Here is a 72,089-nt window from a genome sequence, read left to right as displayed (position 1 = left end):
AATAACAACTTAAGTTTTCCAAAGTACTTTCACACATACCACATTGTTTCACTCTCACAATAACATGGAAAGGTCATTAGACTTGGCATTAATACACCAGGAAACTGAGACTAGGAGAGTTCACATGACTGGGCAAGGTCATCGAGCTAGCTAATTAATCATAGAGTAAAGCTTGGGTTTTGGCAACCTAGTCCAACTCTTACCAAAGCATTGGAGTTTCACTTCTTTATATCCACAAAGCATTTCATGGTCATTCACCCCAACACACAGTTCTGTGCTTTGATCCTGTGACGGTGAATTGTGTGTGTCATCAGGACCAGGCTAAGTGATGTACAGATAGCTAGTAAAACTCAGTTTCTGGGTGTGTCTGTGAGGGTGTTTCCGGAAGAGATGATCATTTGAATTGGTGAACTGGGTAAAGCAGATGCCCCGCCCCCCCTCCCCCCAGCATGAGTGGGCATCATCAAATCAGTTGAGCGCCTGAATAGAACAGGAGAGGGAGAAAGAGTGAATTCATTCTTGCTCCCTATGAGCTAGGACATCTACCTTCTGCCCTCAGACATCAGAACTCTTGGTTCTCGTGCCTTTGAACTTGGACTGGGACTTCCACCATCCTCTCTGCCGCCTCCCCTGCTGGGTTCAGTGCTGTCTTAAGAATACAAATTTGAGGTCCTGGAATGATCTCTGAGACAAAAGTACTTAGACAGGAAGAGACAAAGATTATTCATATAAACCAGGTGCCAGCAATAATTCTTATCATTGTTATTGATATCAGGGAAAACTTCTAAGAGTTATCATCAATTGATTTTCAACAGATACCAAAGCAATTCATTGGGGAAAGAATAATCTTTTCAATGAATGGTGCTGGGTCCCTTCCTGACACCAGATACAAAAATTAACTCAAAGTAGATCTAAACCCTGAGTATAACAGCTGAAACCACAAAATTATTAGAAGAAAATACAGAGGCAAATCTTCATGATCTTTGATTAAGCAATAGTTTCTTAGATAAATCACCAAAAGTATAAGTAACCAAAGGGGAAATTGCCCTGGCTGCTGTGACTCCGCTGGTTCCAGTGTCATTCCGTACACCAAGAGGCCGCGGGGTCCATCCCTGGAAGGGTTCAATCCTGGAAGGAGCATGTAGAAAGGCAACCAATTGATGTTTCTCTCTCACATCAATGTCTCTCTCTTTCTGTCTCTACCTCTGTCTCCTTCCCTCCCTCTCTCTCTAAAATCAAGAAACACATTGAAAACTTGTTTAGAAAATAGATAAACTTCATAGAAACAAAAAGAATTGGGCTTCAAAGGATATCATCAAAAATGGGAAAAGACAACCCACATGATGGAAGAAAATAGTTGCAAAATAATACATTTGATAAGGGACTTCTGTCCAGAATACACGAAAAACTCCTACAACTCAACAGTGAAGAGACAAATAATTCAATTAAAATATGGGCAAAGGACTTGAATAGACAATTCTCCAAAAATAAAATCCACAAATGGGAAACCCCGTAGCACATAAAAAGATGTTTGACATCATTAACCTTCAGAGAAAGACAAGATAAAACCACAGTGAGGCGCCACTTGACACCCACTAGGACGGCCACGGCCAGGTGCAAACAAAGGTGTGGAGAAATGGGAACGTTTGCGCATTGCTGGTAGAAACATCAAATGGAGCCACCACCTTGCAAAACACTCTGGCAGTTCCTTAGAAAGCTAACCATAGAATTACCATACGACCCAGTGATTTTATTCCTAGGTATGTACTCAAGAGAATTGAAAACATTTGTCTACACGAAAGTCTGCAGACACACGTTCACAGCAGCATTATTCAAAGTCACCAAAAAGTAGGAGGAACGTCCATCACCCAAACGCACATCAACTGATGCGTGGATAAACCAAATACGGTAAAGCCATATGTGAACTAACACTTGGCCGTAAAAGAGACATGAATTACCACGAGCTACACACAGACGAGCCTTGAAAACATGCTGCTTACTGTAAGAAGCCAGACACAAAAGGCCACCTACTATATGATTTGATTTATATGAAATGTCCACAGTCGACAAATCCATAGAGACAGAAAGTACATCAGTGGTTGCCGGGGATGGGAAGAGAGGGGGAAGGAAAGTAACAGCTAATGAATTCGGGTTTGGGTAGATGGTGATAATGTCCTGGAATTAGTGGGGGGTTGCCTACCTTGTGAACATCCTAAAAATCAGGGAATTCACACTATAAAAGAGTGAACATTATGGTTTGTGTATTGCATCTCAATTTTTTTAAAAAAAAGAATAACCCCCAGCTTCTCACAGGTGCTACCTTCGGGCCAATAACGAAATCACTATATTCATTGCTCCTCAGCCCATCCTCAGGGAACCAAGAGAGAAAAGACCGATGCTCAGAAAGTCGCGAGGGAGGGCAGACTGGTTGTTCGGACTCTGAAGTATTCTAGTAGCACTCCAGGACAGTCTCCACAGAATTTGCATCCTGCTTAGCACCAGCACTAGATCCAGAGTGAAACTGTAAGGGACCAAACTGATCTCATTTTCATAAACCTCCATCTTGCCATCTTTCAGGCGCTTCCTGTGAGGTATCAGAAAGATTGAAAGTCAAGCTTATAACTGGTTCTCAGAGAATTCAGCTCAATTCCACACATGTCACTGAGCACTCAGAAGATGCCAGGCACTTGCCAGACCCAGGGGATCCGCTGTGATCAGGACGAATGCTCTCCCCTCCTCCGTGGATGCGACCTGTAATCTAATACGACAAACGGGTAATAAACAGCATGCTGGTTCGTCGTCAGCGCTCAGCCCATCCTCAAGCCATTCGGTGGACTTTTCTGCCCTGCGTTGCCTTCTGGAGAGGTGGGGCTGGCCTCTGGGAATTGCCCCACCCAGGCTCTCCTCCAATGGCAGATTAGGCAGCAGGAAAAGGGAGATCAGGGTGTTTCTTCCGCTGCTCTTTCCCTGCCTCAGCACCACAGTTGTTGTTGTCTTAGTCTTTTTTTAGTGGACTCTGGAGAGAGTGAAGAAGGGAGAGACATCGATTTCTTGCTCCACTCATCTACACATTCATCTTTTGATTCTCACGTGTGCTGGACCAGGGATGGAGGGAACCCACAGCCCTGGCACCTCGGGATGATGCTCTAACCAACTCAACTACCCAGCCCGTGCCCTATTACTTTCCTTTTTAATTCTCCTCTTCCCACCCCTCCTTCTCCCTCAGGCAATAACAGTTCTAATTTATGTCAACTTAGATTAATTTTGCCTGTTCTAGAATTTTGCATAAATGGAGTCACAACTTCTTGTGTTTGGCTTCTTTCGTTCACTATTAGGTCGACGGAATTCATCCAGAGCGCTGCATATATTGCTACTTCATTCCTTTTTATTGCGGAGACGTATTCCATTCAAACGACATACCACAATTTGTCTGACCACATTCTGCTGATGGACATTTGGGTTGTTTCTAGATTTTGGCGACTGTGAATAGAGGTGCTATGACCATTCTTGCATAAGAACTTTGACACCGATTTCCAAGTGAATTTATGGGTCAAAGGCTGAATATGTGAGGATATATGAACACATTTTACTTTTGTAATATAGAACGAACAAAAACATTCCAAAGAAAAATTTTGGAGAAAGAGAAGGAATCTGTCTTTGAACAGGTAATAATACTTGCTTTCTTTTTTTCCAGTCCCTCCCCTCTCAATAGGTATTTAGGTCGGTGAGATCTTAGGCTTCCTAAACCAAGCCAGCAACCCACTACTTTTCAGGGTGAATCATCGACGATGGGGAAATTCTAATGTCACACCTCCCCGAGAGGAACTGGATTTAGATTATCACCCGCCAGGAGCCACGGACTCAAGGGATCATTCAAGAGAGAACTGCTAACACACAGGAAAAAGCAGCTTCCACAGAAACCACTCGCCAACCAAACAAAACAAAACTCATGACACTCTTTTTCTATCATAACAGTGTGTCGCCAGAGTAGATACTCAGCATTAACAAAAAAAAGGAGGGGGTAGGTTCTGAAAGTAGTCAAATCAAAGAAAGAGAGTAGCAGAAGCAGCCCCACCACAAGGAAATGTGTATGAGCAATCGTGGAGCAAACCTTGGTAAACTCCAAAGCTAAACTGAAAGTCCAAACTGCTACAAAACCCAATCAGGATCACAAAGACCTATTCTTTGGAGAGATTGGCTAGAATGTGCATATATTTTTAACTATTAAAAAATAGTATCGGCCTGCTGCCAACAAGAGATTTAGGGGCGCCTACAGGCCCATGGCCCACTGCCGCCTTTTTCCTCAGAACTGGCCTGGAGTCCTGACCCCCAGGAGGGTTGCGGCATCAGTCGTTCTTCTAGAACACACAGTTGTTTGGACCAGGGATGGACCCCTGATAGGTCAAGTTTGGGTTCTAAGTGCCACAGGAGGCCATTGAAGTATTCTGTGCAGAGAGTAACATGGTCCCATTCACGATTCAGAAGAATCTTGGAGGAGGAAACCAGGAAGCTTTTGCAGTACTCCCGATGAGAGGCGATTGCGTTTGACAATGCGGGAGGGAAGTCCACTCACCATCTACAAGTCAGGGAGAAGAACAGAGGGTTCTGAGGGGCCTGAAACGTTGGAAGAACTGGAAGGCTGGTGGGTAGTGAAAGTAAGAGAGCAAGGTTTTCAGAAGAAAGAAGTAGTCAACGGTGGCCTGAGAAGCCCGTTTGTGAGGAAGACAGCCCTTCTGTGAGGGGAGCACAGACGCAGGGCTCCGGCTGGAAGATGCTGAAGTGACAAGGAGGTGACTACAGCACGTCTGCAGCTTCTGGGTGCACTTCAGATAAAAACCTAAAAGGCCATGCCCTTAGCTTGACACGCAGGCCCCTCCTTGTTCCAGGACTCCCTGCATCACTCAGAGTCCCAGCAGCAAACACGGGCCCACTCAGGGGTTAGCTGAGAAGAGCACGACAAAGGGACAAGTTACAGCAGGGTGGGCAGGGGAGAGAACTAACCTCATGGGGGGAAGCACCCAGGGGTCAACATCGGGGTGAAGAGAGCTCCAGCTAGGGGAGGCAGACCACCTGAGACCAGCAGCGGCCACAGAGGGACTTGGAGTCGGGGAGGAAACACCATGACCTGCCTCTGCTCCGTCTTCTGATCCCACTTCCCAACACTGACCGAACCTGTCGGGAGACAGGAGCCGTGAGAATGCAGGTGACAGAGTCCTTAGAGGTCAGGAGGGAACAGGGCGAGGTTCACCTTGCCGGCTCGCCTCTGACTATCCTACCCCTCTCCCTGCAGCCTCCCTGGGCCTCCTTCCACATCCTGGAACACGCTGAGCTAGGCCCCATCTCAGGCCGTGGCACAGCCTGTTCTCTCTGTCTGGAATGCTCTTCCCCTTTCTACCTCATTAGCTCAAAATGATCTTTCCACCTTCACCTGAAATGTTACTTTCCCAGAGAGGCCTTTCCTGTCCCTTGTCCCTACCTAACCTGAATGAAACACCACCGTTACATTCTCTCGTAGCATCCTGTTCTTTTCCTCCACTGCGTTCGTCGTATTTGCAGGGACAGATTTTTCAAGATGTTATTTGTTTGAAATCCATCTCCTCCCGCAGACTTCAAACCTAATGAGAACAGGGGCTGTGTCTGTTTTTCACTGTGTACTTCTTGGCGATGGGGTGAGTGCCCACATACATATTTATTAAAGGATCGGATGCACCTGCCCTAACACCCTCTCCCACACTGCCTATGATTTCTGGATATGAGCAGTTCAGCAACGCTAACAGATCTTATTCAATTAGTCCCTGCTACGTGTCAAGCGTTGTGCCAGACATTTAATGCACCATCATCTCAGTCACTCCTCCCAACAGCCCTATGAGGCAGCGACTCTCATCAGCCCTGTTTTCTCAACAAAGGTGCAAAGGCCTGAGAGGTCAAGTAACTTAGTCAAAGCCACACAGCTTACAAGGATTGAACCAAGGTCCTGATGATAAGACAGCCAATGTTCTGACCTGCCCCCCACACTGTGCTGCCTCCTTAACTGTCTCACTGTGGTTTTGTTTGTCTATTTATGTGTCTATCTTCCCCAGTAGACTGTAGGCTTCTCGGGTAACAATAGACTTGAGTCACCTATTGAACTCCACTACACACTGCAGATGCCAATAAGCACTGACCGTGGACTCTTTCCCACCAGGAAAGCAGGCCTGTGCCGACTGACCCTCACCCCAGGTCTTCAGCTGCATTCATGTGTTTATTACAGAGCAGACGTCTGCACGTCAGGTGCTTTTGATGCCCACTGCAGCGAGCTTTCCCTCTGGAGCACAACTGTTTTCTAACGAACCCATCCAGTTCAAAGACCAGCAGAGCCTCCACGTGCACTCGGGACACCTGGGGCCTTTCCCAGGACACTTAACCTTATCCAGAAAGACCCTGCCTCAGAAACCAGCCAGCCCATCCCCTCGGGCATCCACCCCATTCACTCCTGAATCTGACTTGACAATGCTGACTAGTTGCTACGTTGACGGTCCCTTGGCTCCCCAGAATAGAGTTTCCAGAGGCCTAGACACTAGGAGCAGTCCGTCCACCCTGGGCCCGCCCGTGGCTGGGAGACAGAAGGAGGCCGGGAAATGATTCCAAGAGCACTTCAGCCTCCATCTCGCCTCCTGCCAGCGCCTGCACATTCTCGCAGAAGGACTGCAAGCGTCAGCCCTTTAGAGCACCTACCAGGCTTTCTGACTAGGTCCACCTAAGCCCTGCTGGCGGCGCTGAAGGGAGGCGGAAGTTCAGCCAAGAAGAGCCCAACGGTCAGGGGAGCAGAGTCGGCGAGGGCACGCCCTGCTACCAGCTTACCGGCTGCACAGCGCTGCACCTGCACGCAACTCCCGCCTTCTCTGTTGCTCCCTTTTCCCTTCTGCAATTCCCCATGGTAATCTTTTCTCGTTTGCTCTCCAACCCAAAATAAAAGGTATGGTGTCATAGCTGGAAAGAACCTTGTGTCATTCCAATCCAGAGCATCCCTAACCCTGTAAAATCACTTAAGAGGGTTTTTGTTTGTTTGTTTGTTTGTTTAAATACAGATTACAAGCTCCCACCTTAGACCTAGGTTTAAGCAGAGCGGGGAGTTTATTAACTAAAGGGAACGGGGACACTTCAGAGATAGAATTTGCCTCTTGCTTTTCTCTGCCAGGGTGTGGCTTTCTTCAGAGCTTCTTCAGAGCACCTGTCTCCCCCAACTCATGGGTTCTCCTAAAGCTACCAAATCTGTAATGCAAACCTCCATAAAGGTGATTGGCTCGCACATAGGCACATGATCGAACCTGGGCCAATCAGAGTCATTCCCTGTGATATTCGACTCAGTGGGTGAAGGACAGAGTATCTCTTCCCACTTGGTTGCCTAGTTGGAAAATTGGTACCTATTCCCCGCAAGGTAGTGTCCTTATTACCTGCCAACTAGGAGAAACCTATCTGCACTAAGGAAAAAATGAGAATTAGAGAGTTCTGACAACATTTGCTAAGTTCCTGAAGCAAATTCTATCTCTGAAGTGTCCCCATGCCCCTTTGCCAATAAACTCCCTTGCTCTGCTTAAAGCTAGATTTTATTTCTGTCACTTGTGACCAAAAGTATACAGGATAACACACCTACTGAATCAGGAACTCAGGGGCCAGGACAAGACCATCTGAAATTTTTAAGGGTTCCAGGAATGTCTGATGTATGGCAGGGTCTAGATACTCGGATAGACCAAACCTCTCAGTTTAAAAAAGGAAAAAAGGCTAAAATCCACATAAGAGGTATGATATTAATAATGAGAGCCCTGGCTGGTGTAGCTCAGTGGATTGAGCTTGGGCCTGTAAACCAAAGGATAGCGGTTCAATTCCCAGTCAGGGCACATGCCTGGATTGCAGGCCAGTTCCCAGCAGGGGATGCACGAGAGGCAACCACACATTGACATTTCTCTCCCTTTCTCCTTCCTTTCCCCTCTAAAGATAAATAAATAAAATCTTTTTAAAAATGAGGTAAAACTTAGTGAGCATTTACTACATGCAGGACCCAATCTGGAGTGAGTTATGTGCATTATTTCATTTGATCCCGAGCATATCACTTTTGAGTTGATTATGCTTATTATATCATTTACTTGTTGATTATCTGTTTATCTGTAAATTGTAAATTTCATCTATCAATTGTACATCCACCACCTAGCATAGCACCTAGAATGTAGTAAGCACTTACTAAATGCTTGTTGAATATTGAATACACTTTATGGACTTATATAATCACTACTATCATTATTTGTGGGAGGAAGAATACCAATAGTAGTAGCAGCACTGATACCATTTACTGTTTATTTTGTGTTAGATACTATTCTAAGTTCTTTTTAAACATTACTTTATCTAATTGCCTGAAAAAGCCTTTAAGGCAGGCTTCTAGTACCCCCATTATGAGGAGAAAACTGAGCCACAGAGATGTTGAACAATTTTCCCGACTCAAACCCAGAATCTAGCTGCAGAGTCCCAGTGCACCGCCTCTGTGCTGTGCTGGTTTGATGAACTTACCCCGAACGACCAAGCCACCGAGCAGCAGGTGCAGAAGCTGGGCCCACGTTGGTCTCAGTCCCGAATCTGCACGCTTGAACCGTTGCCTTACACTTGCTCTCAGGGATTAACTGTCTGGCAGGTCGTGGTGGTCCACATCAGGTTATGCAGTGTATAATCCACAAGAATCTTGTGGCCGCCCTGTCACCGTGATTCAAAACCGAGTGTCCTGACTTCCAGAGAATAGAAACAATAATATCAATGGAGCCATTTTAAAATGGAGCCAGAGCTGCAATGCCAGGAGAACGGCCTTGAATATCTTATACCTTAAACCTTGGAATGTTAAAGAGAGGGCACAATTCACCTTCGGACTAGACCTAAGCAAACTGGTTTCCCAAAGAACTATTTGAAAAGCTACCAAGAAAGCAGTTATTATGACGACTGTACTGAAATTTTAAAACATTGTTTAGAATTAACACCCCTGTGTTATTTTATGTGCCCCAATAGAAATGCCTTCCTTCTATTGATGTCATGGCTCCCTTTTAACTTCTTGTAAACACCCATTGCCTCCTAACCGAAACGCCATTTGGACTTCTGCCTGAATGAATGGTTTCCAGCTAGCTATTGTTTGATCTCAAAGGTACACTTATTTGCCTTTCACTTTGAAAGTCCTTTTTATTTTTAGGTTAGCAAGAGGAGCACTCAGGTGTGATAAGAAAAAAACAACACAAGACTGTTTGAGAGGAATACGGAAACCAATTGTTTGCCTGTTGTGTCCGTGTGCACACTGCGGGAAGAAGCCGCCCAGATGGAGTTAGAAGTGTAAGAGATTTACAGAGGGGAACACTTATGAAAGGTTCAGGGAAAAGGGAAGGAGAATAGGGAGGGAGAGCCCCTGACCACAAGGAGGTTCTGACACCTGTCACAGAAGGAAGGGAAGGCAGGAAGACTGGGTAGGACGAAGGTCCCTCCAATGGCAGGGAAGTTCTGAGGAAATCTGGACCAGGATGATGCGGAGACCAGGACAATGTCTGCTTCTTAGAGGAGCCCGGCCTTGGGCAGAAATGGTCCAGCTCCAGGACACCGTATTCAGTCGCTGTCCAGGAGCAGCCCAGTGAGGGCACGGTCTCGATGGAAGGAATGCTGTGGCTGACCCCCAAGGAGTGGCTGCGGGAAGCTGTCAGCCATTCCGGGTCCTCATGCTGGTTCCTTTGAAGAGATCTGGACGGTGACTTCCTGGGGCTGCCACACCCCGTGCCATGAATTAAACTCCTCCAGAGGAAAACACCAAGGAGCCAAACACGGGGGATCAGTGTCTACGACTGCCCCTGGTATGTAAAGAACACAACTGAGTGCATTTACTTTCAAACCTTGTGTTGGCTTGGCCTGCCAGCTCGTTTAGTGAAAGACATGCTTTCCTGAGGAGGGGTGGGTGGGGCATTTTCTGGTTTATTTTTCTACCACACACACTTAAATTGCCACAAAGAAGTTACCATGGAAACTGCTCCCAACCCGGCAAGATAAGAGGTAAAAACGGAACACTTTGTGGACATGCAAATACATAGTCTTTGTGACCACTTTTTAATAAACTCTCTTTGTCTGGTTCTTCTGAGTCCATTGGGGACTCTCTTGAATGAAAGGCGACAGGCTGGTTTTCAGTGTTACATGCTACATGACCCTCGACAACCCTGAACATGGCACAAGTGACACCCCTGGAATAAGTCTAGACACTTCCAAACCTGGTGTTGGAACAACCGAAGCAGACAACCACATTACATCCTCTGGGGAAATCTGGTGAAGCTGACAGTGAATTCCTATAAACAGGCAAACAGACTCAGAGCTCTGAAGGTAGTTATATTTATGCTCTGCCCATTCTGCTGGTGTACCCTGGACCCCTTTGTTTGAATGTTAACTTGCTGAGCTCTTATTTATGCAGAGTAGTTTCTCCTATCTCTTCCTGCCCCATTCTATCCTTTAAATCTTGGGCTGCCCAGTCCTTTCAACAGGAAACACAAACTTCTCGCTTGAAAGTGCAGTTTCTCTACCTATCTCTGCTCATCTCAACCCGCCCACCTCTCCATTTCACTTCAGGTCTGCCAGGCACCCCTATCTCAACAAAGTTCTGAGATAGCTTTGTCCTGAGTTCTGCTCTTTGTACTTTTCTGCCTGGCAATTCTTTCAACTTGCTTCTCTCAGCCTTATTGAAACCCTTTTCAAAACTGCTTCCAGTCATTAAGTGGATGCAAGGAGGAGAGGTTACTTGACCTGAGGAACTAAGGGTCAGAGGTTCTGGGTCCTTAATTTAGGATTCTTGTTACCTGGCTTTCTGCCTGGCAGCATTTCACTTCTTTGTGAACCAGTCTTTGTCTGTTCCCTTCACCAGGGATTCTTTTATTGCAGATCTTTCTTTTATAGCTACCTTCTCTTTCACTTTTAAGATTCAACCTAAATATACTGTCCTCAAAGAGGCCTAAATATTCCCTAATGTTATTTTCCTCCAACATCATTCTCTTTAATATTATTGCCTGTCTTCTTCACACACTCTCTATCTGCAACTGTCTTAAATGTTTCCTTGATTATTTTTCCCCCCAAAGACCTTTAAGACCCAAGAGAGCTGGGGCCTGTCTGGCTTGTTCCCAGCTGCGTTCTCCACTCACGGCACATAGAAGATGCTCATAAATATTTTTAGAATGAAAAGAACTGTAAAATTTAAGCAGCTGGGGCAAATGAACTTTAAGAATGCTTACAGCTTTGAGATGAACATTGTCAACAATGAGTAAGTGGAAACTGAAATGACAAGCACCATTGCAATAAAACACGGAATGCAGCGTGTGTATGCACTTGTACTTTAAGAATATGAACCTGCTAAGTTCTGGAGCACATCACAGTGCTGCCCTTCTACTGTCTGCAATCGAGTGTGAACTGAGTTTCTGGGCTTTACGATAACGTATCTGACAAGGATACCAGGTAGCTAAATATGAAACCACCGTATCATAGAATTAGAATAGTTTTAGAATACAACCTCTTCAATTTGCAGGGAAAACTAAGGCCCAGAGAAGGAAGAGTATTTGGACACTTAGAACCAAATACAGAGCTGCTTCTGTCGGCGAGGAATACACATACCACTCACATTTCTGTATAATCATTGTTAATAACTGCAATACTTAACATCTGAACCAGTGGGTCGGCAACTTGGGCGCAAAGGACGTGTTAAATCACAGATCGCCGGGCCCCACCCCCACAGTTTCTGGTTCTGTAGGTCGCGGGGTGGGGAAAGGTGCGGGATACCCCGGCAGTTTATGAGAAATCTTGCCAACTCAGTTCAAACTGCTCCGCGTGGCGCGCAGAACTACTAGTCCCGGCGTGCCCCGCGCGCAGCGGGCGGAACATCGGGCACTTCCGCTCCACGCAGCGCCTCTGCCCTCGCGTCTCGACGTGTCACCGGCGGCGCCGAGGCTTTGGCTGGAGAAGGAGCTGACTTGGGAAGTTCGAGGCGGCGGGCGGCAGCGACCCGGCCTGGATCTGCCCCGGCGCGGAAGTGATCGGGAGTCCCTGCGGAGCAAGAGAGGGAGGAGGCGGCCCGGCCCGCGCGGGGCACGATGTTGAACATGTGGAAGGTGCGGGAGCTGGTGGACAAAGCGTGAGTATCGGGGGCAGTTGTGACCAAGGCCCACGCGGGGAAGGGGAGAGAGGGGTACGGGGAGCTGACCCTGCGCACCGGGCGGCCCGCGTCACGCCCCCCGGCCCGGCCAGCCTCATCATGGCGGCGGCTTGCTCTTTCCCCGGCCCTGATCCTCGTCCTCATCGGCGACGCTGGAAAGGGACTTTTCCTCGTTTCGAAACATCCTCTTAGCCCCCGTCGCTCCTACTGAGGCCCTACTTACTTTGTTCCTACCCACGTTCCCCTAGGCGCAAACCCTGGGGTCAGGGAGGGGGGCGGGGTTGTCCAGAGCTGGGTCACTGCCCTGGCATCGGACTGGCCCCAGGCTGTACGCGTTGCTTCTTGGGCAGCCGCGAAGGTTTGAGGGTGGGGGACGCAGTGCACTGGCTCTTGTGTCCCTCTGGTGTGGTGCAGAGTTAAGTCTGGACCGGATAGACCCTTTACTTTGCTGGGTTTCTATGAATTCCTCATGAACCTGGAGTGGTGGAGTGGGTGCTAAGTGTAACAAGTGGCCATTGTGGTCCGGCTGGAGTTACTCAAGAGGAGACTCATCCTTTGCTTTTCTAAGTCCAGTGAAAGTGGATCACCAAATAACTTCTTGTATTTCTTTTTCTGTTTGCTTTTCCACTACACTTCATTTTTGGAGGGCCACTTGTTTCCTATGGTTTCATTAACAAGTCATTAAGAAATTTCCCCTAAAGAAGAAAACAATTCAGGTTGATATCCTGTTGTTCTGCTTTTAACTTTCCTGATAGGTGAAATGACTAATACATAGTTGATTTCCTTTAAGACTGAAGTTATAACTTTAGTATCTTACTGCACTAGGAAAACTTAAAACACTTAAATTGATTATATCAGCCACAACAGTGGTTAAGTAAGGTCTTCTAAGCAGGAAATAAAGTTTAAGAATGTAACCAGTCTCTTCCTTTTGGGTTTTAGTGAGTATGCAATAAGTGTGGAAACAGTTCATTTGTGCCACAACATCCCACCTAAAATTAGGAACTGTGGATGACAAACTATTAGGCTTTCTCACAGCAGAAAAAATAATTAACAGTGGCTTGGATAATGTGTCAGAGAGAACTCAGAGTTTGACCATATCTTCAAATGTTCTGTGGTACAAAGAAGGTAGCAGAGCGCCTAAGGAGCAAAGGTTTCAAGGGTTGGTTCGAGTGCTGTGACGGTGAGAATGCATCTCAGTGTCCCTGTGTTCTCAGGCACACTGTGAAAATGATAGATACCTCCCTACCTTGGAATGCCAGCATGAAGGGCTAATATGTTTAATGTGTTTAGATCAGTATACTTTTGATAACTACAGCAACTGTTCTGCATTGAGAGTGAAGTGAACTTTGTTAAGAGAGAAGCCCCATCTTTGAAAAGTGATTTGCTTTAATATTTTTCCTGTATCAGCTATTCTTTTGACCATTAAGCCCTCAGACATGTACTTTGGGCTTATTTTGCTATTCACAAACTCTGGTTTTGCTTTCCAAAGATAAAATACTGCTTCTTTTCCAGATCCTGGTTCATTGGTTGCTTTTTTCGTGTATGGTATAAAGACTAAGGTACTAGCATAAACAGTTTTTAAAAAGTCCAACGTTTCTAAGCAGAAGAAAACCACTAAGAAACACCTTGTTATCTTAAAAGACTAAATTTGTGGTACTCAGAAATTCGAATAGGCTGTACTTTTTTTAAGAGACAGAAATCAGGGCAATGTTTCTGCTGCTGGTATGCAGTTTCGTTGTTTGTCTAACCTGTGTTACTAATCCAGTGCTTTAGGTTAAATTTGCCACGGAAGTAGTTATCAAGTCATCTAGTAGAAGAGCTGTTGTTGAAAAATAACTTCTACCTTTATACTTCTCAATTTAGAATGGAGACTTCCACCAAGTTATTCAAGAACTTGTAAGAATGTTGCCACCAAGGGCTTTTGAAAGCTTTCCTGGGTGCCTGACACATGATATTAAGATTAGAACATGAGGTTATTTTATTGAGGCATACTCAGGATTTCATTTTCGTCCTTCACTGGCAGAAGAGAATGTTCGTCTTACAGAACCGGTACCTGTGGCACTGTGTACAGGTGGACTGTTCACCTTACAGTGCCGTCAGTGGAGGGGAAGTGGAGCCCTAGAATGGCTGCTCTGGTTATCATAGGGGTAAGGTGATCAGGGAACTTGCAAATGAGGAAACAGTGAAGTGATTCAAGGCTGCTCTGAGAGCTTAGGTTAATATGATAGAAAGAGCATTGGTTTGGGTTTGTGGACCTCAGTTCAGATTTCGACAGTACCTTTTAGACTAGCCATATGTATCATCGGAGGCAGAATCACATGAATCTCCAGACCATGGTTTCCTTGTGTATAAAATGAGGGACTGGGCTAGAGTATTGATTTTCAACGATTTTCGACCTTTTTCATCCTATGGCACATCAAAAAAATGTATTTTTGCCGATCAGACAAAAAAAAAGGTAGAATTTTGATCTATTCCCACTAGATGGCTGTTTTCATTTTTTAATGTGACAGTCTAAGGGAAAAAGGTCTGTGCCCTTGACTAAATAGTCAAGTGTCGCATGTTTTGAAAATCACTGGGCTAGGGTAAGACTTTTTCCCCCTTCACTGGCTATCTGGAGACATGAATTTCCCTTGGGAAAAAAAAATGGAACTAGTATTTTATAATAGCATATCAGTTTTGGAAAGTCATTATCCTTCAGAGATAGTTTTGGTTCAAAAAGGACATTTTTTGCAAGACTGGTAATCAATAAATGTTATATTTAAATGCTTTGTGCAGTAAGTAAGTACAAGCTATGACTCAGGAAAACGAGGACTTTTATTTAGTGTATATCCCTACCCAGTGAGGTTTTTTTTTTTTTTTTTTTTTTCAGAAAGAAAAATACACTCTTACAAAATGTGTTCCTGGAGCTCATGTTTGACCCAGTGTGGTGGCAGTTCTTAAGTATAATGCTACATGGCAAATACTGGCTTTTGAGACCTTTAAGACTTACAGAGAGTGGGAAGGTCTTTTCCACAATTGTGACACCTCCTGGTGGTACTCAGTAGCTGTTTTGCAGAACAATGTGGACTGAGGAAAAGGAGAAAAAGCCATAGGTCAGCCAGGGCTCGAAGTGCCAGTTCCCTCCCACTCGTCCTCCAGTCTCTGTGTCCAACCTCTGGGTTTCCTGCAGAGGCAGTTGTGGCAGGAAAGGATAAGTGCCACGGCTCCCAACTGGGACTGGCTTGACCGTCGCCATCCTGTGCCCTGTCGTCCTTATTTGAGGCTGTAATTAAATTGGATACGTTTGCATTTAGTCACGCTGTACATGATATATATTGAAAGTTGCTGCAGTTCTGTTGTATTTTTTCCTCCAAAGTTTGGAAACAGGGTGACATGGTAGTGGTAGATCAAAACTGCTACCTAGTCAAGCCTGGCTAATGGTAAATCTGTCTCCTCCGTGGCTCCTACTCTTTATGATCGTGATTCAAACAGCACTGGCCAAGGTCTAGAGCACCTGCTGTTGATAGTCCACTTCCAGTTATTAAGCATAGTCTGCATTTCCCTCCCTGTAAGTTGATTTTTGTTGGTTTTTAGTCCCTAAATGTCAGCTAATGTAATACAGCCATGGAAGCTACTGTTCTGATCACAGGGACCACAGAGGGAGAAACTTTGCGGTGTGTAGTATATTCATTATTTACTGGGTTAGTACTGTTTTTTCTGAACTTGTGAAATAAAGTATCTGCCTTAAGAACCTTACCACTACAGATAGGCCACACATTCCTTGAACTTATCATCGGTTTTGTTTTTCTTTTTTTCCTACCTTACCGATAAGTCTCTGTTCAGTTTGCTTCTTAGAATGTAAAAGCAAAGATTGTCAGCTTTCTAGTCTTCCCATGTCAACTTTTCTTTGAACCAGTTGTAAATAATTGTTATTGCTGAAATAGTAAGTTGATTATTCTTCCTTCTAGTAACTAGACAGAAGTAGATTAATAAGAATTTAATTCCAAAGAGAGATGAGTTTAATTTATCTTCTGCCAGCATTTCTTAGGGGTGATTTTCTGTAGCCTAAATTAATGTTTAGTACTACTGTCCAGATGCTTTTAAAAAGTACTTAACTGCTTCATGTTTTCCTGAACCCTTTAGTGTTAGCTTACAAGTAGTTTTTCATTTGTTTACTGATAACATCTGCTAAAAGTACTAGGCCTTTGTAAGTACAGCCTACTAGTAATCTTAATTTTTACAGTATAGCTCTACAGATGAACCTTTTTCTTTGCTCTTGTGTTATTTTCTTACTTATTTCCAGTGCTTAATGTTTTCTTTAAAAAGAGTATAGGCAGCTTAAATAACGTTTTTTAATCTTGAAGTTTCATTTTTTATATTTAGATCTAGACTCCATATCTAGTTGGAATTTGTTAGTTTTTATTATACAAAATTTCAAATACATGTGTATCAAAAAATGGGAGGACTATTTGTGTACACATGAATAGCTTCAACAATTCGGCCAGCCTTGCTCCATCTGTACTTCTACATAACACACCCACTCCATATTGTTCTGAAGCAAATCCCAGATACCATATCATTTCATCTAAAAATTTATCAGTCTCTGAAAGGTGAGGAGTCATCATTTATTTAAATCATAACCACACTACCACTACAAAATGTTTTTTAAAAGGATGGTTACTTAATATCAAATGTCCAGTCAATTTTCATTTCTTAATTGCCTCATAATTTTTTAAAGATTTTATTTATTTATCTTTAGAGGGGAAGGAGAGGAGAGAAATATCAATGTAAGGTTGCCTCTCATGCATCCCCTGCTGGGAACTGGCCTGCAACCCAGGCATGTGCCCTGACTGGGTTTCACAGGCCCATATTCAATCCACTGAGCTACACCAGCCAGTGCTAATTGCCTCATAATTCTTTTTTGATGTTTCTGGTTAGTAGGTATATCTCTTGATACTCTTAATCTATAGGTTCAACCTCTACTTTTCTTCCCCCTTGCAATTTATTTGTTGAAGAAACATGGTTATTTGCCTTTCCCTCAGTCTGAATTTTGCTAATTGGACCCCCATGGTGTTATTTAAATATTTATCTAACCTCTATATTTCATGTAAATTGATCATTGTATCTAGTCATTTTGATCAAATTGAAGTTCCCAATTTTTGAAAAGCAAAATACGTCAAAGTACATTTTTTGGTACTAGTAATGGGGTCTCGTATACAAAGTTAACTCTTTTCCGTCTCAACTGACATTACTTAACATTCTGGGAAAACATATTTAACTATTTGTTTTATATTTCTTTTTCTATTTTTTATGGCACCTCATGAGAGATTTCCTTGTTTAGCCTAATTATGTTTTTCCATCTCTGCATTTCTGTAGTAATTTGCTGGCCATACACACTCTCCTACTATACATAGCCCCTCCAGATGGAATTCATGAGTCTGGGAAGTGGCCTGTGGTTCAGAGGTCAGAACTGGATTGAAATTCTAGGTTTGCTACTAGGAAACGATGATCTTGGGCATTGGAACAGTATCTCTAGATTTCCCTGTCCAGAAAATGGAAATGTTTATTTTACAGAGTCCTTGTGAGATTAACTGCATGTGAAACACTTAGCATAGTACTCGACATAAAATAAACTCTTGAATCACCTACCTTTCATTCTCATTATTATTATATAATGCACAAAATAACTCTAACATCTAGAACAGTCAAAGGAATGTAGTAATGGAAAAAATACAGAAAATATTGTTGCCAGACTATTCAGAAGTATAAGAACTGTGTATGTAAGAACTGTCTTAATTCATGGATCATTATTTTCCATGGGTGCTCTCTACTTAAACCTGTCACCTGAGTAGACATCTTAACCCTACACATAAGAGAACTCATACAATATCTCTATTGTGTGTGCCTCGTGTTGTGTGTATTAGCAAATCATAAATGCTTCTACTTTAATACTGTAATGCATATTACAGAAATAACTCTTCTGAAAGACGTGTTGAGGAATAAAGTCTTTGGAAAGACATACTATTCCATCTGCTCATCTTTTTTTCAGTTTTGTTTTATATTATCTCAAGATTTTAAAGACACTGCTAATGTAAACATTTTAAAATATAAAAAGGTTTGTTTTTGAAGGAAAATTGAAGTTGACAGTTTATCCTTAAAGAGAGTGAACAATATCAAGAAAAAGAACCCCCTAAAATATGGTACCAAATTCATGGCCTCTGACCATGGTTGAGCAGTATATACAAGGAAAACACATCGTAGAAAGGACTTTGCGATTGTGCGGCCCAGTCTCTCCAACCGACGAGAAATTCTTTGTAGCTTACCGTAGCCCTTTAGCCTACAAATCCAGTACAGGTAAAAGAACATAGCATATTTCCATGTTGAAACAAGTTTATAGCTATTTATGACTTGTGGATAGATTTAGCTAATGAATTATTAAATATGAGTGATTTTGTTACTATGCAACAGTAAATAGGCCTGTTTTATACTTAAGAAAAGCCCAATTAGCCAGTTACTTTAGAATATTTCCTTTTGGCATGTGAATTTTGTTTAGTTTCTAAGTTCTTAGGAGAGTATTTAATTCTAATATAAATAATTTTTATAATTTCCATATAAACTCACCATATGTAGTAAATGTGTATGCATGCTTTTGAAATGTTTCACTCAGAAATTGTCATGCAGGTAGCCTTATATTTTTATAGTAGAAAAGTGACATGCATTGAAAATCACTAACTTGCCTTGCTGTTTGTTCTCATGCATTTGTAGCAAATCATTAAAGAACAATGCAAATAAACATACTGAGTTTTTTTTTCTATTTTTCTCATACTTATTTTTCAGTTGTCATCTTTTAAAGTTACTTAAAGTTGTATAATTGAAACTTTTTATTTGCAATTAAACCACCATGGTTAAATAATATTTTTAGTTTGATGTATTTGGCTTGTAAGTTTGGTACTGAATGGGCATTTGAGGTAAGACTCATTTCTGATGAAGCTAAATAAAAATTTTAACACTGTGATTTGCTCTCCACACGGTAACAAGAGTGATTCTGTAAAAAATACTGTCAAATCTACTCAGAACCTTCCCAGTCTCTTCTCATCCCCCTGTTTACCAGCCTCTCCATGGTCTGGCTCTCTGAGGTCCGCACCAACCTCATCTGCCACCACCCCGCATTTTTTCAGTGTTCTGTGCCTGTGCGAATCAGTGTGCGTGCACATGGCACTCTCTTCCCCTGCCCTCCTTATTTACGGATATACATACGCTGCCTCTGGGAGGTAAGCTTGTAGAGGGCAAGGGCTTTGCTTTGTTAGTGCCGTGTTCCTAGCTCCCGGAACAGTGTAGGACATGGAGTGAGTGCTGAATAAATATTTTTGAATGATTATGTTAAATTTGGCAAGTTGATTTATATTACCAAGGAAGTCATTTAAGTCCAGATGTTCTAATAAAAGCTAATAGTTATTGATCATTTGCCATGTGCCAAGAACAGTGGTGACAACATTATTTTCTTCAATTTATGAATGCGGAATCCGGCCACAGAAAAGTGCAAGAACTTGCCCAAAGTAACACATCTAGAAATAGACTTCAGATTTAAATCTAGAAGATCTGCTTTCAGAACATATATTCACAGTTTTTACTAACTTTTAAAGGACATTATTTAAGTAAAAAATGGTTGCATTTCATTATAATAAGGGTGACTTTTAGTGCATACTTTGTATAAGTTAAAAATTACTTGGAAAAAAATTATGATACTGAAGTTTCGACACCAAATTCAGTGAGAATGCTTAGTTTCTTTTTTCCCCTTTGCGCTCCTGGCATGAACGTGTTCAGGCCCCTTGCAGCTGTCTAATATTTGTACACCGGAAGCCCGCAGTGGAAAGGGAGCAGATGTGTTTCTGAAGGTGCAAAGAAAGTCGTGGCTATTGTAACAAAGATAGTCATTGTAGTTAATTCTTTTTTTAAATGTGGCATTAATGAGCAGTATTAAATGCTTCAGAATGATTGGGCCTCTGTAACTAGCTTTCACAACCATAATAGGTTTCATTTAATCCTGTGATCCTTATATGGTGGTTAGTTTGCTGCGCCTGTAGTGCTGTGTCAGAGTAATGTGTGATTGAAATGCAACTTTACCCAATTTTACTTACATGCAAATTGGATAATTTAGGAATAACTTCCTTAGGCCATTATGTACCTGTCCAAGTAGTGTATTTTTGGCATAGACTGTAAATATTTAAATGTTATGCAGTAACTGAAAACACATTACTGACATCCTTACTAATCTTGGCCATGCCTTGTAAGGGCCCTTTGGTGACTGCTTGTTAAATACCAGCCACGAGCCCTGCAGAGCACTGTAAGATGTAAGCCAGACCTTACAGCCCCAGTGGCAGCCTGTGAGGCTGTCAGGCACATGGAAAGCATTTGAATCTCTTGGGAATGCTACAAGATGGTGTGGTATCTGAATTTGGGGCAAAGGGTATAAATACTGTAGAAATTTAGAGAATGGAAAGAATTAAGACAGCAAAGCTTCATGAAGGAGATATATCCTGGTAGTTTAAAAATGTCTACTTGCTGGAAGGACGGTGAGGCCAAGTCAAGTGTAGAGCATGAAGTGAAGACCTGAATCGGGTCCGAGGATGATGGAGGCTCCCTGATAGGAACCTTTGTGGCGGTAAACACAATACAGTATACAGGTCACATATACTGCAGGATTGTACCCCTGAAACCTATGTAATTTTATTAACCAATGTCACTTCAGTAAATTCAATTAAGAAAAAAAGAAGCTGTTCCGTTGCACAAGGAGGTCCCCTTCTGTACCATTCAGTTCAAACTAGGTCATTTGAAGTGTGGGTGTGTGTTGGTTGTATTTTTAGAGTTTGAAGGGAAATAAATGATGATGGTTTCAAAATTTTAGCAGTGAGGTTCTGGAAACTATTTTTTCTCATGTCAGGAAAGTTGAGTCTAGTTTTGGGGGTTTGTAAATGCATTTATGTAAATGTAAATTTAATCAATCATAAGTGAAAAATGGAGAAAAACTATTATTGGCTTAATTTAAACAAAATATCCAGTATTTAAGTTTATGTAGAGGTAGTTATACAACTTATTACTGTTAAAGTGCGGGATTTCTCATTTTTATCATTTATTGGTAGGGTTTTTCAGTTACATACTTTCAGTTAAGTGTTTGATATTTGGCTATGCATCTGAATAATCAAGGGTGAGAAAAACCTGTAAGTGATGGAATCAAGCTACTTATAATATGAAGTATTTGTGTTTACAAAGATCTGACAGTCTCAGTAGAAGGCTTGTCATCCTTGTCATTTTATTATCCTCTTAGGAAGGTTTTATGCTTTTTTAAAAAAGTTTTAACATCAAAGCCCTGGCTGGTGTAGCTCAGTGGATTGAGCCCGGGCCTGCAAACCACATGATCGCGGTTCGATTCCCAGTCAGGGCACATGCCTGGATTGCAGGCCAGTTCCCAGCAGGGGACTCATGAGAGGCAACCATACTTTGATATTTCTCTCCTTCTCCCCGTCTCTTTCCCTCTAAAGATAAATAAGTAAAATCTTTTAAAAAAAGTTTTAACATCAGTACTTCAGATTTTTCTTCCATGAAGGAGTCATTTAATAATGCATTCAATAAAACTCCTTTAATTGGATAATTTAAATAGTGCCACGTATTTATTTATTAATTTTTTAAATTAATTTATTTTCAGAGAGAGGGAAAGGGAGGGAGAAAGAGAGGAAGAGAAAGACCCATGTGCGTTTCATACACGCCCCCCACTGGGGACCTAGCTGGCAGCCCAGGCAGGTGCCCGGACAGGAAATGAGGCTGCTGGCCTTCAGCGTGCAGCCTGCATCCAGTCCACTGAGCCGCACCAGCCACGGGGAGTGTTCCATATTTAAAAAGATAATTTGTAGTGAGCATGTCCAAATTGAGCAAATTTCTTTGGGTTTAAATTTTTTAAAAAATTTTTTTTATTGATTTCTGTGTGTGAGAGACGGATATTGATTTGTTGTTCCACCCACTTGTGCATTTATTGGTTGATTCCTGCTTGTGCCCTGACAGGAATCAACCCTCAACCTTGGCTTATTGGAATGATGCTTTAACCAACTGAGCTACCCAGTCAGGGCTCAATTTTATTTTTATTTTTATTTTTTAAAAGATTCTATCTATTTATTTTTTAGAGGGGGGAAGGGAGGGAAAAAGAGGGAGAGAAAAATCAATGTGTGGTTGCCTCTTATGCACTCCCTACTGGGTATCTGGTCTGCAACCCAGGCAGGTGCCCTAGACTGGGGATCGAACCAGCAACCCTTTGATTTGCAGGCTGGCAATCAACCACTGAGCCACACTAGCCAGGACTCAATTTTATTTTTTAGTGAGAGGTAAGGAGGGGAAATTGGAGGAGAAGAGACATAAATAAACAGACTGTTCACTTTTGCTGTACAAAAGAAGGATAAGGTTTACTCTTCAAGACTGTTCAGAGAATTAATGAGTTAATAATATATCGTGAAAATGTTTACCATTGTATTCTCAGCAAATTCTTGTTCTTTGCTTTGGTTTTGGTTATTTAGTTTTGTCATTTTGAGATAGCTGTAAAAAGCTCTAACCCAAAATAAAAGATATATATGAACAAAGATTGTTATTTCTTAGATTACTTCTGGCTGTAGTGGCTATTTTTCATACCTGTAAAAGTGAGAATTGGACTCTATAATGCAGATAAAAGTCTATGCTTTACTCATTTTTTAATATGTTGGATACTTGATCTGCTTGTCCCTTAGCTATTTGATCTGCTTGTAGAGCCAGTTTAATGTAGGAGATCTCTTGACAGGAAAAACATCACACTGAGCTTTTTTTAAAAAATAGTGAATTTACTAGAAAAGCAAAGAACTGTGCCAGTGGCCGTAAGCAGCTGTCAGCAATAGGAAAGATTGTTTCACAATTAAACTTACACATAAAACGGTGTGAGTTTGAAACTGCTACAAGTACAGAGTATGAGTGTTTTGGGGTTGTTGATTAGGAATAATATTCCCATACTTTAAGAAAAATAGACCTTGGGAACTTAGGCTTTTAAAATTCATTAGAGATTGTGTTTGAGGTCTTGGCGAGGTGGCTTAATTGTGAGGACCACCATCCTGCACACGGAAGGTTGCAGGTTCATCCCTGGTCAGGTCTGTTGGAGAGGCAACCAATCGATGTTTCTCACACTGATGCTTTTCTCTCCTCTCTCTCAACGCCTGCCCCCTTCCTCTCTCTCTAAAATCAATCAACGTATCCTCAGTTGAGGATTTAAAAAATGAAAGATGAAGTCCATATTTTAAAAAAATTAAAAGTTGCATTTAAGGAACTTCACACTTGCATTGGTAACGGGTACCACAGGATATACAGTTAAAGCTGTGATGACTCAAATCTGCAAGACAACTCAAATGTCTTACACTAAATATTTGATTAAAAAATTTTCTAGCAAGTGGAAATTGGTGTCCTAGCTATGTAGAGTCATAAATATACTCTTAACTATTGTACTAAATACAACATTTTGCTAGCTTTTGTTAATTTATCATTAAATAGGATAATAGATTACTGTTTACAAGAAAACTTGTAACTAGAACAATCCTAAGAGCTTCACTGAGGATGTTTTTGTTGTCTTAGTTGAGTAAAATGTTTAACCTTTATGATTTTTTTACTCAGAAAATAGTTAGGACTGCTTGATATGTGAACATGGTTGGGGGGTGTGGTTGCTGGTATCCCAGAACAATAAGATTTGCTATTTGCTTATTTATTCTGTAGACCCCCTCAGTCCGGGTGTATATGCTCCCAGACCCTCAGTGGATGCCCGAAACCACGGTACCCAACCCTTATGTACACAATACAGACAAGGTGTCTAATCCATAGCCCCAAGTTGTAAATGTGCTTAAAAATGGGTTTTTTTGCTCATCAGTTTTTATTAGTGTTTGTGTGTTTAATGTGTGGTCCAAGACAACTCCTCTTTTTCCAGCGTGGCCCAGAGACGCCAAAAGATTGGACACCCCTGCAAGTACAAAGTATCTTATTGTACTGTACTCACCTTTCTTTCTCTTGTGATGACACATGGCCTCTGTGATGAGGTGGAGCCAGATGAGTGATGTTGGCGTTGTGACAGAACATTAGGGTTACTGTAAGGGTTACTTGAGCACGAGCGTTTGGATACCCACGATAGTCCATCAATAACCGAAATGGCTACTAAGTGACTAATGGCTGGGAAGCTTATACAGTGTGGAGACACTGGACAAAGGGGTGATTCATGTCCCATCCTGGACACAACTGAACAGCGCAAGACTTCATGACGTGAACACAGCAGTGTTCAATTTAAAACTTATGAAATGTTTACTTCTGGGATTTTTCATTTAATATTTTTGGACTGTGGTTAACCACAGCTGGCTGAAAACACAGTGAGCGAAGCTTGGATAAGGGGGCACTGCTGTATTACTAATTGTTCCTTTAACTGTGTGTAAAATGTAAAGTAACATGGCATTATAAAAATCAGGTAAGCCTAAATTTTATAATTGTTTTAACTCTGATAAACTTTCTTTACATTAATTTATGCATTATGTATTTTAAACATAATGCATAATTAATTTATGTAATTTTATGTACTTTTATGCATTTTAATTTAATTTTATGTAATTGCCTAATTTGACTCTAAAATAAATATTCTCCGAATTGTAGAATCAAGAAAATGACAGTTCAAAATGAAAGGGATATAAACCAACCTGTCCTTTTCATGAAGTTTGATCTTGTTCTGTTTTTTAAGCAGATTTTTTTTTTAAAAAATGTATTGAGGTAACAGTCATACAACATAAAGGTAATGGTTTTAAAGTACTGAATTCAGTTGCACTGGATGTATCTCATTAAATTTTTAAATAGTTTTATTTGAAATTAAAGTTTTGAAAATAGTAAAGAGAATACCTATATACCCTTTGCCTAGATTCACCAGTTTTTAAGATTTTGCCATGTTTGTCATTCTCTCTTTTCCTCCTCCACTCTTTTTGTCTGTGTATACACACACACACACATTTATTTTTTGATCATTTGAAAGTTGGTTACCTACCCACTTCGCTTCAAGACTTGTGTGTGCACTTAACTAAGAACAAGGACTATAGCCTCAGTATTGTTACCAGATTCAGAAAGTTAGCCCTGACTGCTGTAGCTCAGTGGATTGGATGCTGGCCTGTGAACCAAAGGGTTGCAGGTTCAATTCCCAGTCGGAGCACATGCCTGGGTTGTGGGCTGGGACCCCATTGTGGGGTGCATGAGAGGCAACCACACATTGACATTTCTCTTCCTCTCTTTCTCCCTCCCTTCCTTTCTCTCTAAAAATAAATAAATGGATAAATTTTTTTTAACAAGGAAGAAAGTTAAACAGTGAAACAATGATTTTTCTCTGTCTGTGATCCATATTCTGATTTTTTTCACTTGTCCCACTCCAGTACAGGGTTATGTTCAAGGTCATACACTGTATTTAATTGTCATGATTCTTTAGCCTCTTGTACCTTTTTAAGATCTTTAATAACGTGGGTAATTTTGAAGATTACAGGCCAGTTATTTTATAGAATATTTCTCAATTTAGGTCTATCTGTTCTTTCTTCAGCTTATGTACCATGAGCTGGAATATCACATTAGGTAATATTGTGTCCTTTTCAGTAGGAAAACAATGTCTGTCTGTCCCTTCTTAGTCATTTTCATTTTGATCATTAAGTGAAGGTGTTGCATGGTTCCTGCACTGTTCACACTTGTTTTTCTCATTGCAAGTGATGAGCAGTCTACTCGGAGACACGCTGAGACCTCTCCTAATCGGACTACCCCTAGGTGTATTCTCTACTGGTGTTTCTTGCTTGAGCTGATCCTCACTGTAGTGGGTACAAATGGTGATTCCCATGCCCAAACAAAGTTTGTCTGACAGTTATCTTCTCTGTAAGGCACATCACAACCCTCTTCTGCTCAGGAACTCTAGACAGCATCTCAGCACTGGGGTTGGGGCCACATGACACAGTGCAAGCACCAACAGCAAGCACAGGGCAGAACATGGCACCAGAGAGACCCGGAAGAGGACACTTGTCTACAGTGCGAGAGCTGAAAGGAGAGGCAGAGCATCACCTTTGTGAGTCCCCTTGGCTGTGCGTGAGGAACGACTCAAAACTTTCCTTGCTCTACTTGTTCACCAGTGACCATGAGAGCACTTTGAATGTTAACTTGAAGTTTACAAATATATTTTAGGGAGCAAGCCATATTTGCAGATATGAAGCCCTCAAATAATGAGGATCAATTCTTGCTTTTAAAAATTTACACTGTAATAAGGGAATTAAAATAAATTCACACATAAGTCATTGCACAAGGCAGAACATAATTCATAAGAGTTGTAAAGGTAATGTTACATTTCATCACAGGAATGGGGGTGTATGGTTTGGAAAGAATCAGAGGGCTTCATTTTTGTTAAAAAACTAGGTTTGCTTTTAACTGATAGGAGATTCAGGGATGCCAGGAGTGAACAGTCACTAAGGTTAGAGAGTAAAGGACATGTTTAAGTTTTGGCTAGTANGCCATATTTGCAGATATGAAGCCCTCAAATAATGAGGATCAATTCTTGCTTTTAAAAATTTACACTGTAATAAGGGAATTAAAATAAATTCACACATAAGTCATTGCACAAGGCAGTACATAATTCATAAGAGTTGTAAAGGTAATGTTACATTTCATCACAGGAATGGGGGTCTGTGGTTTGGAAAGAATCAGAAGGGCTTCATTTTTGTTAAAAACCTAGGTTTGCTTTTAACTGATAGGAGATTCAGGGATGCCAGGAGTGAACAGTCACTAAGGTTAGAGAGTAAAGGACATGTTTAAGTTTTGGCTAGTAACACAATTTAATTACCCCACGAAGGAAATGAAACAGAAGTAGTGGGAGAGAAGGCTAGCCAGCAAAGTAGACTGGGGCAGATCATGCAGATCCTGATGACAAGTTCAGGTAGGACTTTTTTTTAGTCAGGAAAGACGCTATTTAAGAATTTTAGTCCTGTTGTTCAATTACTCAGTAAATGTACAGAAATCCACTGTCACCCAGCGTGCCCCATACACTGAGGATCTTCAAGTGAAGAGACCTTTTCGGTCCAGAGGGGGCAGTAGGCCTGCAAGCAAGCATGCCGGCTAGCGTGTGCTGGTTTTAGTTTTAGTGCCGCGCAGGAGAAAGCACAGGGCACTGCGAAGGGCATGTGCGCAGCCCCCCAGCCTGTTTGGTAGGTACAGAAAGATTTCTTGGAGGGAGTGGCACTAAAGCCCAAGGATGAGGTGGAGTTGGCTGGGGGCAGGCATGAGTGGCCAGAGGACTTAGAGGGTGCACGGGCCTGGGGGTGCACGAGACGGTGATGGAACTGAAGAAACCAATTGGTATCTCAGGTGAAGGGCCCTTTTTTTTGGTCATATTAAGGAATTTGGACTTCATCTTGAAGGTAACCAAGAAGCCTTTGCTATATTTAAAATGAATAGCTCGGTTAGATAGGGTCTGTGTTTCAGCAGGAGTTTGTTTTGGCTGCTCCTTGGTGGGAGACAGGAGAAGCAGGGGCACTACTGGTTGAGTTACAAGGTCATTGGCGACAGTCCAGGTGTGAAACGGTGGTGTCCCTGGACTGAAGTGGCAGTGTGGGTGGGGAGAAGTGGATGGACATATTTGAGACCTACATAAGACATCAAGTCGAAAAGGCCTGGGAATGGGTTGGGTACTGGATAGGAGAGCGGGAAGAAGTGATCAGTACTGATGTTCAAGACATAACTGAATGGTCCTGCCCACTGATACAGGAAGAGGGAAATGTCTCGGGGAAGGTGGTGATGAGTTTGTGGTGGACTAACATGGCTAATCCTAAATATTAAGAAAACGGGTCTTGGAGGATGAATAAAAGAACACCCCTGCAGTGGAGAGATTGTGAAGTCGCTTTTGTGGGAGCCTAGGCTAGAGGTGAGTGCCTGTGTTTTTAATGTAGAATGAACAGGCCTTGGAGATCAGTGGGAAGTGGGCCCTGAGAGCGAAGGCCCCCGAAGACGGCTCCCAACACCCAGTACAGTGCCTGCCCGGGGTGCCTTGTCATGTGCCCTGAGATCGTTCTTCAGGATGGAAAACAGTGAAGCTACTCTCATGTTTCTACTTCTCAGATACATAGAAACTAACATTTCATTGTTAAAAAGCAGCCATAATTCGTAATAATCATCATTTTTTTCACCCTTGGCACTTGATAAAGCTAACTTCTTTTTGAGTGTCTCATAACACATATCTCATTGGTCCTTGTGTAAATGTTATGAGGGGCCCAGAAACACAGTGGCTGAGTCAGGGCCAAGGGGAGAGGCCATTCTTCTCTTCCTGCGCTCGGAGCTGTTTCTCTCTTCAGCTTTGCATTATAAAATAAGTAAAATATGCAGGAGAAAAAGAAACAGGTTTATTAACAGGTTTATTAAACTAGGGCTAAGAAATTAAAACTTTAAAACTAAAAATAAAGTGAGGACTTTGAAGGGATTGGAATGCAGTTTAAAAGTCTTTTAAACCCAGTAGGGGGAAAAGGATACAAAAGAGTAAAACAATTGAAACTTTAAATAGAAAGCTAAGATCAACAAAGAATCAAAGAGTTTTTAAAAATATGATAAATGAGATGTAAAGGAAGATAAAAAGCTGAAAGCAAGCTTCAAGGAAAAGGTGTGTGGTGTCGCTCCTGACCTTTGAGAGGTGTTTAACAATGTCTCCTGTTGGAGCCCAGGCTGGGCTGGGAGTGTTGGGANGAATGCAGTTTAAAAGTCTTTTAAACCCAGTAGGGGGAAAAGGATACAAAAGAGTAAAACAATTGAAACTTTAAATAGAAAGCTAAGATCAACAAAGAATCAAAGAGTTTTTAAAAATATGATAAATGAGATGTAAAGGAAGATAAAAAGCTGAAAGCAAGCTTCAAGGAAAAGGTGTGTGGTGTCGCTCCTGACCTTTGAGAGGTGTTTAACACTGTCTCCTGTTGGAGCCGAGGCTGGGCTGGGCGTGTTGGGGTGGTGGATGGAGCCTCTGAGAAGTTGCCTTTGTTTTTCCGTAACACTTCCCAGGTCTCACGGAATCCCTCTCTCACATAACACCTACTAATATCTCCCAGAGTGTTTTTCACAAAACACTAGAGTACTGTTTTAGAAGAAAATAAAAATGAAAATCTTGAAAGTTACAGAGATGCATGATTTTTAAAAAAGAAAAAAACAGTTGGAAATAGAAACCCATGTTGGCTTGGGGCTGGCATTCCTAGGGAATAGTCTGTTGAGGCAGCCTGTCCTGCTGCTAGCCCAGGGGCAGAGAGCAACTTGACACTCTTAGTCCCGGCCCAGCAGCGGGACTGTCTTTTCAGAACCCTTTTATCTGTGCACACAGGGCCCTGATGGAATACACAGGCTGCTGAGCCCGGGACTAGAAGCTGATCCTCAGCAGAGTTAAATCAGCCCAGCCATGGGTGTTTCCTAGCAAGTCAAGAGTAGTTTTATATACAAGTGCTGTTTTTTCTTTTTTAAAAATAAGTTTTTCCTTGCTTACTTAAAACTTGAAACAAATGTGCCCCCACACTGTTTTCCTGGTTTTCATTCCTCCTAGGCTTTGGCCATGTGCTCGTGTGTTTTCCTGGAGTCGATAGTGGTTAGCATTCACACAGTTCTGTGTTGTGAGAGCTCTTTCTCTGCGGCGGTGAAAGGAAAAGAGTTTCCTAGTGGTAGCTGCCTCTGCTGGCTCTCCTGCAGCAGTGTCCCAAGCACCATTCCTGCCACGCTTTGGAAGCAGCTTTCCATCTGCTTCCGTGAACCACACAAGGAGGCCTCTCTTTTGTGGCCATAATACACTCCCTCCCCTCTCCCAATCTGATTGCCACCAGCATGCCTCTCTGGAAAACAACTCCTTAGCATCATGGGACCAGCTTGTGTCAGACAGCTTCTTTGTCAGCCTGTCACCTGCTGCAACAGTACCTGTGCTGGAGGGGAGTGGAAGGACTTCCATGTAAACCATCAAGACCCATGGACACGCAGACGTTTGCTGGTATTGAGACTCCTGTTCTTGCAGATGAAACAGCACAGAAACTGGGTATCGTGGCCCTTCTAAAACCTGTTCAGCCAAACACCTCATGGAATGAGTAACGTAGACCTTATTTTTGGCAGTTTGAAAGCTCATAAATCTCTTTTGTGTATTCCAATGCTGTAAACATAAAATTCATGCTAGATAATTTTCCTTCTTATTATAATGACTTTAGTCTTTGTTTTTGGCATAATTTGCTTTGGTATGTGCAACCCCAGTAGTTTAGTTAATTCAGCGAGTTCAAAAAAAATAGAGACTATTTCACTAGATGATACGAGATTACCACTAAAACAGAAATTACTACTTAATGTAAAATAAAATCCTAGCTCACAGTTGGTGATGGGCTAAGACTAAGGAGAGTTAACTTCAGAATCTGAACTCTAGTAAGCATAAAATAGCAAATGTTGCTGGGGCTTGTATTAATAGATGCTTGTCCTGTTTTTTAATGATACTCATCCCCAGCTCTTTGGCCGTTTCTTAGTATAAGTCATGTGTGCCTCTGTATAGTTATGTCTTCAAAATCTTCATTTTGGGTTCTGCACTGTGAGTCAGAAGGGCTGCTAGTTAGTGTAACTGTTAAGTTCTGCAACAATGAATGACGTGGGTCAATCATAAGTATTGTACCAGTCTATTCTAAGGACCATGTAGAGCATATCTTAAGACTAAAAATAATAAATACTGGCAGAAAAAGCCCCGTGAGCGCTAAATGCTGTACACAAATCGTTTCATTTAATCTCTGTAGTGATACATAGGAACTACCTTCTAGAAGAAAAAACTGAGAGTGGCTGATCTGTCCAGGGATCAGAAACAGAATTTGGCCCCTGTTAATTTCTTAATTATTGATCAATACTATGTATGTTAATGTGTTTTTTAAAACAGAATTAGCCATAAAAGATGAAGCAAATTATGAAAATATGAAAATGTGCAGTATTTTCCTCTGTTGTGGCCTTGGGCTTTGGGCAGGTCCTGGAGTCCAGGCCCATTTTAGTTTCTGAACACGGGCTGCTCTCCAGTGGGTTTTGTAAAGTTTGCGTTGCTAAAATGGGTTTTGAACTTGTGAGGAAAGGGAAGTAGTAGTACAGTTCCTTCTTCCCACACGTCATAATTTATTTAGTTGTGGACATAAGGATGTTTTTCTTGGCTTATGTCATTCATATAGTTTTCCTTGCACATCTGTTTACATAAATTACAAAACTATTTCCTTGAAAAGTTGCCAGTTTAAGTCTCACTTAATAGTGATCAAGAGGTCGGTTGGTACCTTTTGGAAAAAAGAATGGAATGACAGACTTTGACGGACAGAAGTCAACTACCGTTCTGATTTTAGTATTTTTTTGTTTTGGATCAATTTTGATATATTTTTGAGGCATTAAAATAGTTATATGTGGTTTCTGGTTTTTCTAAAAAAAACCTTTATGTTGGACTATAAACATTTAATGATCTTATATATAAAATGGGGTATTTAAATCACTGCTTCTAGCCCTGGCTGGTGTAGCTCAGTGGATTGAGTGTGGGCCTGCGAAACAGAATCACGGTTCGATTCCCAGTCAGGGCACATGCCTGGGTTGCAGGCCAGTTCCCAGCAGGGGCCGATAAGAAGCAACCATACATTGATATTTCTCTCTCTTTCTCCTTCCCGTCCCTTCTAAAGATAAATAAATAAAATATTAAAAAATAAATCAATCACTGCTTCTATACGTTTTTATCTTTTCAACGATCAATTTAAATATATGTTCCAGTCTAGTACATAGTTTGGCACTTGAAACTAAATTTGGAGTGTTGCTTTTTTTAATAATTATTCATTTTATGTAATTTTTCCTGACTTGGAATTCTACATAAACCATAAAAGAATGGCTTTCTGTTTTTTTTCCTTGGGAAAGAAAATTCGTAAGATTTATTCTGCTGGTTATATTTTAGGACAACACTATACTTAAATGTTGAACGTATCAGTTTTTGTGAATCTCAGAAATTTTGGATGTGTCTGGTTTGTGTGGGCCCATGCAAACTGTTACTGAATCAGTACTAGAAATTTTTCGGAAATGGTAGGAGAACTCTTCCGTAAACCGGGGACTGAGTATTTCTTTAATGCACAATTTAAAATTGTGGGGATCTGGAATATTGGTTTTTAAGCTTGAAATATTTAGATATCATTTGGAATACTCATAATCTGTAATGGGTATTTTTAGAGATCAGAAGTGAAAGTATATTTAATATAAATAGGTTAATATTAGTTCCTGATAAAAGTTCTTATATTAATTTTTTTATGTTATATTGCCTATGGAACCATCCTCTTTTCCAAAATACAGTAGGTTCATGATAGACTTTTCTGTTCAAAGTTGTGATTTTTTAAAACAGCTCTAGAAGATTTATAAAGAAAAGAGTACATAATTTGGTTGTGGTCCAGACCCAACTCGCAGTGTGGGGGCAGGTCCCCTGGCCACGCTGGTCACCGCCACCCGCCTCCGCCTCTGTTGTGCTCCAGCTCTGGGGCTGCGGCGAGCCTTCAGCTTCCTTGTGAAAACAACTCAAAGAAAGCCAGCCTCCAGGATTGGTAGTGAACCCGGCAGAGCCTAAGGAAATTATCAATCATGAACAGAAAACAGGATCTTTCGCATGTGTTTAGAGAGGAGCACCAGGTTTAGTGGTACCTTGAATTATTGACACCACCGTATCTATACAAAGTCAGTAAAATTATGAAACATGTTCTGCCATGCAGAAGTCTCTTATCTGAAAAATAAAATTTGGTGAATGTAAATATTGGTTACCCTGAGCTGCATAAGTATAATACACACAGGATACTTTAACTCTTGATCGAATCTGGGAGATTGTCTAGAGTTTGTGCAAACGTTTGCATTTTCATAATTTTGAAGATACACAGAAGTGCTTAGCTAATCTTTCAAGAATGTTAAGGGTTTATTCTTACAGCTTCTTCTACCTGCAGAGTTGTATCCAGTGTCTAATTTGCTCCCTGTCCAACATCACCAAAAAACCTGAATGAATAATAAGTACTTTTATAGAAAACAGTTTTATAGAATTTATCTCTATACTTTATCTGTAAGTAGCTCAAGTGCAGTCTAAAATTTTGAATTAAGATTACAGGAATATTTGGTCGTTACCAGTCAACAGTGTTCAGCAATAGGAAAAAAACATCAGTAATGATTAAAATTCTGTAGTTTGGTTCTGCACCCCCATGGTGATCCTGGACTGAACTATTACTGAAGTTGAAGGCCAACATTGGCCTGAATGGATCAAAGAATTTGGTAACAAAGTTAATGTGAGAATGGCTTTTGGCCTTCATTTTCTTACAGCTTAAGACAGGTGGGCATTTCAAAAATAGTTAACAGAAGTAGTTTTCTGTTGTCTTACGCCATACTGGGAGGGAACAGCTGAAGTGGTGTTTTGAACAATAATAGATTCTCTGTGGCTTTCATGGCATAACATGCAGGCTTCTTGAGTTTTGAATTAGGCAGTTTTTCTTGATCTCTAAAAAGGACTGTGGGGCTCCTGTCCTCTCTCAGTAAAACCTGGTAGTAAACTGCTTTACTCTTTGTTTTGTTTACTGATTGATTTTGACTGGTAACTAAAGGATGAGATACAATATTTCAGAGCCAGTTCTTTTTTTTTTTAATATTTTATTTATTTATTTTTAGAGGGGAAGAGAAGGAGAGAGGAAGAGAAACATCAATGTATGGTTGCTTCTCGTGCATCCCCTGCTGGGAACTGGCCCCTGCCGGAACCGGCCTGCAACCCAGGCCTGTGCCCTGACTGGGAATCGAACCGCTATCATCTGGTTCACAGGCCCGTGCTCATTCAGAGCCAATTCTTGATAGTCATTTTAAAAAACAAAAGTTTCATGTTTTAACATTTAGCGTTTTATGGTTCCCTTTTGAAAAGTAAAGAGGAAAACAAAAGGTGTATTCTATTCTGTAAATAAGTGAAGTAATAAATAATAATGTACATGAGCATCCCACATACTTAAACATAATTAGGTTGAAATACGGTATATGGTTTTTAAGTGATAACGTTACTCTTTTCTGAAACTGTATTACTGTAGAAGAATAGGTAAGACAGCCTCAGACTTCAGATAGGTTTAATTTCAGTTTTCCCTATTCAAACTTTTGTTTTCTTTACTCTGCTTTTAAGAGGGGGTACGTTGGTTTCCTCCTTTTCAGTTAAATAGTTTGTGTTTAATATTTACTAAAACCAAAGAAAATGCAATTTCCATGACAGAGAATATGCAAGTGCTTGTTTGTTTATTTTTGGTATTTTTAAATGTTACGTCAGCATTTAGTTCTTTTAGTAGCACAATTTGTGCTGTCAGACACTGATTGGTAGGCGTTTTCATTTAGATCGTATGATACTGCCAGTTCTCTGATTTTAGGGCAATAGTGGCATAGTAGGAAATGGGCTTGGGAATTAGAAAACCTAACAAACGTGAACACCCATGGCCACCTGCCAGTAAGGTGATCCTGCGTGACCTGACCTGAGCTCTTCCCTGAGGGGTTGCTGTGGAATCTCCTTTCCCTCTTCCCTCCCTTTTTCAGTAGAGAGAGGGCTGCAGCTCGGGTGGCAGCAGGAGGAAGTGCCAGGGTTGGGTTTGCTGCCTTTGCTGCTTCTGTTCCTTCCCATACTTATTTTACATTTTCTCCTATGTGGGCATAGGGAGCACTGTAGTTTTTTCCTTGTTTTAGTGCTGTAGCTATTTTATAACTAAGATACTATCTAATCAAAGATGATAATATTCGCTTTAGTAGCCTTAAGTATCCTGTTGAACTATTGCTTCTGTTAAGACATTTTCCGTTCTTGTATTTCATTTTCAGATCAAGAAAATACTTTTGTGTTTTTTGATAGGTAGCAAATATCCAGCCAGGAGGATGAATCAGGTTTTCCACCTCCCCCACGTCATCTCTATAGTGCTTCAGATTGCTGCCAACAACAAAAATTATGTTTGTAGAATTTAGGAGTACTGGAGTTCTTAGTTGCTGGCCATAAATTTGATACTGTTCACTGGACTGTAATCACATACAACTTGGTTTTAGAATTTGAGTACTGAATCTGTAGAATGTTCAACTTGCAAATAAGGGTCACACGGTGGAGACCATTTCCTGATGAAAGACGACCAGCACGAAGTCCATCGTCAAGCTTTTAGAGCAGGTGTCTTCAAAGGGCTTCCCCAGTGTTTTGGCTTGAAAGGCCTTTCTTTCCTTCTTCCTTTTTTAATGTAACGAAATTTCCTGGCTTAAGTGACTTGTTACCTCAGAAAATTTTCTTCATTGTTCGTTTTATGGGTGCTTTATTATTTTTTTAAAGTTGTTTTAAAGATTGATATTTTATAGGGAGCATAAGAATTTTAATTAAATCATAAAAGTATCTGAAATCTTTGTTGCATTGATATTAAAAGCTAACTTTTAAGTATAGGTTTTAGTGTAAGGAATCATTCTTCCCTGATATTTAAATAGTTTTTAAAAATCACTTTAATTTCAGTGTGATTCAGTGTGATAATTTATTATCCCCTGCACTTGGCTGGTATCCTTAGTTATTATCCCCTGCACTTGGTTGGTATTTAGTGTGTATGCATGTATTTTAGTTCCTAGTTTGCTGCACTTACTAGCCTGACAAAACACAGTGGTGGAAGTCTACGTAATACTCATGTGGTCTATAATGATGCCTATTTTTCCCTGTGCATAAAGTGTAGCTAATGATGATATAGTACTTGACTTACATTTTAAATGACATTTAATAATTTTCCTTTGGTTACAATATCATGTTCATGGGAGAAATTTTGGAAAATTCAGCGTTATTTAAAACCATTACTTTGAACCATATCTGTCTTTTGCTACCTGTTTTTCTGTTTCTGACCCTCTGTCTGTAAGTGTGCATATAAGAATGTGTGCATACAATGAAATAAGTTTAGAGATTTAAAAGAAAATACTGCAAAGTACTTTCTTGACCTTGGAGTGAATGAATTATTTATGATTTCAAAACAAAAAGAAAAAATTATATTATAAATACAGACCCATTGACTCTTTCTTACAAAAATACTTCTTAGTACATCAGTGTGTGTCAATTTTTTTATTCCTTTGTTAACAGTACCGGGTTACACTTTTCTGTTTGTGTATAGTTTTCTTTTAAAACTAAACAAAATGTGCTTATAGTTTGTAAAGCACATTCTTGAACTTTTGACAGGAAAGATATAAATAGGGCTATTCAAGTTGTTCCTTGTCGGTCATTTTACTGATTGTTCTCAATGTAGACGAGAAGCAGCTCTGGCCGTCTGAGTAGAAGCCCCGTTTTAGCTTTTACTTTGAACCAATTTTGCCTCCAAAACATGGTCTCAAGTTGTTACCGAGTAAAATAACGTGATATTTTATCATTAATGAGTGGTGAAATAAGGAGAAAATGGGGGATAAAGAAAGCCAAAGTGAACATTAATAATTTACAAACTGAATAATCAACCCTCAACTAAGTGCACCTCCACTGTCTTTGTTCAAACGGCCATGGAAGCAAGTGTGTGGAGCCGGAGGGCGGTTGGTTTGAGCAGCTGGCACAGAAGGTCCAGCGAGCCAGTGGCGCTGGGTTGTCCAGAGTTAAGCGCGCTCAGTGGGGACTCGGCTCTGTCCTACTTATGTGCTAGGGTGTTGTGAGGAGCAGATGTGAAAACTGTAAAAGAGCTGTGGGAGCAGTGAACGGTCTCACAGATGCAAACAAATAATGATTTTAATTGTGGATTTTATCCTTGTAAAAAGCAATTGTTCAATATTGCTTTAAGGTAAACTCTTCAGAACATGGGCAGCTTCTTTTATTCTGTACTGATAATTTCCTATAATTCTGTTTGCAGAATAGATCCTGCACCTTTGTCTGAATTTTGTGTTTAAAAAACTGATGAGAGAGCGCCCTCTAGTGTCTGAAATACTCATCCCAAAACATTTGTGTTGATCATGGGATGTTTTAGGAATTAAATGAGCTGTTTTTTCCTTTCACATCTGGACATAATTTTTTTTTTTTTTTTTACTTTTCATTTTGGAGGGAGGGAGGGTTTTTCCTTTTTTAAGAAGGTCACCAGAATTATGGGTAGGGTGTGGATTGAAGGCAGTAGAAAACATGGGAAAGGAAGGACCAAAATACCATTTCTACCTTTTTAGAAATAGTTATTTTGAATGACTTGGAAGAAGGCCAAACTATACAGTGTTGTTTTGTTTTACTTTACATTTGTTTCTCAATTGAGTGCAGCTTAAAAAAAACTTTGTTTTGGAATTCTTTATGCCATTAGAGCTCATCTTAAGAGAGTTCTTTCCAGTTTCTGAGAGCAACAGTTTTTTTGGAAAATGGCTCTAAAATAGAGCCCGATTCTCTTCGTGGAAGTGTTCTGACTTTGTTATTGCCATTGTCATATGTTTCTGTGGACATACTTAACAACATTGTGAGTCTGTTCTAATGGCAAGTTGTCATTTTACATAGTTCCCGTTTTTTTTCAAACCAAGAAAGTAAAGAGATTCTTAAATTACTGGCTTTCTGCCACCTCTCCCTCTCGACACACAACACACAAACACAGGCCTTCAGCTTAGAATTTTGTGAAGGGTCACGGAAACAGGGCCTTTTTCATTTGACCCATGGGGCTTTTGTACCTTGAACAAGGAAAGTGGTGTTCTGAAAGCTACAGCATTTATGAAGGCTCTAGTGAAACTATTTCATGTGCATGGACTAAGATTAACTTCTTTCATCTTATTCTCCAACAAACAGTGCAAACAGATTTCAAGTGCGGTCTGGTAATGAAATGCTTGGATGAATTATAATCCTAATTGCTATTGTTCATTCGCACAGCTGCATTTTGACACTTTTTAACTGCCTAAGCCACGCATTCTTCAGCCACTAGGCCAAATGCATTCTGAAATTCTTCATTGTATGACATCTTAAATTGCATATCTGTCATTGGCTGCCTTGATTTTATTTTGATTCCATTGTTGATAAAATTAGGAAACAATGTGATTATTTCTTTATTCATAAAATTATTGCTGATAGAATCATTATTGGATTTTTATGAAAATTCATTTATTAATATCCTTAACATTTGAAGGAGGCAGTGGAGATTGTGTATTTATTTCAATCCCAGGGAAATAATTTGTATTTATTTTATCAAGCTAGTTGATATTTTATGAGGCACTTTCTCCAAGGTGTGAAAGAAAATAATAGGATTTTGCTTTTCTTCTTAATAGAAGAGTATTCTGAATATCTAGAAGTCAGGTTTATTATGTGGTTTGGCAAGTTGTAATTATATGCATAATGGTTTCTTTAAAATTTGACTCAAAACTGTTTATAACTAGTCTGTTCCTTCAAGGTAAATAAACTGAAGTGTTTGCAATAAATCTGAAATTTACATTTCTTTATATTTGAGAGATTTGAGTGCCAACTTTAACAAAACCTTTGTTATCTAAAAAGCAGAATTTTTTGATGACTGAAAAACTATACAGCAAAAATGAGTTAAAGTAGTAGTTACCAAATTCGGATTTTTCACTATTCTAAGACTTAATTTTAAGTGGGAGATTTGAATTAGCATACTCATTGGCGTCTGTTGTAACAATTGTTTAGTAGTAATTGGAGCTTTAAATGTCAAATTATTGCTAGTGTTCTATCTCATATTTAAAAGTATTTCTTTATTCCTTAGAATGTTTTTGAATTTTTAAACCCATGTAAGCATGAGAAATTGCTTTAAAAATCAAACAGTTTTGCCATCTCATGTCTTAAATTTAACATACTCTTTTAAAAGTTAATCCCTTTTATAAAAATATTAATGTTTTAAAATTCTAATAGGTGATTATTGTCTCTAATAATAAAATAAGAGCTAACATTGAGCACTTATATGTTCGGCACTGCTAATAAGTACCATTTGTAGGCTATCCTTTAAGCTATAATTTTTATTTATTCTGATTTTGCATTTGAGAAAGCTGAGTTTAAAAGAATTAAAATACTTTTGTCAAAAATTATTACAATGTGAGTGATTGAAGACAGGTCTTTCTGACTCCTAGAAGCTGTGTTCTTGACCACTGCTGAAGTCTTAAGTGAAAGTTAAATGCGTTATTGTATTCTCCTGATGGGTTATCTTGTATCCATTAAAAGTGAGGTTTACAGTGCCTCTGTAGTGAGGTTGCAAGTGTATGAGATGTAATTGAAAAAGACTAAGGGATTACAGTTAAATGTTCGTAGTGGTACTAAACAGTTGTAGAATTTTATCTTTATTTGTCACTGCTTTCTAAAAATATATAAATAATGTCCCACTGTTATGTAATTTTGTCAATTAATTTGCCAGATCTTTAAGACTGCACACAAACCAGGTCTCGGTCAGGAAACTGACAACTTCAGTTTTAATCAACTCTAGCATGTTCAATTTTCTTTGTAATTTAACCCCAAACCATTTTCTACTGGGTTTATGCCAGCTCTAATATAATCTATTATCAGTGTTCTTGAAGAGGAACGGAATAGTAAAATCTTTCTTTTTTAATTTTTTTAATTTTATTTTTAATTTTTTAAAATTTAATTCTTGTTCAAGTACAGTTTTCTGTCTTATGTTCCCAGCCCTGCCCCTCCGCCCCCAGTAAAAATCTTTTTAAAGATAACTTAAATGTGTTATATAGTGTCCTCAGGGTAGCTAGTGCACAAAAGATACTTTCTTTTCCACTGTAGAGGTATCTCATTAGGACACCCAGTTGTGTCATTATTAAGTTTTCATGTGTTTCTCAGTTTTGATGCTAATCTCTGTGCGTATGTACGTGCATTTTTTTTCTTTGCAGCACCAATGTGGTTATGAATTATTCAGAGATCGAGTCTAAGGTTCGAGAAGCAACGAATGATGATCCTTGGGGACCTTCTGGGCAGCTCATGGGAGAGATTGCCAAGTAAGTGATAATTTGACTCAGCAGTGCAGAAAGAATGCAACCATCTTTACACAGAAATGTGAGATTTGCTTTCAGTTTTAAATCATTTAGCTTCCAGATAAAATTTTTGCATAAACATTCAAATACTAATGGAGGAAGTTTTTTACACGGGGTCATTCGCCTTAAAAATTAGCTCAAAAAAGTAAAACCAAATATTTTTTCAATGACATTTACAAACTTACTGTAGTTTACCATGTAAAATTTGGACAAATATATATAAAATAAGTTGAAATAAATTTATGAAAATGTTTTCCTCATGAACATCTGGACCCACTATGCCAGTGAATGAAGGACTTGTGGAGTATATTAATTAGTGGGGCTTACAAATGTGCTAGATGTTAAACAAAATATAGGAAAAACATTTTTAAGAAGCATATCATTAAATTTTTAAAATTAAGTTCACATATAATTTTTAAGCTCTTTAGGAAAACACAACAACTTAGAACAAGCCTGCCATCTACTGTCGAAATTGACATATTGCAAGAAAAATTATTCTCTTTTCAGGGCTACATTTATGTATGAACAATTTCCAGAACTTATGAATATGCTTTGGTCACGAATGTTAAAAGACAACAAAAAAAATTGGAGAAGAGTTTATAAGGTATGGGCATTTGTCTATTGCTATTATTTAACATGTTGAAAAATGCTTGAAGATTTAAGGTATTTGTAGTTATTACGAAGCACATTAAATCCTAGAATATCCTAAAACAGGTTTCAAAAAAAGATTTGCTCTTTGTGTTGTTTTCTAGTCATCATAAAAACTATCTTAAAATGCTTAAAATTAATACTACTGCTACATGTTGAATATTTTTATTTTATGGTTAAAGTTGTCCCAACTAAAACCATTTGTGCATATTGCAAGTAATGAATCTGCAGTGTTGTGCACATTTAGGGTGTGCACTATCAAGGGGAAAACTGCAGGCCAGAGTGGTCTGTCGTCTCCACGGAGGAATGTGCCTCGTTTGAAACAGTACTGTTCGGTGTTCTGCAGCAACATTGTTAGTTTAAGGAGATCTGTTTTTATCTCCTCCTGTAAGGCAGACTTTTAAACCAAGATAGTCATCTGTTCTTCCACTCCCACCATCTTTTCTTATTACTCAGAACAAGTTTGTTTGTGCTTTCCAGAATGATATATAATATTTATCATTGAAACTTTGAAAACAATGTTTCTGTCTTTCAAGATTGAAAATCAGTGCTTTATTTAGTTACATGTTTTTTATAGTATTTATTTCTGAAACTATTCACTATTATTTCCTCAGCTGGTATAGTAGTTGCAGTGAAATACTTGAAATGTCTATAAATTAAATATTTTTTAATTAGTTAAAAATTTTGGGGGGGTGTCGGTAAACTTTTTTATATGCTGAGGGTTTTTACCAATCAATTTCACCAATTTAACTAAATTTTACAGATCTAATCATCTTTATGTGAAGCTTTTTCTAAGCAAAGTTAAGTTCAAAATACATAATTCACTGATTTTTATTGTAATCAGAATAGTGCAGCATTTACCAGTATCTAATACCAGAACATTTTCATCACCTCAGAAAGAAGCCTCTTAAATCCTTTTGTTTGAAACAAAAGCCACATCATTACCCACCCCCCACAATTAAATTTTATCTATGGAAAATGCTGTGGGATCTTATAATTACCAAGCAATTGTTCTCTTTAAGTTTTTTAGATTTATTGATTTTAGAGACGGAGAGAAAGAAACATCAGTTTGTTGTTCAACTTATTTATGTATTCATTGGTTGATTCCTCTTTGTGCCCTCACCAGGGATCGAACCTGCAACCTTGGCAAACAGGGATGGTGCACTAGCCAATAGAGCTACCCCGACACAGCAATAATTGCTCTCTTTCAACTGTACTCTAACAATGCACAGCTCTGGAATGCCCAGATGAAAAGGAGAAACTGCGCCAGCTTTCTAAAAGCTTAGTGTTCAATGTATATCATACATTCAAATATTTCTTAACACCAGAATTATATTTTTTATTTTCTGACACATGGTATGCAATGCATCGTTTATTTGCTATGCTTGGTATAAGAGGAACTTCAAATTGATAATAGACTATATATAGTCTAACATACGATAGAGTTTCCTCCCCCCAACACAAATGAAGATTATTCATTTGTTAATGTTGAAATTATTTTTTAACCATTTACCAAAACTCCACCAGTGTTTATTTTGTTGAATCATTTGGTGTTCTGTATTTTCACAGTCGCTGCTGCTCCTAGCTTACCTCATAAGGAATGGATCAGAACGTGTTGTTACAAGTGCCAGAGAACACATTTATGATTTGCGATCCCTGGAAAATTACCACTTTGTAGGTGAGCAATAGGAAAACCTTATAAGCAAATTAAAACAGTAGTTGGAGTTGTCAGTCACCTGAACCAGCTTAGAAGCTTCTCCGCTCTAATTAGAATGTGACTGTTGCTGGTTGTGTGACGAGTGCAGTATCCAAGACGTGGGGCCCTAGAGTATTAATTAGTGAAGACAAGAACTTGCAGAAAAGACCGGCTAATAACAACAGAACCAACACAACATGAGTGTTCGGGTTTATATTAAAATATGCACTGGAGACTGGTCCCCTGTGGTGTCCGTAAAGGAATAGCTTTAATCATATGGGAAGAAAGGTTAGAGCTCCAAAACACACACATCTGTTTGAAGCTGGGTTTTTTCCTCCCACCAAATAATATTTACTGTGCAAAAGCAGCAAGACCAGAGTGTGTTTTGAATGTGAAAGAAGATACAGAATGAACCACATTTCATTTTGTAGTATACTCCAGTTGAAAGCACTTTTAAAAATCAGCTTTTCAGCTACACTAAATTCTGGTAATTAGTGTTTCTGAACTTGGGAAAACCAAAGCATTTGGGTGCTTAAAACCCAAAATGCAAGTTTTAATAACTGAAGTGAGTTTCGTGAGCTTTGATTTTTGTTTTGTTAAAAACCATCAAAAAAGAAAATAACATTTGTGGATATAAGTCCATTTTGTGTGGCCATCATTAGTAATCCTTTTTGGTGGATCTTGAATTGGTCTCGTGTAACACTGTTATCAATGGTCCTTTTTAGTTCAACTTTACAGGCTCTTATAAACCAAAATTGCATCTCAAAACTTAGAATTTGCTAATGAGGAAATGACAGAATTTAACAGCATAATTGCCTCTCCATTAATTTTAAAATGTTGGTTTCTTATGTTGAAATTTTCATGCCTGTTTTTTGTTTTAAAGGGTTTGATAGAGATTATCTGAATTCTTAAGGTTTTGTTTCTCCCTTACCATCCTCACAGATGAGCATGGCAAAGATCAAGGTATAAATATTCGCCAGAAGGTGAAAGAATTGGTTGAATTTGCCCAGGATGATGACAGGCTTCGTGAAGAGCGAAAGAAAGCGAAGAAGAACAAAGACAAATACATTGGGGTTTCCTCAGAAAGTGTTGGAGGGTTCAGATACAGTGAGTACCAAAAACAGACTGGCATCTAGCCCCACCAGTTTAGCTGTTCGGTATATTTTAGAGTCATTGAACTATGAAAGACCAAAATGCTATATATTTTTAGGAATACATAGAATACTAAAATATATGTAATTGTCATTTTGGCTCTTATTATATGAATCTTAGGAATCTTTCTCTTTATTTAGTGTGTTCAAGAGCATGATTTCAACCATTAATTGTTAATTCAGTGACCATATCTTTGAGTTAATATACAGAGCACAAAACAGATGCATACCCTTACCTCTTGGTGTTACCATTCTAAAAATGAGAAAAGGGTTTCTCTCACTCGGCATTTAGAGCATAAAGTTACAAAGTTTGAGCAAGAAATTAATCTTCCTAATTTGAAACAAGTTTATCTGTTTTTTGGCCAAAAATAGATACTGAGCTTCCTGTAAGTGGGCTCAGCCTCAGTCTTTTCCCTTCATCAGGCAGTGCGTTAATCTGACCCAGGTGAAGGGGACCCACAGTGTTGTTCCTGACACATCGCAGAGCAGCTAGCACATTTGTCTCCCAGGTTTATTTTAAGTGTAAGAACGTAGTTTGCCTAAAAGAGATCACTAAGTGCTTGAAGCAGATAGAGAAAAATAACTCTCTTTCCTAGCATGTCTCTTCGAACTCGTATCTTGCGGAGCTCTACAATCCCCGGTCGCCTTGGGTCTGCACAGCCGGGCCAGCGCTGTGTGCACACGCACTGGGACAGTCCAGCTCCTCCCACCTGTGTCTGAGTGTGTGTCTTTGGGTTATTCTGAGAACTCACAACTGGTCACTGGAACTGTGCGAAACCTTCTGTTTCTTGTCCTGTGATCACCTGTAAAATAATATTTTCACTCCTTCACTCCTCTTTCTTGTTCACAAAGAGAATGCTACACTTCAAGTGATTGTTAGAAGATGTTTCTAACAGCAGAAACATCTGTTTCTTTTCTGTCTCAGCATTACATAAAAGTGAATTCTTGAATTGGGCAAAAATATTTACCTTAAGTAAACATGTAAATATGTTTTAAAGTTTTTATTTATTTGGGGGAGTAAGACGTTTTTGGATTATTTGCCCATGTAGTTATTTTATTCTTTAACTTTTCAAAGTAGCTGTAGCAATTTAATGTGTTCATGAGTTGAAACTGCTATTTGCAACTCATTTTCTCATTCTATTTGCTTGTAATCCTCTTTTTTTACCAGCACATTATATAATTTAATAAATTTAGAAAATTGAATACATTTTCAGAATCCATCACAGTGAACTATGTGCAGTAGAGGTGAGTTGAATGGCCTATATATTTGTATCACATTCTTTTATAAGTTATTTTCAGTATTATATATATGATTCGGAGACTTAATTAATTAATCAACTTTAACTATTTTATATGGGTTTTTTTTTCATTTTAACATTAGATAATGTCCTGCCAACATCCAGTATTTTTGGTATGCCTTTAGTATACCTACCACACTAGTCAGTTTCATTTTCAATTACTTTCATTTTTCTGATAAATTCTTTTTCAGAGTTTATCATATTGTCACTGGAATATTATTGGAAAACCACCGTTTTTATAAAACCATCCTGGTTTAAATTTTATGTAAGAAACTTTGTTTTTCATGTTCTGTGTAAGTTGGTGGTCACTGTCAGATTTAGTAGATACGTATGAAAATTCTCAAGCCCTCACACAGAGTCCTGACTTCACAGTTTCAGCGGGCACTTCAGGATGGTGCTTTCGTTCAGTCTGCAAGGGAGGTGTGCGCCGTCACTCGTTACCAAAGCTGAAGCAAAAAGCTCTCTCACCCACCTTGGGATGATTTTGTGGTTTCTCATTGCCCTTCCCTTTTCTTTCCAACCTGCCTTAATTTTCAGTGTTTTCTTCTTTTTTACCTCATGTGGTTTTCCTATACCTTCTGTTCTTGCCTCTTGAGTTTGGACATGGACATTGGAATGGAAAGGTTCCTCCTAATGCCTACAATTCCTTTCTGCCCTTTGGACCCCAAGGTCAAGGACTAAAACAGAGCTTGACTTTTGGGAGTTTTGTTCGCTGCCATGATCCGTTCCCCTCACTTTCAGATTCACCTTGAGGCCCCCTAGGTTTGACCAGCCCCAGTGTATGTCTGTTCTGAACTGTGTGAGCATATTTCATGATTCCAGTCAGTGTAGCTTTGGGTAATTAGAATATTCTTTTCTTCTTACTGTAATTAAAAGATGCTTTCTCATGTCATAAAATCCATTGACTTATTTTTCTAGGTTGATACTAAGGAATGTCTTTATAGCACATTGAGACACGTAACATTTACAATGGTGTTTCTTATAGCTTGTGTTTTATGAAACTTAGCTGTCCAATACTTTTCTGATAACTGAAAAAACATTGAGAGAGAGGAATGAAATATAGTTCATTAAGTGACTTTGGTAAAAACAAAAAGATTTCCATTTCTACTTGGCTCATGTAGCCTGTGCTGGTTTTTGTGTTTTCCCCTAGTCCTTTCATCGCCCTTTAAGAACTTCCCAATAGTGCTGTGCTGTGCATTAAGGTCCTGTAAGTTTTCCTAAGTGAAAGCTTTTGAATCTGCGTTCCCTGCCACTTCCTGACTGGCACTACCTGCTGTGTCTTGCTATAATTGTGTTGATTCAGCACCATGGGAGCTTTCTGTTTTCCTTTGAAAACTATTTTATTATGAGAAAAGCTTCAGAAAGAACTGTAGACACCTTTTGTATTTAATGGCCTTAGAGTTGCTTCTTTTTTAATGCTTTATATAGGTGAAAGATATGATCCTGAGCCCAAATCAAAATGGGATGAGGAGTGGGATAAAAACAAAAGTGCTTTTCCATTCAGTGATAAATTAGGTGAACTGAGTGATAAAATTGGAAGCACAATTGATGATACCATCAGCAAGTTCCGGAGGAAAGACAGAGAAGACTCTCCAGAAAGATGCAGGTACTCACATTTTGTGTTCTGGGTCTCTCCGAGAGGGTGCTGAATTTGTGCAGCTGGGTGTTTTGTTTTGTTTTGGGTGTTACCATTGTTTGAAGTTCAGTTTTTCCCCTAATAGATTTTACTTTTTAGGTTCCAAAAAACTCCATAAATTACAGAGTTGTCATAGTAACACACACAAAATTTCCTGTTACTGGTATCTTGTATTACTGTGATTCATTTATTACCAGTTGATAACCAACACTTGTATATTGTTAGTAAGTCTTTTGTTTGCATTAGGGTTCACCATGTTGACAGTTGACAAGTAGGTAATATCCACCATTATAGAACCGTATAGAAGAGGGACACTGCCCTGAAAATGCCCTGTGCACAAAACGGAATGGTTTGTGAATTTGTGTATCATCCTTGCACAGAGACCGTCCTTGCGCAGAGGCCGTCCTTGCACAGAGACCATCCTTGCGCAGAGGCCGTCCTTGCACAGAGGCCGTCCTTGCACAGAGACTGTCCTTGCGCAGAGGCCGTCCTTGCGCAGAGGCCGTCCTTGCGCAGAGGCCATGCTGATCTTCTCTGTGTTGTTCTGGTGTCAGTGTGTTGCTGCTCATGCCTGGCTGGTGTTTTGAAGATGCTAAGTCAAAGACTGTTTGAAATTAGTGCCGACACACTTTCATGTTGTCTTTGTCTGTTTATTTCTAAAGTTTGCACATTTTCTATATGTTTTTGTTCAGGCTATTTATTGGACTTTTTTTCTCAATAAGAACTTTCAAAACTTATTTTTCACTTGGGCATCAGATTATTCAGAGATCTAAGGTATTGCTGAGTGTTAACAAAGTTTATTATATTAAATTTAAACAAAAGTTAAAAGGTTTGAAATTAAACTCCTTCTGTGACATTTCATTAGGATTCTGTGCCAGTGTATACCAGGGAAAAAATCCAAATGGATTTTTGGACTAAATGTATTTTGAGTATAGACCAGTATTTTCATAAACTACATTTTCTAATGGTAGGGCATTTTTAACTTAGTTTTATATAAAATTAAAATAGCACTTGGAATAGCATTCATTTTTGTTCTACTTGCCAACATTAGCTATAAACTAGTTTTGCTTCATGTTAAAAGAGCAATGTATATAGCATTTCATTTGCAAAGAAAGTGTTACAAGATTTTTGTCATTTGTGCTTCCAAGTATCGCTATTTGATAGGCTAGAGAAAGGATTTTACCCTTATTGTTGAGAAGTAAAACCTGAGGCCCAGTCCGGCAGTGTTGAACTTGCCTAAAATGAGTTAGTGAGCGCTGGCCAGGTGGCTCAGTTTGTTGGAGCATCATCCTGTGTACTGGAAAGATTGTCGTTCATCCCTGGTCAGGGCACATACAGGAGGTAACGGACAGATGGTCCTCTTTCATATCAGTGTTTTTCTCTTGAAAAAAAAAAAAGATTATTTTCAGAGAGAGGGGAAAGAAACATCAATCAGTTGCTTTTCGCACACCCTCAGCCAGGGATCTGGCCTACAACCTAGGCATGTGCCCTGATCAGGAATCAAACTGGCAACCTTTCAGGTTGCAGGCCTGCACTCAATCCACTGAACCACACCATCCAGGGCTGTTTCTTCCTTTCTCTCCCTCCCTCCCTCCCTCCCTCCCTCCTTCCCTCTCTCTCTCTCTCCCTCCCTCCCTCCCTCCCTCCCTCCCTCCCTCCTTTCCTCTCTCTCTCTCCCTCTCTCTCTCTCCCTCCCTCCCTCCCTCCCTCCCCCCTGCCTCCCTCCCTCCCCCAGTCCATCCCCCCCAACAAAAAAAATCAATAAATGAATCTTTGGGTAAGGATTTAAAAAAAATAAAAATTAAAAAAAATAACAGTGTTAGAAGCCTTCAAGCAGGTTCTTGTAATATTGTGGCCATGTATCCTGTTGCTGTTTCTGAAGTGTCAGAATCTAGTAGATAGGCTATTTAGACATTGGACTGTGTACATTCTTGTGTTGTTTCCTCTGCCTTTCCACCTTCAGTTTTTCTTTCCATGCTTTTGTCTTTTTATTCTTTCTTTTCTTTGTTGGCTCTAAGACAGAATCTGCTGGAGTTCATAAATCTTTTATATAGAGTATTCAAGCTAAAGAGTGAAAATATAGTGTATATTATTTATTATAGTAATTAAAGGGCACATCAAGGACTTCTCCACTATACTTGGAGTATTTGTGAGAGAAGGATAGATTTTTAGACAAAGTTACATGTAACCTCTTTGGCATATTACCACAATTTCAGACTCCTTAGTTTATTATTAGATTTAGGAATTCTTGAATGTAGATCAAATATAAGGCTTCCATTTCATTGTGTGCTAGTCAGGTTTATATTCTCAACTTATAAAGAAATTACCTTGATTGAAATAAAATTGGACATCAGGAAGGTAGGAAATTTCTGGTTTACTTATAGAACTGATGGTAGGATTCTTTAGGTCATTTATGCCGAGAAATTACATAGTTAGTGACAAGGACTTATAAATAATCAGAACTTGAAGATTCCCGCTTATAGATAAAAATACATTTAATGCCTTTTCTGTGTGTTAGAAGCCATGCTTTTTGATCCTTGATTTATACAGATTTGGAATGAAACAATTCCAATTGAGTTTATATTTTAGTAGAAATTGGCTTTAAATTAGACTGAGTTAAATTTCATCAGTGATAATAGTCATAGTTTTAAAGGGAATTTTCAGTATTTAATTTTGCCCTGGCTGGTGGGGATCAGTGGATTAAGCACCGGCCTGAGAACCAAAGGGTTCCTGGTTTGATTCCCAGTCAGGGTGCATGCCTGGGTTGCGGGGCAGGTCCCCAGTAGGGGGCGCATGATAAGCAATCACACATTGATGTTTCCCTATTTTTCTCCCTCCTTCCTCTCTTTCTAAAAATAAATAAATAAATAAAAGTTTTTTTTAAATTCTTTAAAAAATAAAATTAAGTCATGTAGATAATGGAACATGCTTCAGGTATTTCTCCCTGTGTCCTACTTGCATCAAAAACAAACAAAAATAAAACAATGCCTTATTACTGGAGAACAGACTAATGCTGGCATTTTTAAATTCATGGCATATGAGAAATCCAGTTTCTCACTTGTTGTGTATTTTTTCTTTTGCACTATTAAAAAAATAATTTTTGATGTGCTGAAAAATTATTTCAAAAAAGTTTTAAGTATACTTTTCTATAAAGTAATTTTCATAGTTATAAAGAAGTTTGATATGCTGTTACTATAGTGGGAAAGAGCACAGTTGTTGTGAAGTGCATCACCTTATACCACAGGTGGCAAACACAAGGCCTAGGAGCCGAACCCAGCCCTCTACCTTGTTTCTATCCAGTGGCAGTGCTGAGCTCCTTGCCCCTAGTTAAGGTGTAGTTACATTTATACAGTCCTAAAGTTACATCCGACCCTTTGAAAGGCAACCATGAGGCTAATGTGGCCTCCGGTGAAAATGAGTTTGACACTCCTGCCTTACACTTTTGTGCATTTACAGATTAGTGTTTAGTCATTTGAATTCAAATAAGATAGTATTTAAAAGGTATCCATTGAAATATTTTACTATGTATTACACTAGTATATGAGAGTCAGTGACAGAATTAAGTTACATAAATATAACTACTTCCACACAACGCTTTTCAAGAAAATGGTCATCAAATGCAGATGTTGGAGCTCCTAGGGTCTCCTAAGTTGATTCTGCTATGATAATTCTGTTATTTTATTTCTTAATTAAGCTTTAATCTATAATAAATAAGCACCAGAGTTATTTCAGACATTTTTTATCTGTACACTTGTGTGTAAGTACTGTTTCATAGCAGTGTTTTAGACTCGCGCAGGGAGTTTGTCTGGCCCCGGCGTCCTCTCCCCGGCACACGCAGAACATCGCTCAGGCAGCCTGGGCCACGTTCTCTGTCAATGCCTGTCAGGCAGTCAAAGTATTGAGTTTCAGAGTAACTGTATTTGAAATTCTTCAGCTCAAATCACTGAGGACTCCATTTTAAAGTACTCCCTAGCCTTATTATTTTGCTTCATTTTTAATAACTTTTAGCGACAGTGATGAGGAAAAGAAAGCACGAAGAGGCAGATCTCCCAAAGGCGAATTCAAAGATGAAGAGGAGACTGTGACGACAAAGCACATCCATATCACACAAGCCACAGAGACGACCACGACCAGACACAAGCGCACAGCCAACCCCTCCAAAACCATTGATCTTGGAGCCGCAGCACATTACACAGGGGACAAAGCAAGTCCAGATCAGAATGCTTCAGCTCATACGCCTCAGTCTTCAGTTAAGGTGGGAGTGGCACGAATCTACACATTGTACACAGTTTCATTCTTGTGGATTACTTTTAGAGTCGCTGCATTAGTAGGCTTGGGCATTTCCAAGCAATCATATTAACTGCAGATCTTTTGGCATGTATTACTCAGAGTCATTAATAAGTAATCTCCTGGGAGGAAGAAATCTGTCCAGTTCCTGAATGATTGTCTGCACTTTCTATGAAAGTAGAAATGATGCTTTGGTTCACTTGGGAAAGGTTGTGAATCAGAATTTAGTCCATCTGTTTCCTTGTAGATATACCTCTGGTTACCAGGTACGACGAGATTCACCAAGAAAAACACCTTTGGGAGTCGTAAGAAATAAATGACGAAGGTGGCTGAGTAGATACCTGGGAGAAACGGTCTTGTTTCGCACAGAGGAGGAAGGGAAGTGTATTTGCTTGCTCTGACATGACATTTGCTTTGTCATGGCTCTGACCAGGGGCAGCACTGACTCGTGTCGTTTCCCCTTTGTTTTTCATTTACCACAGAAATGGAAGTCTGACTGCTAGCTACCTGGCCGTGAGCTAGTCTTTTAGACAGAAATCTGCCAAAGAGGGAGATTTGTCCCCAAAGGCTAAATTGCTATTTTGTCACACTTCCCCCACTCGTGTTTACTCAACTTGTATCTCTGCATCAGAAGTAGCTAAAATTTGGGAAAACATTTTGCTAAGGTACGCTGCTAATAGTAGGTGACTCTAAAAGTAAAAGTAGTCCTACTCAGTGTCAGAAACAGGTGTCATGTTAACTTTTGTCAAATATTTTCTGGTATGTAATTTCGTCCATATTTGCTCTTTTTAAAATTTGGATGAAAACTTCAAAATTATAACTCAATTTTAGTTGAAGTTAAAAAGGGGAAACGGCTTGTTCTTCTTTCTCATCCTAGATTTTAGACCCCTGTTGTGGACACAGTTAGCTTAATGATGACGGCTATGTGAGGTCTGGTGGTCTTAACTGAAACCTACACGCGTGGTGGCTGTCAGTGGAAGGTTCACTTAAGGTCACATGAAGAAAATCATTCCAACTGCGTAATGTTTTAACAATAAATTAAGACTTTTATAATTAATAGGATTTTTAAAGTATCAATTTGTAGTTGGTTACTCTGCCGTAAATATATCTGTAGTGTAAGCTTTTTGATTTTTTTTTTTAGAAGGTCGACATTCTGAAAAAGTTTCTCAACTACTTCAGATCACTCTCGATCTCAAGGTCTTTTTGAACCGTAATGTGGTACTTTAATCTACAAAGCTCAGATTGAAGAGCCCAGGTACTCAACAGCGTTTCCCTGTTGCCTAGCAATTCTGATCTCATTTAGTGTGTACGTACTGAACATACACATGTGCTTCAGGGTGCTTGGCACTATGGGGAAGAGAAAAACTGCATTACACTTCCAGCCCCATAATTTAGTTTGGGAACTAAATGTAAAATAATTAGATGTCAAGGTACATCAAACAACAGAATTATACTGGCTTAAGTAAACAAACAGTTAAGTGTTGCTGAAGTTCACAGAATCATAGAGTTTTAGAGTAGGGTAGGATCTTGGCCCCTGTCCAGTAGATCTCAGACCTTCCTGAGCATTGGAATTTTGAAGGCAGCTTTGTAAGACCGGACAGACCAAGGTTCCACCCTGGGCATTTAAGGCTCAGTATATTGTAATAAGGCTGGGCACATGTATTTTTTAGTGCTTCTCAAGATTCTGACACATAGCGGTAAGATTTCTGTGGAAGGTGTGTGTTCCAGTGTGAAATGCAAAGCCAAAAAAATGAGTTAGGAAAAAAGGAGTGTGGATGTTACAGACTTTTACAGTGCTGGGAATAGAACTACTTAAAAATTCTGTCTCTCCATAAGATTTCAAGGTTACATCTGTTGGGGTTTTTTTTTCTTTTCCCCCCCAGAAAACTAAATCTGCCCCTATTAAGATAATTACAGGTATTTGTGTCTAAGTTGGAAATTAGAGTAGAGCAGATTAAAAAAAATAGTAGAAATTTGTTTTCTAAGCTTATTAGTTTGTGTTTTTCAGACTTCAGTGCCTAGTAGCAAGTCATCTGGTGACCTTGTTGATCTGTTTGATGGCACCAGCCAGTCAACAGGTAAGCTTCCACATTGGCTCTTTCTTTCTCTCTTTAAGATTTTATTTATTTATTTTCAGGGAGGGAGGGGGGAGGAAGAGAGAGAGAGGAACATCAATCGCCCAACGGGGGACCTGGCCCACAACCTAGGCATGTACCCTGACTGGGAATCGAACTGAAGACCTTTAAGGTTTGTGGGATGATGCCCAAACCTCTAAGCCACATGAGTCAAGGCAGCTTATGACCTATGGACATGGACAGTGGTGTGGAGATTGACTGTGGAAGCAGGGGGCCGGCTAGGTAGATAAGGGCAAAGGGAAAAAAATTGGGACAACTGTAACACTAATAAGTAATACTAATACCAATAGTTTATTATTAGTGTTACTAATAGTACCACTATTAGTTACTAATAGTAACTACTAGTAACCACTAGTTACTATTATTAGTAATATTAATATAATATATTAATATATTATTAGTAACTATTAGTTACTAATAGTGGTACTATTAGTAACACTAATAATAAACTATTAGTAACACTGGTAATAAAATAAATTTAAAAAATAATTTAAATGTCAGGGAATGAAAAATAAATTTTGCAATGTATTTATTTTTAATATGAAATTAGCCTCAAACATTACTTGAGGGGAATTTTCCAGTTGCCTAAAATAAGGAAGGGTGCTTAAATATTTGACCAATAATTTATTAATCTTAATTTCCTTAGCACTGAGTATTTGGGGTCCTTTGCTTTCTCAATAAACAAAATGTACTGCTCTGCTCATGTTACTGTCTTTTGCTGAATATTAATTCTGGCTGTCAGCATCAGCCCTCCCTAGAGTTCATTCATTTGTTCAGCAGATGCTTGTTGAACCAGACACTGGCCCGCGTGCTGGAGGTATGATGCACAGTGAGAGAGTGCTTGCCCTCGTGGGAGGTCAGGTGGTGGAAGTACAGTCATTGTTACTCAAGAGTCACAAATAGTTACTTAATTACAAACATGCAGAGTGCTTTTGAGGAAAGGAGCATTCTATGAAAGTACCTACCTGACATATTTTAAGAGGGCCGCAGCAATAGAATAGTTTGTTTACCAAGATTTTCTCAAGATAGGATTAATGATGTCTTCAATTTGATTACCAATATGTGCTAGATTTTTAGTAATTCCCTATAAATTATTCTCGAGAAAATTTATATTTTAGGTTATATTCAGTGATTATGGAATTCTAATAAACTCCTGTGTCAAAATAGCTTAAGAAATAAAACTTCTCTTTAAAGATGGTCCTTCCCAACCTGTTTAAAGTCCATTTCACATTAGATCATAGATGGCATGATTGGCATATAAGTAATGAGCAAAGTAAATACACTGTTCGTAGTTGTGTGTAATGATTCTTTAAAACTGTGTCTAAGAGGAAGTCTGTGAGAGAAATCAATTAATATAAGTCTCCTGCTATTTTCTTCTTCTCCTTGCCTAGTATCATAAAATTCTTGGACTGAGAGTGAGCTTCATAGGGTATCTGGTTTAACCTAGCTTCTGAAATTCTTTAATTCCCATCTCCTTTTTTTCTGTAATTATAAACTCTTCCTAAAATTATTAAACTGCACGCCCCAGGTTACAAACAACTGCATTAGTTTTTAAAATATACATGCTGTTTGTACAGTTACGATTTCAACTCTCGTATGAAGTGGCAGGTGGCAGGTACCACACACTGCAGTGTCACAGAATGTCAGCTCTTCCGGACCCCTAGCATGCAGTATTAGGGAGCCCCTCCCGTGCATCTTCGGGAAGTTTGCATGGAGCAGTCAGAGGAAATAACTAGGAAGGTCAGATTTTTTCCTCTGTGATGCCAAGATTGCTTTGAACAGTGAGAATTATTAAGTAGCAGCATGTTTCCTTTGCTTAACAAGAAATCTTTGAGTGGTTTTTCTTCTCCATTACTTACAGTAGATTGATCAATTAAATAGAAATAACAATTACTACATTAACTAAGACAAATGAAATCTGGGAGGTTTCTTGCCTTAATGTTTATCTTAATATTCTCTTTTAAAAAGCAGCTGAATGTGGGTTGACATTAGAATTATTTTCTAAAGTTATCTCCTTTTTGAAACAGTGTGTTTATTAACCAGTTTGTACAGAGCCCCCCCTCTAATCAGTACATAAATTTTGTTACTCAAAATCCCTATTTAAAATATTTCAGTAATATATTCAAAATTGAATTCAGCAGTGGAAATCTTTAGCAGTGCTAAATCTTTAGCACCTGCACATGAGAAGCTTTAAGAATCCACCATGTTAGCATAGCTATTTGGTATGCCTTTGGGGGTCATTTACCAGATGTGCCCATACGTATTATAGTGCCATTGTGTACATCATATGGACACGAACTATAAACCTAAGCAGATATGGCCTCTGTACGGCTCACCAGATAGATTTCTCCTCTGAGAAAATGTTCAGGTCATCTTTTTTGTATATGTTATTACATCCTTTTGTTAGCAGCTTCAAAAGTATACATGCGGTAAAAATAATTGTAGGATATCTACCAAGTATAAAAATACACATGCGAGCCCATTCATCAAGATTTACTTGAGAGGACCTTGATGAATGTCCCACTGTGGTGATGTCCTTTTAAAATCTGTACTCAGATGATATTTTGATGGCTTAAACAGATAGGACATTTCTAAATAAACTAAATGAAAGTATATCTCACTTTCAAAGTCCATGTAGTCTCCTTTGTCCATTTGCAATTAAGGAATTTAGGTCATGGTTAACATACTGTTAAATCAGATATTTCCAGTACAGTAAATGATGTTGAGAAAATACACCAAAGTCAGTATCAGTAGAAAGACATTATATGACTTGCATATGTTATGCTTTCTTTTTTTAAGTTGAAAAATCTTTGAAGATTAAGGTATATCAAATCCAACATTTTCACTACATTTACGTTTGAACCTGTTGTCTTGTAACCCGTGATCACTAAAGTTTGTGGAGGCTGTTTCTGCGACTGTGAATCACCTTGTTCCAGCCTTAGCACATCAACATGTGTAAGAATTTCCTGGGAGTTGTCTCTTGTTTAACCAAATCTACAAAAATAAAAAATTTTAATAACTCTTTTTACTATAAAAGCAATGATCATTCTAGGAATTTGATGGAAAACAAGTGATTTACCATAACTTAGATTCATAAAGTCAACTATGAATTTTGGTGAATACTCTTTTTTTTACATACATTTTCTGTATATTCAGTCAGTATATTTTACCATTTATTGTGTGGCAAATCTTTTTTGGGCTTCTAAATAAGGATTTTTATTTTTTATTTTTTGTAAACTGCTTTTCAGCTAAGATCTCACGACCATTTCCTTATGATAATTGGCATTCTAATTACTTTATAGTAATCTTAACATTGTATGGTTGGATTATACTATGGTTTATTTATCTAGTCAGTATCTTTTTGTGTGTGACATTAGGTTTTTAGGGGTTTTTTTCCTCCAAAATTTTCTATATTATAAAGTAGTGAAATAGCACTTTTCAAAAATCTTCCAATTTGGTAAGGAGAAAATAGTATTTCATTTTGCACTTGTTTGGTAACTGAGTTTAAATACTTTTTATGTTTTTATGTTAATCATAACTTGTCTATTTATGTTCTTTGTCCATTTTATCTTTAATTAGGGTGTTTACCCTCATTGATTTTTTAAAGAATTTCTTACATTAATTCTTTGTCACATATTTACATGTTTATTGTCATTTGTAAAGAATGTTTAAGTATTAGAATTCTGAATGCAAAAGTTTTATAATGTAACCTAGATTAAATTTTTTATTGAGGGGAATTTCCATACATAGTTTAGTTGTATTTTTCCTGTTCAGATTGCTTTGGAAAATACGTGTTCCCAGCTGGTGATTGTAAATAACCTGCTTGCTGCCCTGAAAAGGCAGATGGAAATGGTTCATTTGAAATGACAGCTCTCACGTGGGAATCTTGAAGGATAGCTCTTGCTGTGAAATTTAGCAGTCTTCTACATGCAGCCATTTTTGGTAGACTCTTTTATTTAAATTCCCTTACAAGTTATCTGGGAAAACGCTTAAGAATAGAAAATTTCTATTGAGTTCAAAGCATTGGTATGAATAACATCAATGTATATGGGTATGGATAGTCTCTCCTAGGAGAAAGTCCATTCCTACTTGAAATACAAAGATTTTTAAATTTTAAGGTAGTTTTCAGAGTTGAAGACCATTGTGTAAAATAAATAGCAGCATAATCTGTGACACTCTAGACTAGAGAAAAGTTAAGTTCTTTTCAAGGAAAGGTGGCTTCTGTCTGTAAAATACTTGTACGTATATGTGTTTCCATTCTTTACTCCCAGTGTTCTTGGATTAGTCATGTTAAATCAAACTCCCTTCTAGTATGGGTGGAAAGGAATAATATTTCCTAGAGGTAAGTTACAAATGTGGCATAATTTCAGCATAGGTGTTAGAGGGAAGGACAGTAGAATAACCAAAGTAGGTAATTATCTGAAATATTACATTCAGGATATGACAAAAATAAATATCTCTCCCAGCTTGGAGTTGTAGACTATAGTACTCAGTGCCTTTTTCCGCAGCATGAATTTTCTCACAGCTTAGACTGAACGAGATTTGAAAAAATTCCTAACTTGTTTGGCATAATAAGTTACATATTGATGCTTATTCACTGCTTGGATGAAGCAAATTAAAATAATCCCCAATTTTCAAATCCTTTAATGTCATAGTAAGTGATTATCGTTTTGTTACCTGATAGTGTACTTTGATCAATATCCTGAACATGAAGGGACATTACAGAAGACAGCTTATGAATATTAAGCAGCAACTGTTTATAACATTCATTTCCCTGCTATTTTTTATATTGTGCTTGTTTAAATAGTTCAGAAATACAGGTCATTGATCTTTTGTGCCCCTTGTCATATTTTATCATGATGTATGTGCCTATAAAGAAAAAAACAAACATGGTGATATTATCCTTTGGATAAAGCAGAAGTAGATGCATGAGCTGTAGTGTTGAGAGGGAGCGGAGAGCCTTGGCCTTGGTGGGATGGGAGTTAATTCATGTTGGGTGAGAATATATGTGAATATGTGCGTTTGTAATGAGGTCAAAGAAAGAAGAATTAGTTATGCCTGCTGATAGTTGACTACAGTAAATGTGCATTAAAAAGAAATACTAAATACATATGTATCAGAAACTGATTTGTTCCTTTCATTACTACTGGCCATTTATTAAGAAGGGGAGATGGTTCTACTTTAATTAACCCAGTTGAGTGTAGCAGATGGGGCAAAATGTCTTGCAGCGATAAGACAATTCAGAAATGGCACCAGATGTTGAAAGCCGTCCCTGGTGGTGTTTGAGTGCAGCCCAGATGTTCCAGTCCCACCTGGCTAGTTTCTAAGCACTGAAGGCTAAGCAGCTGTGATGTAACCTATGTAATGTTCGAATAACACTAAAAGCACCATAATTGAACTGCCGCTCTAAACTTCTAAGGCTGTGACTCTTAAGAGGTGAAATATTTAAGGACAAAATAAGGACAACTGTTTACGGTTTTAGATCCTTTGGCTGTTGCTATTTAATTGATAATTGGAGAGAGGTGAAATGTTAAAATTTAATAAAATGTTATTGTCCAAACTATAGATAAAAGTAAATATTCTAAAAAAATTTTTTTTAAATTTTTTAAGTAAATATTCTTACCCATGTAGTGTTTCCAAATAAGAATGTGCATACACAGAGACTGATTTGCAGCCTTCTGCTGTGGGTCTCACCCCTTTACAAACGCCAGTCAAGAAATATCAAAATGCTATTTTTCATGTAATAGAAATGCACATATTTGCTTGCTCATAGAGTAAACAGTTTTTTCCCCTAACTTTTATTTCTTTTCATTTCAAATCTACATAAAATTTTCCATATTCTCTTTAGTTCTTTTTGGTGGTTGTTATATTGTGTACTATTTGTTTATTATGTACTAAACAATAAACAAATTGTTTATTTGAAAGAAAATTGCAAACAGCATGATGTTTTGCCCCTAAAATTCTTCAACACATATCTTTTTACAGAAGGGCATTCTCCTTTATAATCACTATATAATTATCATACTTGGAGAACTTAACATTAAAACAGTTTCATTGTCTAATACTATACAGACCAAAATGCAGATTTCCCTGGTGTCTCAATTATGTCAGTCCAGGATAGCACTTTCTGAAGAATCCAGAGTCCAGTCCAGGGTCATGCATGTCATTTACTTGTCCTGCTTCTTTAGGCTCATCTACTTTAGAGCAGTCCCAGTCTTTTTATCTTTAATGGTGTTGACATTTTCTGAAGTCTTCAGAGTTGTTTTGCAGAATGTCTTCAATTTGTATTTCTCTGATTCATTCCTCATCACTAGATACAAGTTAAACATTTTTGGCAGGAATTTCTACATGGGTGATGATGGTCTTTTCAGTTCTGTACATTGGAGAGCCCATGAACACTATTTTATCTCATTCTCAAGTGTGATCACTTATTTAAGTTGTTATCCATCCAATTTCTCCATTGTAAAAGTAGTTTCATCCCCTTGTATTTACTAAATAATCGATGGAGTGATGTGTTGAGATTATGTAACTCTTACTTCCCAGGCACTAGCATGCATGGAGGATTGTTATAAAGAGCATAACTGGCTGGATAAACTGCGCACACCCGTATTATGTTCCTGAAATATGAGTGAAGGGTAACTGACCATAGTCTTGGGGTCAGTTATCCTACTAGGTGCAGAACTGAGGGATGTAAGAGTCTGTGGTGGCTTAAAGGGACCATGAAAACGTAGATCAACAGGCTAGCTTTTATGATGGGTCTGGACCCTTCAGTAGTGGGCACTTTTTACGTGTGGTGCTAAAATGGCTTCCTGAAATTACTATCAATTGTTCTGTGATTCTAATAATTTACCTTTTTCCTCATACTTAATTTCTAGGAGGACCAGCTGATTTATTTGGCGGATTTGCTGACTTTGGTTCAGCTGCTGCATCAGGCAATTTCCCTTCCCAAGGTATGATCCGATTCGATTAACCAAAGTCTAGCAGCAGTGAAAAGGTTATCAAAACAAAACAACTCCCTCCCACATCAGCTTTTTGGCATTTTTCTCCAGACAGTATTTGTAATTCCTAATGGATTTATTCAAAGATATATTATTGGGTCAGTGTCTTAATTGCGCCACATGAATTAATTTGGTACAGACCACTGAGATACACTTAAAGTGTTCTTACTCATCAGTAACTCCTATTTGGCTTTTTTCAGTGGGTAGTAGGGAGTTTGAATAAGCATTAATAATCTCTTTCCAGCAGCCAAGGGTGGTGAGATTTATGTTTGGCTTATGATTTTCATGAACGAAATTCAGGGACGTTGGGTATGGGCAGGTTATCTTAGTAAAATTCATTTCTTTAGAATTTAGATATCTTAAGAGCATTTCCATGACAAATAACTTAACTTCATTTTGATACATCCTTAGCAGTTGAACCTTAGGCAAAACTTCTCACTCCATGTTAGATTAGAAATTTAAAAGTGCCCTACCAGGGGTGTCCAACCCGCAAGCCACATGCAGCCCAGGATGGATATGAATACAGCCCAACACAAAATTTTAAAACCTTTTTTGCTCATCAGTTTTCATTAGAGTTTGTGTATTTAATGTGTGGCCCAAGACAACTCCTTCCAGTGTGGCCCAGAAATGGCAAAAGGTTGGATACCCCTAGACTCATTGTGGTGGTCATTTCACAGCATACACAAATACTAAATCATTGGGTTGTATACTTGACTGATACAGTGTTGCATGTCAGTTATACTTCAGTTTTTAAAAAGAAAAATCAAAGCCAACATCCAAGCAGAGTAGAGGCTTAAACATCAAAGATTAAGGTGAATGGCTTGTCTTTTTTCCCTTTTTTATCTTAATGCCTCTACCATAGACTGTGGTAGCTAGTTAACTTTGGGGAGGCCCCTGAGCCTCCAGCTTCTAAAATCGGGAGTCATGCTTCTTTTAGAAGTATGGTTATGCCTTCCTAAGGGTTAATATCTTACTTTAGGCACATCAAAGTAGAAGAAAAATACTGCCCCAGTTTTACAGACTGCCTGTGTAATTCTCCAAGTTTTTATGTATATAAAGTTGCCTGCTATGCAAATAATTCAATTATGTTAATGTTGCTAAGTGATACATCTCTTCATCCATATGAATGTGATTACTTCATCTTAATCACCACTACACAAAGGGCTGAAACTGTTGCAACAAGGTTTGATCATTTCTGAATAGTGTATGTCCCACTAGAAATACCCTCCTCTGATTAATCACCTCAGATCAAGTTTTCATATGGGCAACACACTTTGTCCCAATTTCCATTCTATTTGTTTTATATATCAAACAAACACAAAACCAACATAAAGTTTACCTTTGTCCAACAGTCTTGTTAGTTTAAATTGTTTAATATATACAACTAGTTGTAAAACTCTTAATTCAGTCTTTTTTGTAAATATCAAAGACATGTTTTTGTAAAACCCTGAGGTAATTAGCTGTATTAAATTTATTTCTTGTATTAAATTGTTGGTAGAGCTTAGGGTTTCTAAGTGAATTATTTTTTCTTTTGAGGGTGTTTATATTTTAATATGGTAAAAGAAGAATATAATTTTAAAGACTTGATGTTCTTTTGATATTTAGCATAATAAGACACAGCATCACTGTGGTTGGTTACCTTTTTACCTAGACATAATGTATTTCCAAGTTGTAAGTGAACACAAAGAGATGGTGCTTATTTAAAAGTATGTATTTTATCAATTATGCTATTACAATTGTCCCATTTTCCCCCTTCACTCCCCTCTGCCCCACATACCCCATCCAGCCTGCACACCCCATCCCACCCACATTCCCCCCCTTTAGTTCATGTCCATGGGTCGTACATATAAGTTCTTTGGCTTCTACATTTCCTATACTATTCTTAACCTCCCCCTGTCTATTTTCTACCTACCCTTTATGCTACTTATTCTCTGTACCTTTTCCCCCTCTCTCCCTCTCCCACTACCCTGTTGATAACCCTCCATGTGATCTCCATTTCTGTGATTCTATTCCTGTTCTAGTTTGCTTTTGTTTTTGTTCTAAGTGTGGTTGTTAATGATCGTGAGTTTGCTGTCCTTTCACTGTTCATATTTTTTATCTTCTTTTTGTTAGATAAATCCCTTTAACATTTCATATAATAAGGGCTTGGTGATGATGAACTCCTTGAACTTGACCTTTTCTGAGAAGCACTTTATCTGCCCTTCCATTCTAAATGAAAGCTTTGCTGGATAAAGCAATCTTGGATGTAGGTCTTTGCCTTTCACGACTTGGAATGCTTCTTTCCAACCCCTTCTTGCCTGGAAGGTCTCTTGAGAAATCAGCTAACAGTCTGATGGGAACTCCTTCATAGGTGACTGTCCCCTTATCTCTTGCTGCTTCTAGGATTTTCTCCTTCATTTTAATCTTGGGTAACTTAATGATGATGTGCCTTGGTGTGTTCCTCCTTGGGTCCACCTTCTTTGGGACTCTCTGAGCTTCCTGGACTTCCTAGAAGTCTATTTCCTTTGCTAGATTGGGGAAGCTCTCCTTCATTATTTGTTCAAGTAACATTTCCACTTGTTGCTCTTCCTTTTCTCCTTCTGGTACCCTTATAATTGAGATGTTGGAATGTTTCAAGATGTCCTGGAGCTTCCTAAATCTCTCCTCATTTCTTTGAATTCTTGTTTCTTCATTGTTTTCTAGCTGGATGCTTGTTTCTTCCTTCTGGTCCACTCCATTGATCTGAGTCCCAGTTTCCTTTCCATCACTATTGGTTTCCTGTACATGTTCCTTTATGTCAGTTAGTGTAATAAATTTCATCTAATTCGCGACCAAATTCAACCAATTCTGTGAGCATCCTGATTTCCAGTGTTTTGAACTGTGCATCTGGTAGTTTGGCTACCTCTTTATCACTTAGTTGTATTTTTTCTTGCGCTTTGATCTGTTCTTTTGTTTGGGCCAATTTTTTTGTTTTGACTTGCTTGTTTCATAGTGAGGGACAGAGCCTTAGGTGTTCACCAGGGTGGGGTAACCCATGTGGCTGGGTTGTGATGCTGTGTGTGGGAAAGGGGTCCGAGAAGGAACAATGGCACTTGATCTGCTCTCTGCCAGATTTCAATCACTTCCCCCATTTCCCACAGTCAGATTGGGCCCTGCTGGTGCTGATTCCAAGTGGGCGGGCTTGTGTACGTTCTAGGACCCTGTGTGTCTCTCCAACAAACTCTCCTGAGACTGGGAGTCTCTCTCGGCACCTCAACGCCCACAGGTGTTTTCAGTTTGTAGTTTGGGGCTTTATTTCCCCACTCTGGGGCCCTGGGTTGTACGGTCCATCCTGCTCCCCAGTTGTTCCTCCTGGTTTATCTGCATGTGAATGTAGGACCACCTGCTTGGCCAGCCACCGCCTTGCTGCAAGTCGACTCTGCCCAGCTGCCTGTCTCCACCCCTCCTGCTGGTCTGCATGAATGTGTCTTATTTAACTCCTTGGTTGTTGGATTTCTGTCAGTTCTGGTTGTTTTTTTGTTTTTAAATTGTTGTTGTCCTTCTTTTGGTTGTACGAGGAGGCAAAGCATGTCTACGCCTCCATCTTGGTCAGAAGTAGAGAGATGGTGTTAATTAATGTGGAAATACACAATCTTTGCTTTCAGATGACAGTTAATCTACAGCTCTTTTCTTCACTTTTGTTTTTTCATTTTCTGTTCATATTTAGCTATTTATTCCTTTCTTTAAAAAGGGTTTATTTACTTAAAATAATGTAGTTAAAAATTTTTTTAAAACATCACGTGCCTTTATATTTACTGTGTTCCAAATAGTCAATATTATGTATGAAGAATTTACAAAGCTTGACTTACACTTTTATAAGGCAAACCTGAAGGACAGAGTGCAGTGTCTTGGCTCTCCCCTGTCTTTTCACAAATAATCCAAAGTAAAAATAACAAACCTTAAATGGCATTTACTATTTATTAAATTGTTCGATATTCACAACTTAGGTCTTTTTTTTTAAGGCTTGTATTTATTTATCTTTAGAGGGAAAGGAAAGGAGAGAGGGAGAGAAATATCAATATATGGTTGCCTCTTGTGAGTCCCCTGCTGGGAACTGGCCTGCAACCCAGGCATGTGCCCTGACTGGGAATCAAACCGTGATCGTGTGGTTCGCAGGCCCGCGCTCAATCCACTGAGCAACACCAGCCAAGGCTTAGGTCTTTTTTTAACGTGAGGCACAGAGGTGGTTAAGTGGCTTGCTCAAGTTACACAGCTATTAAGCTACAAAATCCATACTCTTAAACACTAGTGTTTTAATTAACTTAATATTTTTATATTATTGATTGCATTAAATCTGAAACTTGTAATTATATTTTGAAGTGTAGTGATAGTTACATATTTTTAATATTAGCATGAGTTCCCTCTTAAGACTATATATCCCACTTTTTGTTAAGTAAATAGATTGAATTCATTACCTATTTGAAGCAAATGGTATACTAAGGTTATAAATATTATGGCTATCTGTGGCTATCTACAGCCCTTGTTTTATCAATGGAGCATGGCCAAATGGGTAAGCACTTCCTACAGAAATGTACTAACTCTACTCTTAATTTTATTGAGGTTTTTTTAAATTTTTTTAAAAAAATTATTTATTTTTAAATAGAGGGAGAGGGAGAGAAACATCAATGTGAGAGAGAAACTTTAGTCGATTGCCTCTCGGATTAACCCCTACTGGGGACCGAACCTGCAACCTAGGCATGTGCCCTGACATGGAATTGAACCAGTTACTCAATTGAGCCACACCAGTCAGGGATAATTTCATTGACTTTTTTCCCTCCATTCTTTTCTGCATTTGTTTCATAAATTTAATCCCCTGAAATTGGGGTTTTTATCTATGAGATGGTATAAATTGTAGTTTGAGTTCTCTTTGAACCTCCCCAAATAATGAATGGAATGAGTTGAATTCTCTGATTTTACTGAGTATGTCCTTGCATGAGGATTCTGGGTCTCCCAGCAAAAAGCTTAACCAGTTCAGAGTTTTCTTCTTGCTTTTAGGGGTCTTAGGCTAGTGCACATTTGTTTAGCTGGAACCACGTTAGATATGCAAACTTAGGGTGAAGGGAGGTTTCGATTATACTTTCTGTGTGTCACCTCAGACCTTCTAAGAGATGGATTTTACTTTATCTGTGGGAGTTATATTTTTTCTTTGCCACCTTGTTAATACTTGTGAAATATTCATGAGAAAAAACAATGTCCAGGTGGAGATGGTACCTGCAGATGTTAATCTAAATGGACACACATCAGCTCTAATTTGTTTCTGTTCATAGATTTGTTGTATTTGTACTGTGCACTTCAGAACGATACGTTCTTACCCGTATCGTTCTCTCTTCCTCAGTGACTGCAGCTAGTGGGAATGGAGATTTTGGTGACTGGAGTGCCTTCAACCAAGCCCCTTCAGGCGCTGTTGCTTCCGGCGGTGAGCTCTTTAGCAGTGCCTCACAGCCAGCTGTAGAACTTGTCAGTGGCTCACAACCAGTGTTAGGCCCACCTCCAGCTGCCTCAAATTCTTCAGACCTATTCGATCTTATGGGCTCGACCCAGGCAACCATGACGTCTTCCCAGAGTATGAATTTCTCTATGATGAGCACGAATACTGTAGGGCTGGGTTTGCCCATGTCAAGATCACAGGTGAGTTGTCTGCTTCCCTCGGAAATTGTGATTCATAATCTTTGAGATGCTCTATCTAATCTAATGGCAGATTAGCATAAAGCAAAAGTTAGCAAGTGATGGATAGATTGCTTTTACACAGTGCATTTATCTTACATGCCTTCCCCTGGCATAGTCCTTCGAGCTCTAGAGGGCAAGCCTCCTCATTCATCTTGTAGTCCATGCAGAGCCAGTCATAGTGCCTTGCCCAGTAAAGGCAATTGCTGAAAAATTACTTAATTAATTTAAAAGTGGTATTTAATAGTTTTTAAAAATTGTTTTTAAGAAGTAATAGAGAAACTCACATACCTCATAGCTTCTGCAGGTTCAGTTCCAGACCACCATGATAAAGCTAGTATCACAATAAAGCAAGTCACATTGGTTTCCCAGTGCACATAGAAGTTAATGTTTGCACCATACTATAGTCTATTAAAAGTGCAATAGCATAATGTCTTAAAAAACAATGTATATACCTTAATTTTAAAATACTTTATTGCTAAAAAAAAATGCTAATCATCACCTGAACCTTCATTCAACAAGTCATAATCTTCTTGCTGGCAGAGGCTCTAGCCTCAGTGCTGATGAAAAATTCAGTATCTGCAAGATGCAGTTAAAAGAAGTGGACTTATATTGGCTTCACTCATGGCTCAGTGAACTCTCTGGTCACGTTCTTCAAGAAGTGTCACTTACTGGTTGCAAACAACCATTGCTAATAAAGTCATTTCCTAACGTGATGAACGGTCTTCCATGTTCTGGGCCTGCTGTACATTATCTGATGTTTATGCTTTTCTTTCAGCTCTCATTTTCATAAAGGAAAATTAAAACTGGGAGCTTTTTAATTCACTTTTTATAGTTGAATCTAAATGACCTAAAACTAGCTTAGAATTTGAACAAGTGTAAGGTTAAAATATATATGTCTGAGTTGTACTAGGAACTTGGTTTTTCAGTTGAAGCTGTTCAGAATATTTGTGCATGGTGCTAATACTCATTTTAATTTGTAGATTCTCCTCTTTTGGGTGTTAGGATGAAGGAAGAAAAGAGAGAAGCAGAGGGTGACTGCTTTCTGTAACAGAAATTACATCTGACATTGAGAAAATGGACATGAAACCATACCAATACCATTAAATTAACTGTACACACTGAATAAGCCCAAGCCAGTTTATTTCTCAAGTTTCTTTATGTGATCTAAGCAGAAAGCCAATGTTGTTTGCAACCTTAGTTGCAGCTGTGTTATGATTCTGGGCGTTGGTACATTTAAATTATTTCTTTCAGTTGCTGTTCCTTTCCTTTTTCCTGCTCTTTTCACAGTTATCCTTAGAACTGTAACTGTCAGGCACCTCTGCTGCTTTCTCCCGAACCTCTCCTTTCTCCCGAACAGGTCCACATAGGGCAGGCCCCCTAATGTTGCTCACCATAGTCAGTGGACATGTCCACGGGCCAGGGAAGGGCCCAACAGGATTTATGAAATAGAACTTGCTGTTTTGATTGTTTTTGCTTTCTATAACATGAGAAATCATATCCTGAATTCCATTTTGTAAGAACAACTATTTTACTTGTTTCCTTAAAGCTGCACTAACTTCAAGTTGGTAGTTGCCCTGGCATGGTGGCTTCTAGACCCTGAGTGATGGGAGGACAATTGTTAGGGTGGTATGTTGTTTGTTCCCACACCAAACATGATTTCAGACAAACATTTTGGGGGAGTTAGTGATTCAGGCTGTTGAAGACCTTAGAATAAACTATTTGTGGTTCTTTTAATTTCAAGAGTTTATTACAGAATTTAGTATATATTTGGAGTTACTGTGATTAAACTGCCATCTGATTATCTTTATAGAGCAGATGCTTAATTTTTAGAGCATTTTCTATTTTCCAGCCTTTGCAAAATGTTAGCACAGTGCTGCAGAAGCCTAATCCTCTCTATAATCAGAATACAGATATGGTCCAGAAGTCAGTCAGCAAAACTCTGCCCTCTACTTGGTCTGACCCCAGTGTAAACATCAGCCTGGACAACTTACTACCTGGTATGCAGCCTTCCAAACCCCAGCAGCCATCGCTCAATACAATGATTCAGCAGCAGAGTAAGTTGCCGCAAGATTTACCATTTCTTTGTGTACATGTAATCTTTGCCCTGATACCAGGATTGCTTCAAGCTATGAATAAAAATACTTAACACAAACTTCTGCGGAAGGCAACTAACTATGTGTTCGCTTAAGAGTTTTTGCAGGCCAGGTCCCCATGTGGGGGGTGTGGGGGGGCAGCTGGTCAACGTTTCTCTCACACACTGCTGTGTCTCTCCATATCTTCCTCCCTTTCCCTCTCTCTAAAAATAAATGAATAAAATCTTTTTTTAAAAAAGAAAAAAAAAGTTCAATATGGGCAAATGTGACAGGGATACAAAATCATCTGCAATCCATAATCTTAGTATAATTACCATTAATATACATTTTTTCCCATCTTTTCTGGCTGTATTTTTAATCATTGATCATTCTGTCTACATTTTGATTCTTGCAGTTCTCATTCAACATTAGTTCTCATTTCTGTGTGTGTTGAATGTTAAATTATTTTTGAATCTTTATAGTTATCTGTCATATAAGTGTACAGTTCCTCTATTGTTGGCTATTTCATTTGTTTCTAGCTTTTTGCTATTATAAAGAACTCCATGATTTTGTTTGCATAAATCTTTGTGCTTGTGATTTTTTTCCCTGAATATTCTAAAAATAGAATGAGTCAAAGGATATAAACTTTTATAAGGCTTTTGATCTACAGTAGCTCTTGACAATTTGTTAGGTTGGATTCTACAATAGATTTTGTGGGAATGACTTTCAGATACCTCATGTCTTCCCCTAACCCACTTTTACTGTTTTTACATCTATGGGAAACCAGAGCTAACAGCCACTGAATATTTCTCAAGAGAAAACAATGGCAGTTAAGTGAATTCTCTTATAAAATCACTGAAAGAATTTTACTGGGGCTTACAGGTAATGGTGGTCAAGAAGATTGTATTATTTTTCTGCCCTATGCATCTAAGAATTCAGTTTCTTAGTGGTAGAGTTATTTTGTCTCTTTTCTTCTGGTAGATATGCAACAGCCTATGAATGTGATGACCCAAAGTTTTGGAGCTGTGAACCTCAGTTCTCCATCGAACATGCTTCCTGTCCGGCCCCAGACCAGCCCTTTGATGGGGGGACCCATGCCTATGAGCATGCCCAGTGTGATGACTGGCACCGTGGGAATGGCCCCTCTTGGAAATACTCCGATGATGAGCCAGAGCATGATGGGCATGAACATGAACATAGGGATGTCAACTGCTGGGATGGGCCTGACGGGCACAGTGGGAATGGGCATGCCCGGCCTAGCCATGGCTTCTGGAACTGTGCAGCCCAAGCAAGATGCCTTTGCAAATTTCGCCAACTTTAGCAAATAAGAGATTATAAAGGAACAGACTGAATGAAGGATTTTTAGTGGTGCAGATAGGTGATGTTGGGATGGAAAATGGTAGTCAGCTCCCCTCTTATTAATTAATTAAAATAAATATGTAAACAACCAAAAAGGCTATTTTATAAAAGTGAAATATCTGGTATTTCAGATGGCCAGGCAAGGGCACTTCAGATAAGGTAGTCAAAACCAATTTTCCCAGTGAGAATGGACCAGTGGGTTAGTGACACCATTGAAAGAAAGCCTTTATACATTGAAGAGCTCATGTTAATATTGTAAGTTGTGGGAAGACTGGAATAGGGCTGAATAAGTATGTTTGAATCTCTAATTTTATACTCTTCTTTTCCTGAGGAACTTGATTTTCCCGTCCCTGAATCACCTTGTCATAATTGGACCTGTTCCTTTCACTACCACTCTTGAGCCCATATATGAAATCATTAAAGTGGGATGATCAGTTTTTTATAAAAAAATATATTTTTATCCAAAAAAAGGCATACATATGTGATTATGGCTAAATCAGAGGTAACTGGAATGTATATACTTTTGCTAATGTTCCAACAACAACACTGCTATCATACTCTCCAAATTTTTATTGTAGCAAAACCTCTTTACGTAATTGGTGATAGCTGTGGGACCTTTCCCATATCTTCTGCTATACTTACTCTTTGCAGGACTAGGAAACATTTTTTTTTCAGGACTGCCCTATGGTTTCCTTTAAAAGAAGAAGAAAAAAACCCTCCAGTATTTTGTTTGTTTTTAGTAGTCATCATTACAAACCGCAGTGATGAACTTGGCAAGGCTTCCTTCTGTGTTTGTCCCTGTAGCCATCGTTTAACAGTTAGCAACAGTCAAAAGAGAAAAATATTTATTTTTATTTTTTGGATGTCTTTTCAAAAAATTGAAAAGCTAAAACTTCCTTAAGACCTTAAGTTAAATATAAATGCTAGACCTCAACAATGTTGGCTTTTAGATTTTATACAATATTTGTTTTGTTTCGGTTTTGAGTGTATATAATATGGCACTAGTGATATGGCTCCAATAGAGAAAAGTTAAATATACTATTAAAGGAGGCCTGTAGCAGTCAGAGATTCTACTGATTTAATACAAATAGAGGAGACGGGTTGAGATGCCTTGTTTTCCCACTGTAATTCTGCATTAAGCTCACACGAGGAATCACAGTCCTAGAGTTTGGAGTGCAAAACTGTTTCACCCTCAAACTGGGAATATTTTTTAAAATAAATACTATAATATAGGGATCAAATTATTACCTCCCCACTTTGTGTTGAAATTTTTTTTATTAAATTGATAAAACTTTGTTTCCATTGTATTCAGAATGTTCTGTTATACATAACATTAAAATGTTCATGAAAATCAGTGTTGAACTGCTTTTTCTTTCTTTCTGTTAGACATTTCAGACTGTTTAGGGGGGAAATAATTATAATTTGGGTAAGGTAATTTTTATAAATAATTTAAAATTATTTAATGACTTCTCTATCTTTTATCAGACTCTAGTGTTAGGAATTAAAAATGAAGCAGCAAAGATATTCTGACCTGCTCCATTCTTGCTAATGTTCCATCTACACCATTTCTAATTAGGCAGAAATTCATGTACTTCTGCTAAGTGGTAATGAAAAGTGATTCATTTGCTAAATAAGAGATGAGAGAGAGTGTAATTAGCTGACTGCGGTTTTTAATCTTTCAACAATTCAGTGTGTTTAAATTAGTTTCAAAGAATAGGAGCTTCCGAGTGTTGTTACTTCGCAGCAGTTAAGGCAGGCTCTGGTGGCAGGGTGGGGAGTACCTTCACTGATTTTTAAAACCCATACATAATCTTAAGTGAATTTTTCTGGAAATTGTGAGTTAAAGCATCACCTTTATATGGTTCTTGGAGGAAATATTTTGTTTCTAAACTTGTGTTTACGTTTTTTTCCCCTAGTAAAATCAGGATTTCTCTCTAAAGCGTTTCCTGTGCCCTGCCTTCTGCCTGTGCTGGGTCTGCAAACGGAGGTGCCTGTCCTGGTTACTGATGCACCTCAACGTGCAGTTTATAGCCGACTGTTCTCTTTTGTTTCAAAGCCCATTAAAGAGAACAGCGTAGGATTTGCTTCGTTGGAGCTCCATGCAATGTAATGATTTGTCTCTGAGGGGGTTACTAAGTGCCTCATATTCTGGGGGTGGAAGGTGAGATAGTTACTGTTCTAGCAACTGACATTTGAGGAGTGAGTCTCCACTGCCATTCCAGGTTCATTTTTACTTCTCTGACGCGATCTTCAGGAGCCGTAAATATATAGTGTTCCTGTATGGTATTTTGAACATTTCCTTTACTGTTTAAAACAAGTGCCTGAATGATACCCATAGTGCTCTTGGTTTGGGGTAGTCACTAGTAAGTTGAGACCTATGTTTGGAGGGAAGGATTAATAATTATTTTTCAGATATTGATGAAACACATTAGTAAAGTGTACTGTGCTTAGGAGCATAGCTGATGGTAAATAGGCTTCTAAAATAAACTGGCTTGGATTAACACCCCTGGGAAACAGGACTGCACTGTGGAAAGAGCTTGGACTTGGGAGCAGGCAGAAATCCCGTTTCAGCCACCAGCTGTCTGAGTGACGCCTGATCAATTTACCTGACTTCTCTGGGCCCTCATATATTTTTTTCCTATGAACTTAAAATCTGGAAGTGTTGGATAATTAAATGAGTGAAACCCACTACCACATACATGCTTCAGCGTTTCTCTGCCTCCCTTTTTTATGTAAACGCACATACCAAAATGTCGCACGTGCCAGTCACTGTACTAAAAGAAACTTCATGTCACTTCATCTACACAAAGCGAGCCCCAAAACTCACAATCCCGCTGTATTTCTGAAAGTACTGTGTAGTGAAGAAAGCTTGAGAGACTGCTCTACTAAATTGATTTCTAATTGAGGATTTCCCTGTCTTCCTGAATTTAATTCCACTTTATTTAACAGC

General features: G+C 39.0%; 1 protein-coding gene across 3 annotated transcripts; it reads left to right on the top strand.

Annotated features, from left to right (window-relative positions):
- Positions 1-11,929: 11,929 nt before the first annotated feature.
- Positions 11,930-70,485, top strand: CLINT1 (clathrin interactor 1). 3 transcript variants are annotated; one of them, XM_037042295.1, is made up of 12 exons: positions 11,930-12,160; positions 40,034-40,138; positions 40,682-40,778; positions 42,392-42,500; positions 43,461-43,625; positions 46,396-46,573; positions 50,612-50,858; positions 52,899-52,968; positions 59,901-59,975; positions 65,377-65,669; positions 67,558-67,762; positions 68,762-70,485. In XM_037042295.1, exons 1-12 carry the CDS (start codon positions 12,120-12,122, stop codon positions 69,106-69,108), a joined length of 1,932 nt encoding a protein of 643 aa, XP_036898190.1. In that variant the 5' UTR covers positions 11,930-12,119; the 3' UTR covers positions 69,109-70,485. The 3 variants fall into 3 exon arrangements, with proteins under 3 accessions (XP_036898190.1, XP_036898944.1, XP_036899680.1); XM_037043049.1 differs by lacking the exon at positions 11,930-12,160 and having other exon boundaries at positions 67,612-67,762; XM_037043785.1 differs by lacking the exons at positions 11,930-12,160; positions 59,901-59,975.
- Positions 70,486-72,089: the final 1,604 nt, after the last annotated feature.

Source organism: Sturnira hondurensis, unplaced genomic scaffold (genome assembly GCF_014824575.4).
Source record: "Sturnira hondurensis isolate 20B ecotype Veracruz unplaced genomic scaffold, ASM1482457v3 Scaffold0000022, whole genome shotgun sequence".
Taxonomy (NCBI): domain Eukaryota; kingdom Metazoa; phylum Chordata; class Mammalia; order Chiroptera; family Phyllostomidae; genus Sturnira; species Sturnira hondurensis.
This window is presented reverse-complemented; position numbering and strand designations above follow the sequence as displayed.

Coding starts and splice junctions, on each gene's coding strand:
- CLINT1 (XM_037042295.1), top strand. CDS start 12,120: ATGTTGAACATGTGGAAGGTGCGGGAGCTGGTGGACAAAGC. Junction 50,859..52,898: donor CGCCTCAGTCTTCAGTTAAG/GTGGGAGTGGCA, acceptor TGTGTTTTTCAG/ACTTCAGTGCCTAGTAGCAA. Junction 52,969..59,900: donor TGGCACCAGCCAGTCAACAG/GTAAGCTTCCAC, acceptor CTTAATTTCTAG/GAGGACCAGCTGATTTATTT.